The sequence below is a fragment of the Pleurodeles waltl genome, chromosome 2_2 (genome assembly GCF_031143425.1).
Source record: "Pleurodeles waltl isolate 20211129_DDA chromosome 2_2, aPleWal1.hap1.20221129, whole genome shotgun sequence".
Classification (NCBI taxonomy): Eukaryota; Metazoa; Chordata; class Amphibia; order Caudata; family Salamandridae; genus Pleurodeles; species Pleurodeles waltl.
The window spans coordinates 322,564,354-322,636,442 of record NC_090439.1 but is presented as its reverse complement, the minus strand read 5'-3'; positions in this window follow the sequence as shown (position 1 = coordinate 322,636,442).

The following is a 72,089-nucleotide window of genomic DNA, read 5'->3' as shown; positions in this document are numbered from 1 at the left end:
GAAGTCACAAGTAACCACAGGCAAACAGGGACAGAACTCACTCAGACGAAGGATTTTTCTTGAACACTGGAGCATCAGTTTACCACAGACTCTTTGTGGAAAAGGCTAAGGTGCTTCGACTACATGAAATACATTACACAAGTGCACACAAAATTAGAAAGCACGGCGTTATGAACTTGGCTGACTACCCATGATTCTTATCAGCCTCCAATAACCAAACATTTGTTTCCAGCCAGTACAACAGTACACTAGTTCACTCCCAAGAAGTGATCATGTAAGGATTCAGAGACTTCTATGCCAACCTTTATGCAGAGGAGACTGCAGACTCCACCCTGCATGTGAATGCCTTTCTTTACGGAGCATCGCTTCCTCAAACCTCCCCCCATATTGCAAAGAATTTGATAAACCAATATCTTCTTAAGATGTCAAGGAAGTAGTCCGGGTTCTTTCCTTTGATAAGGCCCCAGAGACATGGCTTCCCCTATGACTTTTATAGAACCTAGCTGAGCCTCCTTGCATCCAAACTAGATTAACTATACGCAGCATTCTTAGCTGAAGGCATTCTCTCACAACCACAAAAGGAAGTCATATTGGTCCCTATGTTAAAGCCTGGACAACCCCCAGATGACCCATCCTCCTACAGGTCTTTAGCACACTTAATACAGACTAATAGGTCCTTGGTAAACTTCTAGCATTATGCATTCTCCTATTCTTCCCAGGATCAAAATGGATTTATACCTTGTAGAAACACCTCCTTTATGCTCAGGTCTATCGCATCATGGAGGCCCCTCTCCCCCGAATAGGCCAAGAGCCACAGTTCTGAGTCTAGATCTGGAAAAAGCTTTCAATGTTGTCCGTATGAATTTTGCTTGGAGATTCTGCAGCAGTTTGGTTATGACCCTCATTTTATTTCATTGACTAAAATGCTATATACTAAACATGCGGCAAAAATAATAATCATTCTCTTTTGCTTTAAAAAAAATTACAGAACTTGGCAGGGCTGCCCCCTAACCCTTTTATTCTTTACAGTTACCATGAAGCCACATGCACACTGACTCTAAACAGGTGGGAAGGAATGGCTAATCCCTCTACCAGATGGGATCCAAATAGTCTCCCTCTATGCTGACGAACTTGTTCTCTGTGTAAAAGATTTCCACGTACCTCTGGAAAGTTCAACACAGATCCTGGAAGAATTTGCCACTGAGTCAGGCCTCCTTTTTCCCTTAACCCCAGGAATCCCTGAGGTTGGACCTAGTAAGAGTAAGGGATCCCTAAAGTGGGAGGGAACCATGTTTAGATGTATAGGCATAAGGATCTACCATGAGGATTCGGCCCTCATAGAGGGCAATCTCAATAGGACAATCATGTTCATTTCATCACAGGTGTTGTTTCAGAAATCTCTTCCCCTAGTCCTAATCAGTTGTATCACCTTTTCTAAAATGATACTCCTTCCATGCCTGCATTACTATTGTTGAAACTTGCCCTTAGCCCTACCTCCAGCTTATTACTGGCATGCGGGTGGGAGGAGAGTGGCCCTAGCCAAGCTCTGACTCACAACTATGGTAGGCAGGTTGGGTGTTCCATATTTTGAGTTGTATTACCTGGAAACATAGCTTTGGTGACTGAGACATTGGCTTTTGGGCCTATCTCCAGAAGAAACTGCTTCCACAATTCCTCTGTTGTGTCCACACCCTGTAGGAAAAAAGATGGTAGTTGCTGTCTCACCTTAAACTTCTTAGTTGACCTCTGATTTTAGGCCATGCCCTCATACTTACAAATAGAGAATCCCATATGTCCTGGCTATTTCCCTTTTAGGTATTCTAACCCCTGCAGGTCCTTTTAGCACTAGAGCTTTGTGTGATTTGAATATAGCACACATTGTGAAAATTGGTAAATTATATGAAGCAATGGCTCCTTTTTGGAAAATCCTGGATAAATTTGCAATCCACAGGAGCCAATTTCTTTTGTACAATACCATTCACTTGCAATACATTGGCTAGGGCCTGCCCTGACTCCACCCTTATGGATGCATCTAAATCAGGAGGCATGGGTGTCATCGTATATCCTGGTTTTACAAGGGCCTTCTTCCTCTTGCTTCCCCATTGTTAACCCATTTATTTAAGAGATAAGTAGGAGATGGATGCAGGCAGGGCCTTCAATGACAGAGTGGGCATGCGCATGTGCTCCCTCACACAATCAGGCATAATGAAAGGTTTAAATTAATATAATATTGCATACTGCACAGAACCTACCTTCCACTTGCTACGATAACAATGTTTTCCCCCCAAACATCTCCCAGATCCCCCACTGCCTTGTGAGCTCTGCTAATTTCATGCACATGCTCTGCTCTCCCATGATGCTTTTTTGGACCTACAAAATAAATGTTATATTCTTTTTCACAGCCAAACTGATAACACACAACTGACCTTGGTAGTTTTGGGAATCTATAAAAGGTCTAAAAGAGATACAGCAACCATGCAGTTTGCCAACCTGGCCCGCATCTTAGCCAACAGAACTGTCAGTGTCCAATAGAAATCCAGAAGCCCCATCACTACTCATGTGGTCCACTACGCTCCTCAAATGGGGTCAGGCTGAAAATACTGCCCTGCAAAGAGAAGAAGCCAATGGATTTCAGAAATGTCCTCTTCCTGTAAATTGGGACTTAATATTAGAACACTTGACAAAGTCATAAACTGATAAGCTCCCTGGTTGAATACTGCATGTGTCGGGTGTGCTGCATACGCAACATCCCGAGTGTGCAGTCCCTTTAAGGAGGTGGAGCACATAGCCTTCAATGCTGCACGCTGCACAGTAAATGACTGCTCAACATTCTGGGAAAGTCTACCTGCGTACTAATCTGCTCTGGAGTCCTGCTCACCTGTTCACTTTTGCCATCTGCTTCTTCTTCCCTGCTCCTATTGGCATACTGCACCGATAGAGAGAGCTGGGGCCATCATGGCCCCAGCACTCGGGATTCTCTGCGTTTCTAGGATATGCAGCAGGTTCATCCTAAGGCATCGGGTTAGTCAGGCTTCATTATCTATCACAAGGTGACAGTGGAGTCCACAGAGATCTGCTAAATACATAGGGACAACACTTAAGCGGCAATCTCTTCACCCTGGGAAACTCACTTAAGGCGCTTGGACTAAAAATAATTAAGGCCCTCATTACAACCCTGGCGGTCGGTGGTAAAGCGTGGTAACACCGCCAACAGGCTGGCAGTAAAAAAAATTGAATCATGATCATGGCGGAAACCGCCAACACAGACAGCCACTTTAACACTCCGACCGCCACGGTGGTAGCAACAAACACCGCAGCAGTAACCGCCAACAGTAAGGTGGAAGACAAGGTTCCGCCCACTGTATTACAAGAGGCTATCCGCCACCTTTTCCGGGGCGGTACCAACGCCATCAAAAGCACGGCAGAAACAGTGTTCTGAAGGAAAACAACTCACCTCTCGACACTCAAGGTACAACCAGGACGCCATGGAGCCTGAGCTGCACGTCTTTCCCATGCTGGTGTATCTGCTCATATACCAGGAGTACAAACGCCACCAACGACAACCACAGTGAGTACTGTACCTAGCACACAAGGGAGGGGGGGAGGAAAAAGAGAGTGACACACACCCGCATCACAACCCCATCCCCACCCCCAACACCATACACACAAACACATGCAACAACATTACATATACAACCCGTAACCCTCAGAAATTACACAAGGACAAAAGGAATTGAGTCAAATAAGTGTTATATTAGAAATAGTTATAAATACGTTTAGAACTCAAAAACAGTATTTAAAAAATATACAATAGTTACAAAAGGCAGGACAATGTCCACTCAAAATGTCAGTGGACCACTGGGCCAAAACACATAGGCCAAGCCCACACTTGACTCCTGCCTCAATACAGAGAGAACACTGCAGGGGCACCAGGCCGAAAACACACAGGCACTTCAGGGGGACGGGGAAGGGGAGGCACCTCAGCCGGAAGATGGGACAACACCACTGCTCCTGGAGGGGGCTCCATGCCCACTGCTTGGTCCTGGGGAGTGCAAAGCCACAGTCTCTCAAGTGGGTGGTATGCCCACTCCTTGGTCCAGGGGAGTGCAAAGCCACAGTTTCTCAAGTGGGTGGTTTACCCACTGCTTGGCCCTGGGGAGTGCAAAGCCACAGTCTCTCACGTGGGTGGTTTGCCCACTGCTGGGTCCTGGGAGTGCAAAGCCACAGTCTCTCAAGTGGGTGGCTCCTACACTGGTTCTGGAGGGGGTTTTGTGCGAAGTGTGCTTCATCCTGCCAAGGATGGGGTGAGTGGATGCCTTCTTCCATTGGTTCTGGAGGGGGCCTTGTGTCCAGTGATGCAGCACTTGGGTGGTGCCAGGTCACAGTCCCTCACCTGGGTGTCAGAGCCACAAGATTTGCAGGGGCCAGGATGCATGATACTCCATGGAGGCAGGACTACAATCTATCTGCCGGCAGCTACGGCTGCACAGGGGCTGCTGCTGCTGGCAGTGGTGCTACTTTCAGCAGTGCAGGTGGCGGTGCTTGGGGCGGTGCTTGCAGTGGTGCTGGGCGCGGTGCAGGTGCTGCCAGGGGCGAGGGGAGGCTCCAGCCCTTCCCCTGCAGCCTCGGACCGCTGCCCACTGGGGCTGCTGCTGCTGACAGTAGTAGTGCTTGCGGCGGTGCAGGTGGCAGTGCAGGTGGCAGTGCTGGTAGCACCCAGGCCTTCACCTGCAGGCTCGGACGGCTGAAGTGCCCTGGCTGTTGTTCTGTGCCCCTTCCTGCCCTTGGCAGATGGTGGTGTCACCTTGAGTCTGCCAGCTGGAGTCTTTGATGTGGCCTTGCTGGGTGGTTGTATCTCTTTCTCCTTGTTGGATGCTGTCCCCTTCTTGACCTTGCCAGGTGACAGAATCTTTTTGGCCTTGGCAGGGGTTAGTGGCACACCTGCTGGCATGACGGGTGCTCCCTTAGAGCCTCTGACAGCTGCAGAAACCACAGCGGACATGGACTTGGTGGGTGAGATGCTGGGCTGGGTTCTTGCCATCCGGCCTGAGGTGAAGGACGGTGGGAGGGGTAGGGAACAGGTCAATGTTGGCTAGGAAAAGCTTCTTAGGGCCATTGGGGTGGGAAGAGAATTAGGGTTTGGGAGTGGAGAAAGAGGGAGTGGTTGTAGGAGGTGTCAGTCTGCTGTGTTTGGGTGCAGGTGCATGAGCTGGATGCTGTTGTGAGGTGGATGGATGTTGGGTGGGTGTGTGCTTGCGTTTGTGTACTTTGGTTGGAGTGGTCACAGACACAGTGGGAGAGGACACAGGGGACATGTGCATGGATGTGGGGGTGGTGACTGCCAGTGAGGGGTGTGTAGTGATAGGGATGCTGGTGATGGAGGTAGTGGATGAGGATGTAGTGCATGCAGGTGTGAGTGGAGACGCTACTGGAAGGGAGGTGGACGACGAGGTGGAGGGGGACACAGTGGAGGCAGTGGAAGTTGGTGTGTCTCCATGGGGATGGTGCTTGTGTGAGTGCCTGTGAGATGAAGTGTGGTGCTTGTGTTTGTCTGAGCCACTTCTGTGTGTTGATTTGGGTGATTGCTGATCTGAAGGTGTGCTTGGGAAGGCTGGGGTTGAGGGGATTGGGACTGGGTAGAGGAAGTTTGGAGGATGGAGGCTGGAGACAGGGACAATGGCTGCCACCAGCGCGGAGGCCAGAGCCTGAAATGCTCTCTGTTGGGCCGCTACGCCACAGTGAATGCCCTCCTGGTATGCATTTGTTTGATACAAATGCCTCTCGACACCCAGGATGGCATTCAGAATGGTTGACTGCCCAACAGTGAGGGATCTCAGGAGGTCAATAGCTTCCTCACTGAGGGCAGCAGGGCTGACTGGGGCAGGGCCTGAGGTGCCTTGGGCGAAGGAGATGCCCACCCTCCTGGGTAAGCGGGCACTTGTGGCTGATGTGATGCCTTCAAGCGCTCATCCAACTCCGGATAGGCCACTGCCAGGATGTGGAACATCAGGGGGGTCAGGGCACGACGGGCACCCCTTCCTCGTTGGGAGGCCAGCCCCATCTGGGCCTCCGCCGTCTTCCTTGCCCAGCGGTGCAGGTACTCCCACCGTTTGCGGCAGTGGGTGCTCTGCCTGTTAAAGACCCCCAGGGTCCGCACCTCCTTGGTGATGGCCCACCAAATACCCTTTTTCTGATGGGTGCTGACGTGAAAGGAAAAGACAACAGAAAAGGATTAGTCATACCGTCTGGACTGTCATACTCATGGCCCGACATATCCCTCCCATCCCCTTATGCACATACATTGTATGTATGTATCTATAGTGCATTTCTAAAGCACGTTCCGGCCCGAAGGCATCAAAGTGCTGACTAAGGTGAGAGTGTGCAAGCTCTGAAGGAAAGAAGAATCAGGGTCAAGACTTATCGTGGAAAAAGCCACGTCTTGACCGTTTTCTGAAAGTGAGATAGTTGTGCTCTCTCCTAAGTTCCATTGGAAGTAAATTCCAATTCTTTGCAGCCGCGATGGTGAAGGCTTTATCACCCCACTTCACCTTCTTGGTGCGGGGACTTGAATTTGATGGGTTCTGGTGGAACGCAGCAGTCTTTCGGGTCTGTACCACTGTAATTTGGACATCAAATACTTAGATCCGATCCCATGGGTAGCTTTATGGGTGATACAGAGAGTTTTAAAAATTATCCGTTGGGCTACCGGGAGCCAGTGTAAACGTTTAAGGCTATCCTTAGCAGAAGCCGATCGTGGAAGGTTCAATAGCATTCTGGCAGCTGTGTTCTGCATCAGCTGCAATTTATTAAGGGATCCTTTGTCCAGATTGAACAAAAGAGCGTTACCGTAATCCAATGTGGACAGGACAAGGGCCAGGGAAGCTGTGATTCTCCATTGTTTTTGAATATTGGGAAAAACTTTCTTCAGTTTCTTCAAGATCCTCATACAGGTTTTGACGGTCTGGTTGACCTGGGGTTTGAAAGATAAACAGTCATCAAGGAGTAATCCTAAATTCCTTGAGGTGGAACCCGGGATGGGAGGAGTGCCACACTCTTTAGGCCACCAGCTCGTAGACCACTGTTCCCTGCTAATACCAAAGCAGAGAATCTTGTTTTTTTCGCAGTTCAGTTTTAGCCAGTTGGCCTTCATCCAGCTATTTACAGCTGACATACAGGCGTTAAAACGAGCCGCAACTTCCTCCACATTTTTATTGATAGGGATGATAAATTGTGTGTCATCTGTGTAGAAGGTAGGGATGAAGCCAAAAGAGCGTATTAATTCAGCCAAAGGGGAAACATAAAGATTGAATAGAGTAGGGCTGAGAGACGAGCCCTGCGGGACCCCACATGGCAAGAGATAAGCAGAGGATTTGAAATCTCCAATGCTTACCGTAGACCACCTATTGGTTAGGAAAGATTCAAGAAGCTTAAGGGCTTGATCCCTGACACCTGTATGATATAATCGTTCTAACAGAATATAGGGTGCAATGGTATCAAATGCTGCCGATAAATCCAGCAATACCAGAATAACACCCTGGCCCTCATCTACCATTCTATGAATGGTATCTGATGAAGAGATGAGAGCGGATTCGGTGCTGTGGGATTTACGAAATCCTTATTGAGAGACATCTAAGCCCCCCGATTCTAGCAAGAAATTTACCAGTTCTTTGTTAATATATTTTTCAAAAATTTTGGCCAGAAAAGGAAGCAAAGCTATAGGGCGTAAATTGGCTAAGTCATCACTCTTTCTGGTTTCCTTTTTTTTAGGGGGATAATGATGGTTTCTTTCTATGCATTCGGGTATATGCTGGTTGTAAGAACCTCCTGACAAATAGGAACTAATGCGGATGCCACCAGATCAGGGACCAGTTGGAGAATGGCAGGGGGGCAGGGATCTAGCGGGGAGCCTGATTTACATTAATGGATCAGCTTATGGATTACATCATAAGATAGAATTTTGAACCTTGAAAGTAATTGAGGGTTGTCGAGGGTGGCAGTGAGTGAAGCAAAGGGGAGCATCATTGTAGCGTCCGTAAGTAGAGAATTCCCCTGAGCCTTGCAAGAAGTGAAGCTCGAATGAATATTTATGATTTCCACCATACATGCAGCACTCTGCCCAGGACCCCTCAGACCCCCCCTACATGAGGATGACACACACAGCACTCCATACATTCATGGCCTACGCATCATCCTCACAGTACACTCACCTGTTTGTCTGGAGAACCATAAAGTGTACTGGGGTAGGACCCCATCCACCAGTCTCTCCAACTCCTCTGAAGTGAAGGCAGTGGCCCTTTCCCCAGACACTTGAGCCATTGTCGCTTCCAGACACAGGTCACAGCAGCACTTGCTGTGTAGGTCCTCTCCTGTTGAAGGTCAGGTAGCAAGTGAGTGAACATATAGAAAATGGCTGTCACGTCCGCGGCGGTGCGTAACATGACCGCCGGTGTATATTGCCATTGGCTCCTGGAACCCATAGGGCCCAATGTTAACCAATGCGAAGTTGCGCGGTGCTCCTCGACCGCCGACCGCTACAGCAAACAATGCCAGCGGAATTAATTCAATTCCACTTGTCTCTCCACAGAGGTCAGGCAGCCACCATTTTAGGGGGGGCACAGGGCATGGCATCTAACTGCATCACAGCAGACATTGGCACATCAACTGACTCAAATTCACAAACTGTTTCTGTAAAGAAAGAGATGCATCATTATTTCAATAGATGTGTGAATATGTTCTTCTGCTCACCGTTTTTCTCCCTAGACTTCAACTGCTGAGGATGAATATGAGATGGAGACATCCTCCCGTGTACAGACCCCTGGTGGACCTGGTGACAATAGAGGACAGACACATTATCCTAACTTACAGGCTTGATCTGGCCCCAATCCAAGAACTGGGTGCCCAATTGGAGCCAGACCTGATTTCAGCAATCCGCCAACCCACAGGTATCCCCCCTCTAGTGCAGGTCCTGTCAGTGCTACATTTCCTGGCAATTGGTTCCTTCCAAGCGACCGTGGCCATGGCATCAGGGATGTCACAGCCTATGTTCTTAAACGTGTTGACCAGAGTGTTGTCTGCCCTACTGAAACACATGCGCAGCTACATCGTATTCCTCCAGGTGGAGGATTTGGCCACAGTGAAAGCTGACTTCCATGCCCTGGGACATATCCCCAACATCATTGGTGCCATTGATGGTACACATGTAGCATTTGTCGTCGTCGTCCCCCGGAGGAATGAACAAGTGTTCAGGAATAGAAAAAGATATCACTCTCTGAATGTGCAGATGGTGTGTTTGGCGGACCAGTACATCTCCCATGTGAATGCCAAGTATCCTCGCTCTGTGCCTGATGCCTTTATCTTGAGGAATAGCAGCATTCCATATGTGATGTCTCAACTCCAGAGGCACCGGGTGTGGCTAATAGGTGACCCCATGGTCCCCATCCAGTTGATGTAGGTATATGGGTGTGAGGTTGTCCCTAAGGGTGACTGTATATCTAACAGGTATCCCTCGAATATTTGCAGGTGACTCTGGTTACCCCAACCTCTCATGGCTACTGACCCCAGTGAGGAATGCCAGGACAAGGGCAGAGGAACGTTACAATGAGGCACATGGGCGAACAAGGAGGATCATTGAAAGTACCTTTGGCCTCCTGAAGTCCAAGTAGCAGTGCCTGCATCTGACAATAGGATCCTTGTACTACTCACCCAAGAAGGTGTGCCAGATCACTGTTGCATGTTGCATGTTGCACAACCTGGCCTTGAGACGCCAGGTGCCTTTTCTGCAGGAAGATGAGCCTGGAGATGGTCTTGTGGCAGCGGTGGAGCCTGTGGACAGTGAGGAAGAGGAGGCAGAACAAGAAGATGTGGACAACAGTGCTTCCAGTGACACACAGGTAAGACACTGGAACTTCACTTTCCACTGTAGTTTTGTGTTAGACATTGGACATGGCAGCCTGATTTCCCTATGTCTATGGCCACTTACAGTACCCTTTGGTATCTCTATTTTCAGATCTCTGTGGCCCACTCTCGCTCCTGGTGTGTTTAGTGCTGCCCACTACAGGTCATACCAATGTATACATAACTGTACTTATGATTTCAAATTTTTATAGCTTATTGAACTAATACATATTTCAATCAATTGACAGACTCCATAGTTGTATTTGTTCCAAGGGTGTTAATTTAAGTGCTAAGAGGTGGAGGGGGATGTGCAGTGGGCTGGGGTGATGGTGAAGGAATGTCTAGATAGAGTCCAGTCTCTTTATATCACAGGTGCATTGTACAAGGGGGCATAGGAAGTGGAGCAATGGCAGTTCAAGGTGGACAGGGTGACAGAGTGGGTCAGAAGGGTGACAATCAGGAGAGTCTTGTTTCCTGGTGGGGATCGAGGGAATTTTCTCTGGCTTCTGCCTGAATTGCAGGGACCATTTGCAGGGTGGTTCTCCTTCTGCAGGGGGTGGGGTGGTGGTGGCCTGTTTGTCCTGTGGCAGGGCCTCCTGTCCACTAGCACCGGTGGAGGTGAATGGCTGTTCTTCAGCGTGGTTAGTGTCAGGGGCCCGTTGGTGTGTCACTGCCTCCCTCATGGTGTTGCCCATGTCAGCCAGCACCCCTGCAATGGTGACCAGGATGGTGTGGATGTGTTTGAGGTCCTCCCTGATCCCCAGGTACTATCCCCCCTTCAGCCACTGGGTCTCCTGCAACTTGGCCAGTATCTGGCCCAAGGTCTCCTGGGAATGGTGGTATGCTCCCAGGATCCCTGCAAGTGCCTCATGGAGAGTGGGTTCCCTGGGCCTGTCCTCCCCCTGTCACACAGCAGTCCTCCCAGCTTCCCTGTTGTCCTGTACATCTGTCCCTGAACCGTGTGCCCACTGCCACTGACCCCAAGTCCGTAATTGTCTTGGATTTGTGGGGTTGCCTGGTGTCCCTGTAGCGGTGGACACACTGCTGATTGACGTGTCCTGAGGACAGAGAGATGGGCCCGCTGGGTGGGTGCTGTGGTGGTGTTTCCTAGGGGGGAGGCTCTGTGGTGGTTTGGGACTGTGGCAGGGTAACCTACTGTCCAGAGGTCCCTGATAGGCCAGGTTAGTCTTCGTGATCCAGGCATGCAGAGCTGCTGTCATCACTGTGGGCCTCTTCTTGGGGGGGGGACTGGATGTTGGTGGCACCTCCTCCCTGGTGACGATGAGTGGGGGTCCTGTGGGGATGTAAATGGAGTGTTATTGTATCTGCAAGAGCCATATTGTGCATGGGTGTGTTTCCCTCTATGGTTGTGATTTCCCTGTCAGCTTTGCCTTGTGTGAGTGGTAATTTTGTGGGCTAGGTGATTCTCTCTAATGTGCAGGCTTTAGTGATGGGTGTCCATGCAGGTCTGTGATGGGTGTCCATGCATTGGTGTGGCATGCAGCGCTTGGTTTTGTGATGGGTGTGTTGTGATAGTGGGGTATGTGTGAGGTAGTGGAGTGATGGGGGTGAGGGTAGGGGTTGGAGTTTGTGATGGCATGCAGGGAGGGTGGAGGATATAATATTAAAGATTTGACTTACCAGAGTCCAGTCCTCCTGCTACTCCTGCCAGGCCCTCAGGATGCATGATTGCCAAGACTTGATCCTCCCATTTTGTTAGTTGTGGGGGAGGAGGTGGTGGTCCACCGCCAGTCCTCTTTACAGCTACCTGTTGTCTTGCTACCACGGAACGCACCTTCCCCTGTAGGTCATTCCACCTCTTCCTGATATCATCCCTCGTTCTGGGGTGCTGTCCCACGGCATTGACCCTGTCCACGACTCTCCACCATAGCTCCACCTTTCTTGCAATGGATGTCTGCTTCACCTGTGATCCGTATAGCTGTGGCTCTACCCGGATGATTTCTTCCACCATGACCCTTAGCTCCTCCTCTGAAAACCTGGGGTGTCTTTGCGGTGCCATGGATGTGGTGTGAGTGGTATGTGTGAGGGTGTGTGGGGTGCTGAGTTGGGGTGTGTGCTGTGAGGTGGGTGGATGGTGTAGGGGTGTTGGTGTCCTGTGGCTCAGATTGAGTGGGTGCTCCTGGCTTGTCTCTCTCTCAGCTGGTAATCTTTTGTTCATTTGGAAGGGTTGTGGGTAATGTGGGTGTGTGTTTTATAGTGCTGTGGGTGTGTGTATGTGTGTCAGGTGTGTGTAGTCTGAAATGTCCAATGTGGTATAGTTTTGTTAGTGTGTGTATTTTGAGCACGGCGGTGTGTACCGCCAATGGTTTACCGCAGTTGAAAGACCACTGCAGTGATTCGTGGGTCCTGATACTCTGGGAGTATTTATGTTGGTGTAACGGTGTGGGTTTTGGTATCGCCAATTTATCACTGACCTTTAGGCTGGCGGACTTGTGTGTGTGTCTGTATAGTGGCGGATTTCTATGTGTGGGTCATAATACCCAAAGCGGTATACTGTCACTGTATGTTGGCGCCCATCAGCATGGCGGTAGGTGGCATTTACCACCAATGTTGTAATGAGGGCCTAAATCACTTATCTGATGGATTACTGGATGAAAATAAAGGAACTGTTGCAATAAATGTTTTGAACCTTGAGGAACTGGTTGGTACAACCGATTAAGGTTAATCTGAAAGAGAAAAAATCACAGAATTATTAATACAAGGCAGAAAACATTTGACTACTATGTGGAACTGAACAATGAACAATACTGTTCATCCTCATGTATTCCAGCAGGAATAGAATCCGTAGAACTTTCAGATCCTTAGACAATATAGGTCGGTGCTAGAAAGATTAGGACCACAAAGTAATTTATATTAAAATGCATTTGTATTCAGTCAGATAGCATTGGAAAGCAGATGCATTATCATGTCTTAGTCATGAGGTGAAAGAGCAGGAGACCGAGTGTCCTCCAGTCGTACCCCTTGACGGTATCCTAGGGGCTATGATTTCTGAGAATTATTTCTTGACAGAGATAGCTGCAGCACAGTAAACCAGAGAAGCAGAAGAGATCATACATGAACATGATAATCTTTTATACAATGAGTACTATGTACAGAATAGTTGATTTGTGCCCACTACTGACTTACAGCAACACCCATTTACTAGCAGGGCATCCAGGTGAAAAGAAGACAATCAAATTGTTTAAGCGTCATTTTTAGTTGCCTACACTTGTGGCTGACACAAAACAGTTCATACAAAGATGTACTTGTGTGCTCAAAACAGCAACCTACATCAAGCAACTCTGGCTTATTGCACCCCTACCCACTCCTCCACATCCATGGCATACTATCTCCATAGATTTCATATCAGAATTACCTAAAACAGACCATGGTTTTACTGCAATCATGGTTACAGTAGATATGTTTTCCAAAATGGCCCATTTTACACCATTGCCAGGCTTACCTCCTTCCAGGGCATTTGCGGACACCTTTTTACAATCTACAGTACGTTTGCATGGTCTACCATTAGTTAACATGTCCGATTGGGGTCCTCAGTTTATCTCAAAGTTTTGGAAAGCCATGTGTGGGGTTTCATCTGTCCACTGGTTTTCACCCACAAACTGATGGTCAGACAGAGAGGGTAAATTAGTGTTTAGAGCAATACATCATGAGTCAGGTGTTGAGTGATACTGCAGGTTGAGATAATTTCCCTTGGGCTGCAGAGTTTGCCTACCATAATGCAAAACATAGCACTACGAAGGTCATTATAATGTAATTATGGTCTGCATCCCCATTTTCTGTTGCATTTGTCTACCCCTACTACAGAGGTCCCAGCAGTTCAGAACTATGTAGAACAGGTAAAGGTCTTTCAGAAAACAGCAGAAACCAATTTGGATCAAGCAAAACTGAGGCATAAACGAAATGCAAATGAACATTGAAAAGTGAGACCTGAATATCAAGTTGGAGACCAAGTATGGCTATCCACACGACACCTCAATCTGAAGGGCGTGCAACAATATGAACCAAGATACATAGGGGGTCATTCTGACCTCGGCGGTAAAATGCGCTTACCGCCGGTCAGAAGACCGCCATAACACCGCCGCGGGCGTGGGAACCTGCCACGGTCATTCTGACCCGCAACAGGCAAACCGCCAAAAACCCGACATCCACAAAAGTCCGCCACACCAATGGCCAGCGAAAAACTGGCGATGACCAAACCTCCACCGTCACGCCAACAGAAATACGCCCATTCCATTCCGACCCACGAATCCACGCGGCGGTCTTTCAACCGCGGTATTCCATTGGCGGTACACAACGCCGCGGTCAAAATACACACACAGCTCCAAAACACTGCCACATTGGACATTTTGAAATACACACACCTGATACACATAGAAACACCACTCCCACACACCCAACACAATATAAAACACACACCCACATCACCCACAAACCCCTACAACCACCATTTATTGACTAAGGCCAGAGAGAGACACCACCAGCTAGTACAGAGCATTCACAGGCACATAACACCATCACTCACACAACATCCACACACAAAACACCACACACCACCACACTCACCACACTCATCACCACAAACGCCACCCCACACCTCATCCACACCACCCCATGGCACCCCAAAGACACCCCAGGTTTACAGACGCTGAACTCAGGGTCATGGTGGAGGAAATAGTTCGGGTAGAGCCCCAGCTCTTCGGGGCACAGGTGCAGCACACCACCATTGCCAGGAAGATGGAGCTATAGCAAAGAATAGTGGACAGGGTCAACGCTGTGGGTCAGCATCCACGAAATCGGGACGACATCAGGAAGCGGTGGAATGACCTACGGGGGAAGGTGCGTTCCATGGTATCCAGACACAACATCGCTGTGCAGAAGATTGGCGGCGGACCCCCACCTCAACCCCCAGAATTTACAACATGGGAGGAACAGGTCTTGGTGATCCTGCATCCTGAGGGCCTTGCAGGAGTAGGCGGAGGAATGGACTCTGGTAAGTCGAATCTCAACTACTTCATCCCCCCCCACCCACCGGCATGCCAAATCATACCCCCGCCCTCTCCCCCCACCCCCATCACACATCCTCCTTGCTAATGTCTCACCATCACAACCCACCCATCCCAACACCAAGCCCTGCATGCGACCACAAACCATGGACACCCATCACCTAAGCATGCCCACTGCACATACCCATCCCCCCAAAACCACCGTCACAACAGCCCTCACAAGGGAATGCCAGCACTGGGGTACACGGGCACCCACCCATTGCACGCTATGGCACACACAGAAGCAATAACCATACTCTTATACCCCTGCAGGACCCGAACGCCACGACACCGCCCAGGAGGGTCCAGAAATGTCCATTCCACCCCCAGAAGAGGCCCACAGTGATGACAGCAGCTCTGTCTCCCTGGACCCAGATGACCAGCCCGGCCCATCGGGGACCTCGGGACAGTCGGTTCCCCTCAGACAGCCACAGGCCACAGCAGACCTACCCCCCTCTGGGAACACCAGCACAGCACCCACCCAGCGGGCCCATGCCTCTGTCTCCAGGACACGTCAATCAGCGGTGTGTCCACCACTACAGGGCACCCAGGTTAACCCACCACCCCAACAACAACAGGGACCTGAGGGCAGTGGTAGTGGGCACACGGTCCAGGGGACAGAGGTCCAGGAAAACAGGGAAACTGGGAGGGCTGCTGTGCGACAGGGGGGGGACAGGCCCGGGGAACCCACTCTCCACGAGGCCCTCTCCTCCATCATGGGAGCATACCACCGCTCCCAGGAGACGATGGCGACGGTCCTGGCCAGGTTCCAGGAGATCCAGGTACTGCAGGAGGAACAGTTTATGGGGTTCAGGGAAGAACTCAGAATCATCAGTTCCGCAATGGGCACCATCGTTGTGGCTCTCAATCAGATTGTCAGCACATTGCGGGACCATGTGGCACCACATAGGGCCCCTGTCACTAGCATGGACCAGGAACAGGCTACCACCTCCGCCGGCGCTAGTGGACAGGAGGCCCGACACAAGAACAACAGGCCACCAGAACCCCACCCCCTGCAGAAGGAGAACCACCCCGTAAGCGGTGCCTGAGATCTAGGAAGAAGACAGAGTAGGATGCCAAGACCCCCGCCAGGAAAGGATACCCCCTGATTGTCATCCCACTGTCCCACATTGTCACCCTGTCCAACCTTAAACTGCCCCTGCTCCACCTTCCACAGGCATATGGACGATGCACCTGTGAGACTGAAAATCTGGACTCTGCCATGGACATTCCTCCACCATCACCCATCACCTAATTGCAACCATTTCCCAAAATTTTACACTTTAATAAACACACTTATTGCACAAAAATAATCTGGAGTCTGCCTGTATTTTTGAACAAATGTATTACACAGCACCGTGCCAAAATGTCCAGTTACATTGTGATGACAACATACCACTGTCACACAGCTGTAGTCCATGGGGAAACAAAGCAGAGGTCACGGAGTGGGGCCCACATCTCTGAAATTGGAAAGGAAAGTCACAACTCAGTCAACATACACTGGGGGGAAACTCAGACAGTAGAGAGGCAGGAGACTTTAATTAAATGTAAAATGCCGGTGTTGATTCTTACCTGTATGTCATTGAAAATACTGCAGTATTACTGTTCCCTGTTGTCTGTGTCGTCCTCTTCGTCTTCCTCCTCTTCACTCTCCGCAGGCTCCACAGCTGCCACAACACCACCATCTGGACCATCCTCCTGCAGGAAAGGCACCTGGCGTCGCAAAGCCAGGTTGTGAAGCATACAGCAGGCCACGATGATATGGCACACCTTCTTTGGTGAGTACATTAGGGATCCACCTGTCATATGGAGGCACCTAAACCTGGCCTTCAGGAGGCCGAACGTCCGCTCGATCACCCTCCTAGTCCGCCCACGGGCCTCATTGTACCGTTCCTCTGCCCTTGTCCTGGGATTCCTCACTGGGGTCAGTAGCCAGGACAGGTTGGGGTAACCAGAGTCACCAATTAGCCACACACGGTGTCTCTGATGTAGTTCCATCACGTAAGGGATGCTGCTATTTCGCATGATGTACGCGTCATGCACTGACCCAGGGAACTTGGCATTTACATGGGAGATGTACTGGTCAGCCAAACAGACCACCTGGACATTCATGGAATGATAACTTTTTCTGTTCCTGTACACCTGTTCACTCCTGCTGGGGGGGACCAAAGCAACATGTGTCCCATCAATTGCACCAATGATGTTGGGAATATGTCCAAGCGCATAGAAATCACCCTTCACTGTAGCCAAATCGCCCACCTCAGGGAAAACAATGTCGCTCCGCATGTATTTCAGCAGGGCAGACAACACTCTGGACAACACCTTGGAAAACATGGGCTGAGACATCCCTGATGAAATGGCCACTGTTGTTTGAAATGACCCACTTGCCAAAAAATGGAGTACTGACAGCACCTGCACTAGAGGGGGATCCCTGTGGGTTGGCGGATGGGTGACATCAGGTCTGGCTCCAGCTGGGCACACAGTTCCTGTATAGTGGCTCTGTCAAGCCTGTATGTCAGTATGACATGTCTTTCTTCCATTGTCGACAGGTCCACCAGCGGTCTGTACAAGGGAAGATTCCTCCATCTCCTCGCAAGTCCCAGCGGACGGTGCCTAGGAAGGACAACATGGAGCACAGAGTCAATCAACCCACAGGTACGTTCCCACAGCTTGCACAGTACACGATTCTCAATGCATTGAATGGCTTGTATGAGTGTTGATGCAAGGCCTAGGTATGTGTGACGCAGTAGATATTAAGATATGGGGGCCCTTGAAATGGCGGCTGCCTGACCTGTGAAGTGCGACAGTGGGATGTGAGGTCAATGCGCTGGCGTGGCACACCGTGGCGGTAGGCGGTCGAAGACCGCGGCGCAAAGCCGCATTGGTTAACATTGAAGCCTATGGGTTTCAGGAGCCAATGAGGATGTGCGCCGGCGGTCTCGGTAAGCACCGCCGCGGTACGCACCGCGGCAGGCGTGACCGCCATTTTCCATCTGCTTAATCACTCGATACCTGATCATCCACAGGAGAGGACCTATACTGCAAGTGCTGCTGTGACCTCGGTCTGGAAGAGACAATGGCTGCCTTCACTTCTGAAGAATTGGAGAAACTTGTGGATGGGGTCCTCCCCCAATATGCGCTACTCTACGGTCCTCCAGACCAACAGGTAAGTACACTGGGACCATGCTTTGTGGCCAATGCCTGGGTTGAGTGGGGTGAATGAAAGATGGTGGGGAGGGGAGCGAATGAGGCATGCATCAAACGAAAGATGAGAGCATGTGCCACATGGCAAGGGTGGGGATGGGGGGCCACTCACATCGAGCATGCAGAAGGTGATGTTTGTTTTTCTTTCTCCCCCTGCACATGTCACATAGGTCAGCGCCCATCAGAAAATCGACATTTGGCGTGCCATCGCCAAGGACGTCCGGACCCTGGGGGTCCACAACAGACGGGGCACCCATTGCCGGAAGAGGTTGGAGGACATCCGCCGCGGGAGCAGGAAGACTGCGGAGGCTCTGCTGGGGATGGCCTCCCAACGTAGGAGGGGTGCCAGTCGTACTTTGACCCCCCTGATGTCCCGGATCCTGGCGGTGGCCTACCCCGATTTGGATGGGTACGTGAGGACATCACAGCAGACACAAGGGGGTGAGTACAAGCACATTCTGCTGATTTTGCGCACATTAGAGGTGTCTGGGTGGGGGAGGAGGGCTGTGGGTATCCCTAGGCCAGGGCGTTTTCTGTAGGCTAGGCCCCTCCGTTAGGCATGGCCCTGTACCCCCGCCCCCCACCTCTGTAGGTTGTCTAGTACAGCTAATCATGGCCCTGTGTCACCTATGTGTGGAGTTGTCGTCCATAGGCTTGTAGGCCATGTCCCACGGATTGAGTAGTGTACCCCAAGTGCGCGGCGTAGTGCAGGGGGCTTCTATGTCTGTCCTCTCCGCCAACGGTGTCGCCAATGCATGCACTCAACATGTCTTTGTTTCTCCACCCCCCCCCCTTTTTTTGTGGTCTTCCTGTTCATGTGTGCATTAGCATCATCAGGCGGAGGAGAAGTGGCATCGGAGCACGAGGGAGCTGCATCTCACATGGCCATGGAGGGCCATGCAACTGACTCTGATTTCACCAGTGAGACGGAGGGCGAGGGGAGCTCCACAGCTGGGACACGTGGTGACACCAGCGACACAGACACGTCCTCGGAAGGGAGCTCCCTTGTGGTGGCGGCTACATCCGTGCCCACCGCAACAACAGGTACAGCCGCCACCCAGCGCGCCAGCTCCGCCCTCCCAGCAGCCCCTCAGCCTTCGCCCCGTGCCCGCTCACCCAGGAAGGTGTGCATCTCCTTCGCCCCCGGCACCTCAGGCCCTTCCCTAGTTACCCCTGCTGCCCTCAGTGAGGAGGTCATTGACCTCCTGAGGACGCTCATTGTTGGGCAGTCTACCCTTTTGAATGCCATCCAGGGTGTAGAAAGGGAGGTGCACCGGAGTAATGCATACCTGGAGGGCATTCATTCGGGTCAGGCTGCCCATCAGCGATCGTTCAACGCTCTGGCCTCAGCACTGACGGCAGCCATTGTCCCTGTCTCCTGCCTCCCTCCTCCAACTTCCTCAACCCAGTCCCACTCCCCTGTACCTCTGCCTATCCCAGACACACCATCAGACCAGCCTGCACACACCTCAACACCCAAGAGAAGCTCATCCAGACATAAGCACCACACATCACACAAGCATTCACACAAGCAACATCCACATGCAGACATGCCAACAGCCACTGCCTCCTCTGTGTCCCCCTCCTCCTCGTCTCCCTCCTCACTCCCTGTGACGTCTCCACTCACACTTGCATGCACAACATCTTCAGCCACTACGTCCATCACCAGCACACCCACCAGAACACTCCGCACACATGCAGTCACCACCCCCACTACCATTTACACGTCCCCTGTGTCCTCTCCCAGTGTGTCTGTCACCCCCTCTTCCAAACCACACAAACGCAGGCAGTCACCCACCCAACAGCCATCCACCTCACAACAGCCTCCAGCACAAGCACCTGCACCCAAAGACACCAGACTTCACTCTCCTACAACCACATCCTCTTCCTCCACTCCCATACCCACTACAACTACCCGTCCCTGTCTTACTAAATTGATTTTCCTTTCCAACCTTGACCTCTTTCCAGCAACTGACCCCCCCCCTCCATCTCATAAGGCTCCAATCAGCACCTCAGCCACCACAAAACCTGGACCTACTAAGAAAATAGTCCAAGGATTTTGGAGTCCACCACCTTCAAGCCCAGCTACTTCGGCTGGGAGTAAAGAGACGGCCAGCCCACCCCCTGCAAAAAAAGCAAAGAAAGCCAGTGCCCGGCGTGAGAGGCCAAAGACAGCAGGCTCCACAAGCACTACCCTGGCACCGTCAGGGAGTGGGGTGCCACCTGGCACACCGGCAAAGGGAGGAAAGGGCCACAGACGAGCAGGGAAGGGTGGCAAGGGCAGCACGCCCGACAAGTCCGGCAGCAGGCGAGCTGCCCAGGAGGGCCCCGCCAGCCCCAGCCCAGCTGACCAGGAGGGCCCCACCAACCCCAGCCCAGCTGCCCAGGAGGGCCCCGCCAGCCCCAGCCAAGCTGCCCAGGAGGGCCCCGCCAGCCCCAGCCAAGCTGCCCAGGAGGGCCCCGGCAGCCCCAGCCAAGCTGCCCAGGAGGGCCCGCCAGACCCAGCCAAGCTGCCCAGGAGGGCCCCGCCAGCCCCAGCCAAGCTGCCCAGGAGGGCCCCACCAGCCCCAGCCAAGCTGCCCAGGAGGGCCCCGCCAGCCCCAGCCCAGCTGCCCAGGAGGGCCCCGCCAGCCACAGCCCAGCTGTGCAATGAAGGAGCGCCAGCCACAGCCCAGCTGGGCAATGAAGGAGCGCCAACTCAAGCAACGCTGAACATGGCAAGGACTGCCAAGGCAAGCACCGCTGAACAGGGCACCGCCATCTCAAGCACCGCTGAACAGGGCACGCCATCTCAAGAACCGCTGAACAGGGCCCTTCAAGTCAAGAACCGCTGAACAGGGCCCTTCAAGTCAAGAACCGCTGAACAGGGCCCTTCAAGTCAAGAACCGCTGAACAGGGCCCTTCAAGTCAAGAACCGCTGAACAGGGCCCTTCAACTCAAGCACTGCTGAACAGGGCCCTTCAAGTCAAGAATCGCTGAACAGGGCCCTTCAAGTCAAGAACCGCTGAACAGGGCCCTTCAAGTCAAGAACCGCTGAACAGGGCCCTTCAAGTCAAGAACCACTGAACAGGGCCCTTCAAGTCAAGAACCGCTGAACAGGGCCCTTCAACTCAAGCACCGCTGAACAGGGCCATTCAAGTCAAGAACCGCTGAACAGGCCCCTTCAAGTCAAGAACCGCTGAACAGGGCCCTTCAAGTCAAGAACCGCTGAACAGGGCCCTTCAAGTCAAGAACCGCTGAACAGGGCCCTTCAACTCAAGCACCGCTCCGCTGGGCCCTTCAACTCAAGCACCGCTCCGCTGGGCCCTTCATCTCAAGCACCGCTGAACTGGGCCCTTCATCTCAAGCACCGCTCCGCTGAGCCCTTCTACTCAAGCACCGCTCCGCTGGGCACCGCCGTCTCAAGCACCGCCCCGCTGGGCACCGCCGTCTCAAGCACCGCTCCGCTGGGCCCTTCAACTCAAGCACCGCTCCGCTGGGCACCGCCGTCTCAAGCACCGCCCCGCTGGGCCCTTCTACTCAAGCACCGCTCCGCTGGGCACCGCCGTCTCAAGCACCGCTGGCCCCTTGGCAGAAGGGGCAGGACCGCAACTGTGTCGGGCAGGGCTGCACGAAACACTCTGGGCACCATGCCTCCTCCAGAACCAGTGGAGTCTGTAATCCACTTGTGAGACTGTGGCTTTGCACTCCCCAGGATGGCACAGTGGGCAACCCACCCACTGTAGAGACTTGTGAGACTGTGGCTTTGCACTCCCCAGGATGGCACAGTGGGCAATCCATCCACTATAGAGACTTGTGAGACTGTGGCTTTGCACTCCCCAGGATTGAACAGTGGCCAGGGAGGCCCCTCGTGGATCTGGCGTCGTGGACTCATCTGGCTGAGGTGCCCCCCGTTCCCTTCCCCCTGAGGTGCCTGTAGTTTTGCTATCTGATGCCCCTGCAGTGTTCTCTCCATTGGAGCCGGGTATCGTGTGTGGGCTTTGCCCATGTGTTGAGGCCCATTGGCCCACGAACAATGGCTGATACCCAATTTGGACTGGACAATTTACATATGTATATATAGTTGGAGATGTTTGATATATTTTTTTACTTAGCCGTACAATATACTTCAAATTTCAGGATCATTTATTTTTGCCTTTGCATTCTTCCGGGGGGTGTCACTCTGAGTTGTTGCTCTGCATTGATGTGTATGTAGTTGTGGGTGAGGGTGAGGGTGGGTGTGTCGCGTATGTGTGTCCCCGTAATTCTTTGCCTCCCCCTCCCCTGTGTCGTAGGTGCAGTACTCACTGTTGTCTTCTGCGGCGGCGTTCGTGCTCCTGGTAGAGGAGCAGGAAGACAATAGCTGGTAGGATGTGTAGTTCGGGTTCCATGCTGTCCAGATTCCTCGTGGAGTGTGTAGAGGTGAGCGTTTTCCGTTCGTAATGTCTGTTTCCGACGTGTTTTTATCGGCGGGGCTACCGCCCCGGAAAAGGTGGCGGATTGGTGGGTTGTGATAGGGTGGGCGGTACATTGTCTCCCGCCTGTCTGTTGGCGGTCACCGCCGCGCTGTTTGTTTGTCCCGCCGTGGCGGTCGGAGTGTTAAAGTGGCAGTCTCTGTTGGCGGTTCCCGCCAGGGTCAGAATTCCATTTTTTTTACCGCCTGCCTGTTGGCGGGTTGGCCGCCGCTTTAACACCGACCGCCAGGGTTGGAATGACCCCCATAGACCCTTACCCGATGGTAAGGAAGATCAATGATGTCACCATAAAACTGGAATTGCGGTCACAAATACGAGTACACAGAGTATTCCATATGTCTTTGTTAAAACCAGTTGCCCCTGGAACTATACTCCCTAAACCACTCCCCAACTATTGTTGTGGATAACCTGTATTGAAATGTGAGGTAATATTTTACTCTAAACGAATACGTCAAAGACTGTATTATCTGATTAATTGGAAAGGGTATGGACCTGAAGACTGCACTTGGGTACCTGCGTATCACATACACATCACCTTATATGCCTCTTTCACTGTTGGTACGCTGACAAGCCCAAGCCTGTGGGGAGACCCTTAGGGGGGGTTCTGCCAGGTGCCCTGCATGCATAGCGTCCTGACTGTGCAGTTCCTTTAAGGAGGTGGAGTTTGTAGCCTTTAAGGTTGCACATTGCACCGTGAATGACTGCTCGTCATTCTGGGAAAGTCTACCCCCATACTCACCTGCTCTGGAACCCTGCTCACCTGTTGGCATCTGTGTCTTCTTCCCTGTTCCTATCGGTGACCTGCTCTAATGCCCTTCTTCAGCTCAGCCCTCCGCAGCCCCCACCACTTGGTGTTCTCCACTCTTCTGGGATTTGAGGCAGGTTTCTCCTTAGGCCTCTGATTCATCAGGCTTCATTTTCCTTCATGGTGTGCATGGTGGAGCCCACGGCAATCTTCAAAATACATATGGACAACACATAAGGGGCAATCTCTTCACTCTGGGTAGTACACTTAAGGCACCTGTGCTAAAAATAATTGAAATTACTTATCTGATGGATTACTGGAAAAGAATAAATGAACTGTTGCATGAAGTGTTTTGAAACTTGAAAGAACTTGTTGGTACAACCGATTAAGGTTAATATGAAAGAGAAAGAAACACAGAATTATCATTACAGGGTCGTGGTTGAACTTATGAAAGCTGATAACACAAGGAATCTAAAAATTACATAAAACCTCTGACTATTATGCGGAACTGAACAATGAACAATATTTTTAATCCTTATGTATTCCAGCAGGAATTGTTTTGTTTGAATTAGGATATAGAATTCAATGAACTTTCAGACCCTTAGACAATATAGGTAGGTGCTAGAAAGATTAAGAGTACAAAGCAATATATATTGCAATGTACATGCATTCATCATTGATGGGTTCTGTCTTATAGATAGGGTGAATACAAGCCGGAAAAAAACAGCTCACTCAACTAAGGAGAAGGGAACGTTAGGTAATTTGGAAATTGGTTCACATTATATTAGTTACTCACATTTGAAGATGTTTTGAGCACTAAGGCCCTCATTATAACCTTGGCGGTCGGTGTTAAAGCAGCGGTAAGACCGCCAACAGGCCGGCGGTAAAAAAAATTGAATCACGACCATGGCGGAATCCACCAACATAGACTGCCACTTTAACACTCCAATCACAATGGCGGTACAAACAAACAGCATGGCGGTCACCGCCAACAGACAGACGGAAGACAATGTACCGCCCACACCATTATGAGAGGCCAATCCGCCACCTTTTCCTGGGTGGATTCAACGCGAACAAAAACACTGCGGAAACAGGACTTGGAAGAGAAAACTCTCACCTCTACACACCCCACTAGGTACCAGGACGCCATGGAGCCGGAACTCCAAATTCTCTCTGCAATAGTCTTCCTGCTCCTCTACCAGGACCACGACCGACGGCGACAATGACCACGGTGAGTACTGCACCTACGACACAGGGGAGGGGGTATGGAAAAGAGAGTGACACACACATGCAACACCCCCCACCACCACCCTCACCCAAAACAAAACACACCAATACATGCTGAAACATTACATTCCCCCCCAACCCCACCTGGAAGAACGCAAGGACAAAAGGAAATGAGTTGAACGACTGTAATCAGGAAAAATTTATTACTCAAAAATATATATACTCTATTAACAAATATGTATACCAAGAATTCAAGTCCATGTACTACACCTACATAGTCCGTGGACCATGCATGGGCGAGGTTCACACTCAATACCCAATCCAAACAGAGAGAACACTGCAGGGGCATCAGATCGAAGTAAAACAGGCACCTCAGGAGGAAGGGAAGGGGGGGGGCACCTCAGCCGGATGAGTGCACGATGCCAGCTCCACGAGGGGGCTCCATGCCCATTGAGGTATCCTGGGGAGTGCAAAGCAACAGTCTCACAAGTCTCTCCAGTGGATGGATTGCCCACTGCTTAATCCTGGGGAGTGCAAAGCCACAGTCTCACAAGTCTCTCCAGTGGGTGGTTTGCTCACTGCTTTATCATTGGGAGTGCAAAGCCACGTCTAATAAGTCTCTCCAGTAGGTGGTTTGCCCACTGCTTTATCCTGGGGAGTGCAAAGCCACAGTCTCACAAATCTCTCCAGTGGGTGGTTTGCCCACTGCTTTATCCTGAGGAGTGCAAAGGTACAGTCTCACAAGTCTCTCCAGTGGGTGGTTTGCCCACTGCTTTATCCTGGGGAGTGCAAAGCCACAGTCTCACAAGTCTCTCCAGTGGGTGGTTTGCCCACTGCTGCATCCTGGGGAGTGCAAAGCCACAGTCTCACAAGTCTCTCCAGTGGGTGGTTTGCCTACTGCTTTATCCTGGGGAGTGCAAAGCCACAGTCTCACAAGTCTCTCCAGTGGGTGATCTGCCCACTGCTGCATCCTGGGGAGTGCAAAGCCACAGTCTCTCAAGTGGATAACAGTCCCCACTGGTTCTGGAAGGGGCCTGGTGCCCAGAGTGCTTCATCGTGCCAAGGAATGAGGTAGTGGATGTGATACTCTACTGGTTCTGGAGGGGGCTTGGTGCCCAGAGTGCTTCATCCTGCCATTGACTGAGGTAGTGGATGTGATACTCCACTGGTTCTGGAGGGGGCTTGGTGCCCAGAGTGCTTCATCCTGCCAAGGACTGAGGTAGTGGATGTGATACCCCACTGGTTCTGGAGGGGGCTTGGTGCTCCGAGTGCTTCATCCTGCCAAGGACTGAGGTAGTGGATGTGATACTCCACTGGTTCTGGAGGGGGCTTGGTGCCCAGAGTGCTTCATCCTGCCAAGGACTGAGGTAGTGGATCTGACACTCCACTGACAGAGGGGCAACATGGAAGCTGTCCAGGTCCCTGGAACTTACCACCAGCCTCGTACGAATGACCACTGGGGATGGCAGCCATGTCTGCAGTGGTGCCGCTGGCACAGGATGTGGTGTGGCCGCTGGCGGTGCTGGCGGCGGGCTCAGTAGCGGCAGTGCTTGCGGCGCTCATTGGGCAGTGGTGCTGGTGGGGGGCTCACTGAGCGTGCTGCTGACGGCGGTGAGCGCGCTGCTGGCGGCGGTGTCGTGAGCAGCGGTGCTAGTGGAGGGCTCACTGAGCCTGCTGCTGGCAGCGGTATCCTGAGCGGTGGTGCCCATGGCGGCGGTGCATGTGGTGGTGCCGGTGGTGGTCTTGTCCGCCATGCAGGTTGGCGGCGACTTCCCTTTCTTTCTCTGGCCCTTCCCCACCTTGGATGGTGGCGCAGCTGTCTTGCCACTCCCAACTGTTGTCCTGGCTGAGCCCTTGGTGGCAGGTGTTTTGGCCTTCTCCCTCCGGGCAACTTCTTTTGTTTTGGAGGTGGGGGAATGTGCTTGGCCTCGCTCCTTGGGACACTGTCTGCCATGCTGCTTGGCGCACTCCAGAAGCCGGTTACTGCTGGCACCACTGCTTCCGGTGAAATGTGGTGGCTGAGGTGCTGGGTTGGGACCTGGAAAGGTGAGCCCTAGGGGACGGAAGGGGTGGGGGAGGTGAAGGGAATAGATCAAGGTTTGACAGGAAAAGTTTTTTAAACACACTGGGACAGGTAGATGGAGGGGATTTGGGAGTGGAGAAAGGAGGTGTTTGTTTGCTGTCTTTGGGTGAAGGTGCATGGGCTGGAGGCTGTCGTGAGGTGGATGGCTGTTGGGTGGGTGTGTGACTGCGTTTGTGTTGTTTGGGAGGAGTGCTCACAGACACACTGGGAGAGGACACAGGGGATGTGTGAATGGTAGTGGGGTGGCGAGTGCACATGAGCGGTGTGTTGTGATGGGCGTGCTGGTGATGGAGGTAGTGGCAGAAGATGGAGTGCATGCAGGAGTGAGTGGAGACGTGACAGGGAGGGAGGTGGCGGACGTGGAGGAGGGAGACACAGTGGAGGCAGTGGATGTTGGCATGTGTGCATGGGTATGATGCTTGTGTGAGTGCCTGTGGGATGTGTGGTGCTTATGTTTGCCAGAGCTATCCTTGTGTTTTGAGGTGTGTGCATGCTGGTCTGATGGTGTGCTTGGGATAGGCTGAGGTATTGGGGATTGGGTCTGGGTGGAGGAAGTTGGAGGGGGGAGGTTGGACACAAGGACAATGGCTGCCATCAGTACTGAGGACAGAGTCTGAAATGCTCGCTGTTGGGCTTCCTGGCCAGAATGAATGCCCTCCAGGTATGCATTTGTCTATTGCAACTGCCTCTCTACACCCTGGATGGCATTCAGAATGGTAGACTGCCCAACAATGAGGTATCTGAGGAGGTCAATGGCCTCCTCACTGAGGGCATCAGGGCTGACTGGGGCAGGGGCTGAGGTGCTTGGGGCGAAGGAGATGCCCACCCTCCTGGGTGAGCGGCCACGGGGCACACGCTGAGGGGCTGCTGGGAGGGCGGCGCTGGTAGGGGGGTGGCGGTTGTACCTGTAGATGTGGTGGGCACAGAGGGGCCCGCCACCGCAAGGGAGCTCCCATCAGAGGAGGAGTCGGTGTCGCTGGTCTCAGCTCCTGTCCCCGCCGTGGAGCTCCCCTCGCCCTCCGTCCCACTGGTAAATTCTGAGTCCATAGTCTCGCCCTCCAGGGCCATGTGGGATGCAGCTCCCTCCTGCTCCGGTGGCACAGCTCCTCCGCCTTATGATGCTAATGCACACAAGAGCAGGGAGACCACAAAGAGGGGGGGAAGAAAGTAGAAAGACATGTTCAGTGCATGCAATACCTCTACCGTTGGCGGACATTACAGACACAGCAGCCCTCTGCACTACGCAGTTCATCATCCAGGCTAGTGTCAGGGGCCCCTTGTTGTGCCACAGTGTCCCTCCTGGTGTTCACGAGGTCCTTCAGCACCCCTACAATGGTGCCCAGAGTGGTATTGATGGATTTGAGTTCCTCCCTGAACCCCAAATACTGTTCCTCCTGCAGCCGCTTGGTTTCCTGAAACTTTGCCAGTACCGTTGCCATCGTCTCCTGGAAATGATGGTAGGCTCCCATGATGTTGGAGAGGGCCTCGTGGAGAGTGGGTTCCATGGGCCTGTCCTCCCCCTGTCGCACAGCAGCCCTCCCAGTTCCCTGGTTTTTCTGGGCCTCTGCCCCTGAACCGTGTGCCCACTACTACTGCCCCTAGTCCCTGCTGTTCTTGGGATGGTGGGTTAGCCTGGGTTCCCTGTAGTGGTGGACACACTGCTGCTTGACGTGTCCTGGGGACAGAGGTATGGACCTGCTGGGTGCATGCTGTGCTGGTGTTTCCAGAGGGGGAGGCTCTGTGGTGGCCTGTGACTGTGTCAGGGGAACTGACTGTCCCGAGGTCCCAGATGGGCCGGGCTGGTCATCTAGATCCAGTTGGACAGAGCTGCTGTCATCACTGTGGGCCTCTTCTGTGGGTGGAGTGGACATGTCTGGAACCTCCTGTCAGGGGTCCTGCAGGGGTGTAAAGGCATGATTATTGCATCTGTGTGTGCCATTGTGTGCAATGGGTGGGTGATCCTGTACCCCAGTGCTTCCATTCCTGTGTAGGACCTTGTGTGATAGTTGTTTAGGGGTCTGTGTGGGTATGTGTAGTGGACATGCATTGGTGATGGGTGTCCATGCTTTGTTGTTGCATGCAGGGCTTGGTGTTGGGATGTGTGGTTTGTGATAGTGGGACATATGTGAGGAGTTGGAGTGATGGGGTGAGGGCGAGGGTGGGGGTATGTGATAGCTTGCAGGTAGGGTGGGGGATGAAGTAGTGAAAGATTTAACTTACCAGAGTCCATTCCTCCAGCTACTCCTGCGAGGCCCTCAGGATGCAGTATAGCCAAGACCTGCTCCTCCCATGTTGTTAGTTATGGGGCAGGAGGTGGGGGTCCGCCGCCAGCCCTCTGAACCGCAATGTGGTGTCTTGAGACCACGGAACGCACCTTCCCCCGTAGGTCGTTCCACCTCTTCCTGAAGTCATCCTGTGTTCTTGGGTGCTGTCCCACTGCATTGACCCCGTCCAGGATTCTGCGCTATAGCTCCATCTTCCTAGCTATGGCTCTACCCGGATGATTTCCTCCACCATGACCCTGAGCTCCTCCTCAGAAAACCTGGGGTGTCTTTGTGGTGCCATGGGGTGGTGTCGGTGATGTGTGAGGTGGTGTGTGTTGTGGTGTGTGGGGTGATGTTTAGGGGTATGCAGTGTTTTGTGCGTGGATGTCTATGTGTGATGGTGTTGTGTGCCTCTGTATGCTGGTGTTGTCTTTGCTTTGCTGTCTCTCTGGCCTTCTTCAAACTTTTTGGTAGTAAGGGTTTGTGGGTAATGTGGGTGTGCATTATAATTGTATTGGGTGTGTGGGAGTGGTGTTTGTATGTGTATCAGGTGGGTGTATTTCGATTTGTCCAATGTGGCTGTGTTTTGTAAATGTGTTTGTATTTTGAGCGCGGCGGTGTGTACGCCAATGGAATACCGCGGTTGAAAGACCGCCACGTGGATTCGTGGGTCGTGATAGTGTGGGCGTATTCTTGTTGGCGTGACGGTGGAGGTTTTGTTATCGCCAGTTTATCACTGACCTTTGGTGAGGCAGACTTTTGTGGGTGTCTAGATTTTGGCGGTTTCTGAGCTGTGGGTCGTAATAGCTTTGGCGGAATTCCGCAGCCGCGGCGGTATGTTGGCGGTCTTCTGCATGGCGGTAAGTGCCATTTACCGCCAATGTTTTAATGAGGGCCTAAATCTTGTTATCTGTTTGTAGAAGATGTGAAGGCAAGCAACCCCGAAGTCGTCAGGTGGCGGTTTGGTTTTCGCATTGATCAGCTTTCTTCCCTTCGTCCTGGTGGGTTAGACCATTTTTTTTGTAATCTGTTTGACTTGCAGGGAAGTAGGGAACCATATTGTGCCCATTTCACTCCTGTAAAAAGGTAAGAGCCTGACAGTATTGGTGATATATCTGTTTGTGCAGATGTGTTAGTTTACTTTTGATGATCCAGGGTCTCACTAACACTATTCTCCTCACCCAGTTAGGCCCTTCCCCTTCTTACTCCCTGCTCTAGTATAGGACAGAAGGTTCACATTGCTTGCTTTCTTAACCTCTTAAGTGCGGGCGTCGGCCACTGGCCAACGCCCACACACCCTCCCTGGTGCGGGTCACGACCAGTGGCCGACACCAGGAAGGGCATTAATAAATCCTCGGGTGCATCGCACCCGAGGATTTATTTATTTATTTTTTTTCCCCCCCGGGAGACACGGAAGCTACCGTGTCTCCCCCCGCCTCCACCCGCCCCTTTGTGACGTCAGCGCGCCGCGAGGCGCGCTGACGTTGCAAAGGTGTTTTCCCCATGAAAGCAGGAAGCAGCCTTGCGGCCGCTTCCTGCTTTCATGGGGAAAACGGCCTATTACACGTTCGGGAAGGCCTCGTAAGAAAGGGGAGAGTCTCCCCTTTCTTACGAGGCCTTCCTGAAAGTGTTTCCTGGCCCCCGGTCGCAGCGGTGCTGCGATCGGGGGCCAGGAAACACTTTCAGGTTTCCTGGCTCCCCCGATCGCAGCACAGCTGCGATCGGGGGGGTCAGGAAACATTTTGAAAAGGCCTCGTAAGAAAGGGGAGACTCTCCCCTTTCTTACGAGGCCTTCTGAAACTGTTTCTGGCCCCCGATCGCAGCTGTGCAGAAACAGTTTCAGAAGGCCTCGTAAGAAAGGGGAGAGTCTCCCCTTTCTTATGAGGCCTTCTGAAACGGTTTCCTAGCCCCCGATCGCAGCACAGCTGCGATTGGGGGCCAGGAAACCCCACTAGACACCAGGGATTTCACTTTTGGGGGGCGGCCCCCCCCCCGGAAAACAGGCCGCCCCCCCCCCGGCATAATTTTCTTAAAAAAAAAAAAAGGTAGGTGCCCCCTGGGGGGGAGGGTGGGGGGCGCGATTGCGCCCCCCCCCCCCCCAAGGGGATTTTTTTTTTTTTCAGAAAAAATAAAAAATAAAAAAATTGAAATGACAGGGGGTCGCCCGTGGGCAGGGTGACCCCCTGTGGGGGCAATTTTGTTTTTAGATGTTGTAGGGTTTCCCTGGGGGCCATTTTGGCCCCCAAGGAAACCATACAACAACTAAAAAAAAATATATGTATATATCTATATATATATCTATGTAGATAGATATATCTAGGTACATGGATATATCTATGTAGATATATATTTATATATATATATATATATAGGTAGATCTGTATCAAAGAGATTTATAAAGCGCGCTACTCACCTGTGAGGGTCTCAAGGCGCTGGGGGGGGGATGGGGGGAGGGAAAGGGGCTAGGAGGTTCACTGTTCAAAAAGCCAGGTTTTGAGGCCCTTCCTGAAAAGAAGTAGGTTTTGGGTCTTGCGAATGTGGGTTGTGAGTGCATTCCATGTTTTGGGTGCAATGTAGGAGAAGGATCTGCCCCCGGTGGTGGTGTGTTTGATGCGGGGGTCAGAGGCGAGAGAGAGGTCAGCTGAACGGACGTTTCGTGTGGGGGTGTGGAAGGTGACTCTCGTTGAGGTAGGCAGGGCCTGTGTTGTGGAGTGATTTGTGTGTGAGGATGAGGATCTTGAAGGTGATCCTTTTGTCAATGGGGAGCCAGTGGAGGGATTTGAGGTGTGGAGAGATGTGTTCGTGTCGGTGGAGGTCGAGGATGAGTCGTGCTGCTGAGTTCTGGATGCGTGTAGTTTGCACTTGAGTTTTAGAGTGGTGCCGGCGTAGAGGGCGTTTCTGTAATCATGCCTGCTGCTGATGAGTGCGTGAGTGACAGTTTTTCTGGTCTCTGTGGGGATCCATTTGAATGTTTTTCAGTATACGGAGTTTGTTGAAGCATGAGGAGGTAAGAGCGTTGATTTGTTGGGTCATAGAGAGGGAGGAGTCTAGGATGATGCTGAGGTTGCGTGCGTAGTTGGCGGGGGTGGGTGCAGGGCCTAGCGTGGTGGGCCACCATGGGGGGTCCCAGGTTTTTTTGGTGAGGGCCAAAGAGGATTATTTCGGTTTTGCTTGAGTTGAGTTTCAGGTGGTTGGCTGTCATATATACATCACTTTTGTCAATATGTGTGTGGTTTCCCTGGGGGGAAAAGGGTCCGACTTGTCTAGTGGCAGTTTTAGTGCCATAAAGAAGCGCAGAAGGTTTATATGCCTACTGCAAAGAGCACATCTGTATTTTATGTAAATAGCTGAGTACATTAGTAAAGTCTATGGAGAGATGAAGGGCACTTTTGCTGGGTGGTAATGAGGGAATCCGAGGAGGAGGGAGTGGGAGCACCAATAATGATTGTTGGACTGGGTGCAGGAGGTGCTAAAGACTGTGACGAATGGTATGTGACAAGGTGTTTTTTGAGTGTCTTGAAAGTACGTGCTGATTGAGGGAAGAAGCGCAGGTAAGGTGGCCTCTACTGTTGCACGTATCTCACACACACCATCGATTTTGTGACTGTCTACGTAGGCTAGTGTTTTAGAGCAACAGTTTAGCCAATAGCAGAGATGGCATCTTGATGGATGACTGCTGCCTGCACTCGGGTTATAGAGGACCGCTCTGACATAGGATCAGAGACTGAGACATCAGATACTGAGACAGCATCTGAGGGATAGGACAATGGCGCAGACTCTGGGAGTGATTTTTCAGTCAGAGGAGTCCCATTCGAAAACTCCTCTTCCAGTACATTATGAGGGAGGTGATGAGGACAGTCCTGCTGTCCCTTCGCAAGCTGTTCGTGCAACTGGGTAATAGTGGGTTAGGCCAACCCAGAGAGCAGGTGAATGCGGCGGCAAGCAGAGAGAGAGTGCTCTCTTGGGAGCTCACCAATTTAGTTCAGCCCCAAATTCCACCACCCAAATCATATTGTGGAGACATCAAAATTGTCTATGGCAAAACAAACTAGTTTTGTAAGGCAGGCACCTGTGTTTTTGGTCCTGGATTCGGCGGCCATATAGAGAAACACACTAAACCCAAACATTTCTGGAAACTAGACATTCGGGAGAGTCCACAGAGGTGTGACTTTCTTTTGGATTCCCCAAAGTTTTCTTACCCAGAATACCCTGCAAAGCTGAAATGTTGAAAAAAAACTCTATTTTTCTCGCATTTCTGTCACACAAACTACAGGAATATGCTGGGATCCACAACATTCCTACCACCCAGTGACTCCTCACCTGTCCTGATAAAAACACTACCCCACTTGAGTGCCTACACCTAGTGCCTGTGTCAGGAATGGATCACCCCAGGGTCAACAGCTGCCTCACGTAAGGACCAACATTGACCGTTGTGTGATCTATTCCTGTCGCAGGCACCAGGCCTAACCACACAAGTGAGGTATCATATTTATCGGGAGACTTGGGGGAACGCTGGGTGGAAGGAAATTTGTGGCTCCCCTCAGATTCCAGAACTTTCTGTCACCGAAATGTGTGGAAAATGTGGTATTTTAGCCACATTTTGAGGTTTGCAAAGGATTCTGGGTAACAGAACCTGGTCCGAGCCCCACAAGTCACCTCATCTTGGATTCCCCTGGGTTTCTAGTTTTCAAAAATGTGCTGGTTTGCTAGGTTTCCCCAGGTGCCGGCTGAGCTAGAGGCCAAAATCCACAGGTAGGCACTGTTTTCTATGAAAAAATGTGATGTGTCCACGTTCTGTTTTGGGGCACTTCCTGTCGCGGGCGCTAGGCCTACCCACACAAGTGAGGTATCATTTTTATCGGGAGACTTAGGGGAACGCCGGGTGGAAGGGAATTTGTGGCTCCTCTCAGATTCCAGAACTTTCTGTCACCGAAATGTGAGGAAAACTTGTTTTTTTGGCCACTTTTTGAGGTTTGCAAAGGATTCTGGGTAACAGAACCTGGTCCGAGCCCCGCAAGTCACCCCTCCTTGGATTCCCCTAGGTCTCTAGTTTTCAGAAATGCACAGGTTTGGTAGGTTTCCCTATGTGCCGGCTGAGCTAGAGGCCAAAATCTACAGGTAGGCACTTCTCAAAAAACACCTCTGTTTTCTTCCAAAAATTTGGATGTGTCCACGTTGCGCTTTGGGGCGTTTCCTGTCGCGGGCGCTAGGCCTACCCACACAAGTGAGGTATCATTTTTATCGGGAGACTTGGGGGAACGCCGGGTGGAAGAAAATTTGTGGCTCCTCTCAGATTCCAGAACTTTCTGTCACCGAAATGTGAGGAAAACTTGTTTTTTTAGCCACTTTTTGAGGTTTGCAAAGGATTCTGGGTAACAGAACCTGGTCCGAGCCCCGCGAGTCAACCCTCCTTGGATTGCCCTAGGTCTCTAGTTTTCAGAAATGCACAGGTTTGGTAGGTTTCCCTAGGTGCCGGCTGAGCTAGAGGCCAAAATCTACAGGTAGGCACTTCTCAAAAAACACCTCTGTTTTCTTCCAAAAATGTTGATGTGTCCACGTTGCGCTTTGGGGCGTTTCCTGTCGCGGGCGCTAGGCCTACCCACACAAGTGAGGTATAATTTTTATCGGGAGACTTGGGGGAACGCCGGGTGGAAGGAAATTTGTGGCTCCTCTCAGATTCCAGAACTTTCTGTCACCGAAATGTGAGGAAAACTAGTTTTTTTTAGCCACTTTTTGAGGTTTGCAAAGGATTCTGGGTAACAGAACCTGGTCCGAGCCCCACGAGTCACCCCTCCTTGGATTGCCCTAGGTCTCTAGTTTTCAGAAATGCACAGGTTTGGTAGGTTTCCCTAGGTGCCGGCTGAGCTAGAGGCCAAAATCTACAGGTAGGCACTTCTCAAAAAACACCTCTGTTTTCTTCCAAAAATTTGGATGTGTCCACGTTGCGCTTTGGGGCGTTTCCTGTCGCGGGCGCTAGGCCTACCCACACAAGTGAGGTATCATTTTTATCGGGAGACTTGGGGGAACGCCAGGTGGAAGGAAATTTGTGGCTCCTCTCAGATTCCAGAACTTTCTGTCACCGAAATGTGAGGAAAACTTGTTTTTTTAGCCACTTTTTGAGGTTTGCAAAGGATTCTGGGTAACAGAACCTGGTCCGAGCCCCGCAAGTCACCCCTCCTTGGATTCCCCTAGGTCTCTAGTTTTCAGAAATGCACAGGTTTGGTAGGTTTCCCTAGGTGCCGGCTGAGCTAGAGGCCAAAATCTACAGGTAGGCACTTCTCAAAAAACACCTCTGTTTTCTTCAAAAAATGTTGATGTGTCCACGTTGCGCTTTGGGGCGTTTCCTGTCGCGGGCGCTAGGCCTACCCACACAAGTGAGGTATCATTTTTATCGGGAGACTTGGGGGAACGCCGGGTGGAAGGAAATTTGTGGCTCCTCTCAGATTCCAGAACTTTCTGTCACCGAAATGTGAGGAAAACTTGTGTTTTTAGCCACTTTTTGAGGTTTGCAAAGGATTCTGGGTAACATAACCTGGTCCGAGCCCCGCGAGTCACCCCTCCTTGGATTGCCCTAGGTCTCTAGTTTTCAGAAATGCACAGGTTTGGTAGGTTTCCCTAGGTGCCGGCTGAGCTAGAGGCCAAAATCTACAGGTAGGCACTTCTCAAAAAACACCTCTGTTTTCTTCCAAAAATTTGGATGTGTCCACGTTGCGCTTTGGGGCATTTCCTGTCGCGGGCGCTAGGCCTACCCACACAAGTGAGGTATCATTTTTATCGGGAGACTTGGGGGAACGCCAGGTGGAAGGAAATTTGTGGCTCCTCTCAGATTCCAGAACTTTCTGTCACCGAAATGTGAGGAAAACTTGTTTTTTTAGCCACTTTTTGAGGTTTGCAAAGGATTCTGGGTAACAGAACCTGGTCCGAGCCCCGCAAGTCACCCCTCCTTGGATTCCCCTAGGTCTCTAGTTTTCAGAAATGCACAGGTTTGGTAGGTTTCCCTATGTGCCGGCTGAGCTAGAGGCCAAAATCTACAGGTAGGCACTTTGGAAAAAACAGCTGTGTTTTCTATAAAAAAAATAGGATGTGTCCATGTTGTGTTTTGGGGCATTTCCTGTCGCGGGCACTAGGCCGACCCACACAAGAGAGGTATCATTTTTATCGGGAGACTTGGGGGAACACAGAATAGCAAAACAAGTGTTATTGCCCCTTATCTTTCTCTACATTTTTTCCTTCCAAATATAAGAGAGTGTGTAAAAAAGACGTCTATTTGAGAAATGCCCTGCAATTCACATGCTAGTATGGGCACCTCGGAATTCAGTGATGTGCAAATAACCACTGCTCCTCAAAACCTTATCTTGATCCCATTTTGGAAATGCAAAGGTTTTCTTGATACCTCTTTTTCACTCTTCATATTTCAGCAAATGAATTGCTGTATACCCAGTATAGAATGAAAACCAACTGCAGGGTGCAGCTCATTTATTGGCTCTGGGTACCTAGGGTTCTTGATGAACCTACAAGCCCTTTATATCCCCGCAACCAGAAGAGTCCAGCAGACAAAACAGTATATTGCTTTCAGAAATCTGACATCGCAGGAAAAAGTTACAGAGTAAAACATAAAGCAAAATGGCTGTTGTTTTCAGCTCAATTTCAATATTTTTTTATTTCAGCTGTTATTTTCTGTAGGAAAATCTTGTAGGATCTACACAAATGACCCCTTGCTGAATTCAGAATTTTGTCTAGTTTTCAGAAATGTTTAGCATTCCGGGATCCAGCATTGGTTTCACACCCATTCCTGTCACTAACTGGAAGGAGGCTGAAAGCACCAAATATAGTAGAAATGGGGTATGTCCCAGTAAAATGCCAAATTTGTGTTGAAAAATTTGGTTTTCTGATTCAAGTCTGCCCGTTCCTGAAAGGTGGGAAGATAGTGATTTCAGCACCAGAAACCCTTTGTTGATGGCATTTTCAGGGAAAAAACCACAAGCCTTCTTCGGCAGCCCTTTTTTCCAATTTATTTGGAAAAAACTAAATTTTCACTGTATTTTGGCTATTTTCTTGGTCTCCTCCAGGGGAAACCACCAAATCTGGGTACCATTAGAATCCCTAGGATGTTGGAAAAAAAGGACGCAAATTTGGCGTGGTTAGCTTATGTGGACAAAAAGTTATGAAGCCCTAAGCGCGAACTACCCCAAATAGCCAAAAAAGGGCTCAGCACTGGGGGGGGGGGGGAAAGGCCCAGCAGCTAAGGGGTTAAGCAGGTCAGGTCCTACTGCTAGAACCTGCTATTTTCCAGGAATCCTCCTTTCCCCCTCCCCAGATTTATGTTTATTTCCCAATGTTTGCCATGCCAGCTTACTGTATATTTACTCATCCACCCTGATAAACATAAAAAATAACTTCCCTTTACTCACCTGGCAACGCCTACTTGCGAGAATGAAAACGGAGTGGTCATCTCTTGCCTGCAGCCTGAATGTTTCTCAATCTGCTTTCGCTTCCTCTTTCTCTTTCTGGAGGAGCTGATTGATTCCATAGTACCTAGAAGCCTGTCTGTCTGCCTTTTCAGATACAGAAGGAGCATGCTTAGCCCTTCTCTAGGAGAAACTGTCCAGGAGGGGAAGCCCAGCATGTTCAATGCACGAGAAACACCAGAAGGTATGATACCAGGAGACAACCCGTGCTGTGAAATGTCTCTCATTTTTCCTGAGTAGCTTCCATAATGAATTGAAACACACATTTGAATAAAGAGCAATATTACTTCATTGAAATCCATGCCATCTGCTAAGAGACTGATGCACCACTGCCTGACTCTGGGGCTGCCAGAGCAGAGGGGTTGTTGTTACTATTGATGTAAATGCTCTGATCTGTCATGGGAGGCCACAACTGTTGAAAATGAACACCCATTGGAGATCTGACCTGGGAGCTGCAACTGCCTAAACGAAGCACAGGTTTGCTTCTTCTCTGGAAGGCTGAACCTGCTGAGGACTAGCCCCTTCTATATAGGCCTGCTGCTCTAATCCTTGCCCAATAACCCTTGCGCCATATAAAACTATCTTTGTGGTCCTGCATCCTCAAAATAATTGCTTGAGTAGCACGGTTGCAGAAGCATCCACCAATGCCACAAAAGCCATATCTCCCTCATTCCGGTAAAAGAGGTCCATTAAGAAGACTGAGAGACTGAACACACAGAGGCAGAACTGCTTCTAAGATATATAGACTTTGCCTATGTGAACTCATAGCAGCACTAACTGTTGATGTGATTTATGTATTAGCCAGTTAATCAATGACTATGGGCCTGCTTTAGATATCAACGGATGGACTACTCCGTCACAAACACAACAGATAACCTGTCTGCCGTATTACGATCCCCATAGGATATCATGGGATCGTAATACGGCGGACTGGACAACCATCATGTTTGTGATGGAGTATTCCCCACGCCGACATGTAAATCAGGTCGTGTATCTGAACTTCATTGATGGACAGTAGACATTAGGAAAACATGGACCTGGAAAAAGGTGCCATGGGGGTGTAGCGCTTCACTGAGATTTGTAAATGATATTCCAACCCGCTAACTCTATTCCTAGATGAACAAGGTAATGTTTCATTTTCCTCTAGTACCCTCTACTTGCTTTTCCCAAATTCTAACTGCTCCTTCCTTGCTTCTTCCACCATTTTCTGTGTGCCTTCTCCTTGCTTTTCCAGGGTTTTTATTGCCCTCTGCTTATTTTTGCCCCAATTTTTGTGTGCTTTTTCCTAGCTTTTCCCTCATTCTCACTGCTTTCTCCTTGCTTTTACCTCATTCTTTATGTGTTTCTCCTTGCCTTGTCCTAGTTGTAACTGCTTTCTCCTTGCTTTTTCCAGTTTTTTGTGTGCCTTCTCCTTGCTTTCCCTAATTTTTCCTGCTTCTCCTTGCTTTTTTCAACCATTGTTTGTGTGCCCTCTGCTTGCTTTTCCCTCTTTCTCAGTGTCTCTGGAGTGCTGGGTGACCATGCTGGCACCATTGTCCCAATTCAACTCAGGCTAAGTGACACAGGTGCAGTGGTGATTTCAGGTGTTGGGTTTTCAGTGGTTTGGAGTCCTCATAGTTCTCTTGGGGTGCCTGCAAGATGCAGGTAAGCAGCTCAGCTGCTCCACATGAGTTCCTGGGTCTTTGTTGAAGGCAGTCAATCATCCCAGGTTTTTGGAGGCTTGACAGCTTGCAGGAAGCTACAACTTTGGTGCAATTCAACAGGAGCAGCAGACAGGCCGGCTGGGCTGGGTCCAAATCAGGTGCTTCTTCCTCAGTCTTTGCTTTTGTGGCTCTAGGTGTCCTTCTTCTTTGTAGGTCAGCAGGAATCTGATTTCCTGGTGCCAGGGGTGCCCCTAAATACTCAATGTAGGGGTGTTTAGGGGAGTGTAGAGTACTAGCAAATGGGCTACTTACCCCTGGGGTCACAGTACCCCCATATGACCACTTCCTGTGGAAAGTGGGCATAACCCTGTTCAATGTGTTCTAGTTCTGCCATCACCAAGATGACAGACTTTCAACAGTTGTGTCTACGTCGAGCTGTTCACCTTAAGGGTGGCACTGGCCTGAGAGGTGGGCATGCCTCTCTGACTACTAATTTTCCTGCTTTCCCAGGTGCCAAGTGGGCCCAGGGGAAGGGGATTTGGCATCTCTCCTTTGAGAGGAGCCAGATCGGCATACTGAGAGTCGTGGGCTACTTTGAAGCCCCCTGCCTTGGAAAGGAGATTTACAGGTCATCCTGTTGGGTGGGGTGGGGTGTGTAAACACCTCTCTCAGAGAAGGTTTTGTCCCTGACCACCCAAGAGCAAAGACTATCATCCTTGGGATTCAGAAACATGTCTGGTGGTGGCAGGCTGTCTAAAACTAGTCAGTCAACACACCAGTAGTTGGTAAGTTTTCAAGGGGCACCTCTAGGGTGCCCTCTAGGTGCATATATTAATAAATCCATCACTGGAATCAGTGGGGGTTTATTAATATGAGATGTTTGATATCAAACAATCCTATTTTTCAGTGATGTCATCATGTAGCTGGGGAACTTGTATTTACCAGTCTCCAGCATGTGTACTTAAAATGGCTTCCCTTTTCAATCACTATGCCTAAGAATCAACCAAGACATAGCAGGGGCATATCTGCTTTTGCAGGCCTGTTACTCTTACAGCTTCAAATACATGACACCTGCCAACTACCCCAGTGAGGATACAACATATGAACTTTGAGATTCTGTTGTCTTCTGGGAAGGAGACAGTTTTCTCGTGTTTGTAGTGACAGTTGATGTGCCTCCTGGCCTTAGCAGTCCTATCAGTGTTGTACTACCCGCACACTATACAGATATCAACCTCTCAGTTGAGAACCCTTTAATGGTGAGTTCAGGGACAAGGGACACTGTGTTGACTGATTGGAGTGACTGTAGCAGTGTCTCCTGTCATTAGTAGTCCTGTGAGTACCTGTACTACCCGCACAAATGTCATATGAGTACACTTCATGAGGGATTTACCAAACAAGGAAAATTTGACTATGATACACTGGTTTTTGTATTTGTAAAACTGTTCCTGCTGGGAATTAGAGTGCTGTCAATCCCTGTACTACACCCAATGTACGTAGCCATTGTTTCCCCAGGTGAGTGAAGTTCACATGTTAGATGCCAGACAGTGGTCTACGGACAGGTGGGCACTGGGCTGGTGAGTTGAGTGCAATGAAGGTGGCCAAAGGTGAGCAGAGAGCATGCATGACAGTCCATATTTTAGTGTTGTGTTTTACCTGACTCCACTCCCCCAGGTATTCCTGTCAGGCCCTCAGGATGCAGGATGGCCAAGATCTTCTCCTCCCAGGATCTGGGTTGTAAGGGAGATGGTGAGTGACCACCGCCAGTCTCCTGGACCTACAGTTGGTGCCTGGATGCCATGGAATAGACAATCCCCCTGCGGCCGTTTCACCTCTTCCTGATGTTGTCCCTTGTGAGTGGGGTGGTGCCCACAAAATTCACTCTGTCGACTATCCTTTGCCACATTTCCATTTTCCTGGCAGTAGTGGTGTGCTGGACTTGTGCTCCAAATGTATGTGGCTCTACTCATGATTTCATCTCCCATGACTCTTAACTCAATTTAGTGAAACAGGGATTTGGCCTGTGTGACATGGTGGTGCTAAGGGAAAGGTTTGCAATTAACAGGTAACGTGAGTTTGTGAAGTTGGGAAGTGCAAATGGATGTTCCTATAAAACAAAAGTGTGAAGGGTGTGGTAAGCGATGTGAGAAAAATTGCAGGGATTCCTATTTTAATTCTATATTTGTTTCTATTGTTCGCTCTGGCTACAGTGATAGGAATTGGAGATGCAAAGGATTGTGGTGTGTGATGGGGTTTGTTTTATAGTGTGATTTGCAGTTGTTTTTGGTGTGGCAATGTGTGTCAGCTGTGTTGCTTTCGAACCCTTCCAATGTGGTGTTCATTATTAGTGTGGTGACCGCGAGCCAACTTAGTTCGGACCGACATTGGTTGACCGCCGTGGCTGAACCGCCCCTGACACTTTTGACTTGTAATACGGTTAGTGGTGGGTCAACTTGATATTGGTGCTGGTGGTCGGACTGCCTATTTCATGTCTTCCACAGGACTGGCGATCTTGCGTTTTTGGCTGACTTTTGGCAGCCCTGCCTATGTAACTCATAATTTGGCAGTCTGTATGACTGCCAACATGGAGGTCTTTTGGCAACCGCCACTATGGCGGTCTGGCAGTTCGACCTCCAAACAGATAATGAGGCCCTAAGTCATAATTCGGAAAATAATATTGAAATCTTCCCTCATTGTAAATTATACTTAATAGCAAACTACAAGAAATACCATAGGTTAGCTGGATGAGATGATATGTTTGACACCCTCTGACACAGAAGCAGGTAACTACGTACAGACATTTTATTCATATATTCGTAATACAGCTACAAAATATACATTGGCTAAATCTCCTCTAGACTCATCTAAGTGTAATGCTTTCTCATCTAACATATAAACAGTATTGTCCTTAGAGCTAAGAGTTTGTGGGGAAACACTAGGAGATAACTTATTTTATTATGAATGTGCACAAGAAAATGTTCCTAGTAATAACACTACTAAGATCATAAGGAAAATAAGCAATTACACTTTTACTATGTATTTACATCCATTTTTCTCATATGACTCCATAAAGTCTTTAGAATCAGATCTAATATCAAATAAGTACTGCAGCAGCAACATATTCCTTCATTTGTTTTACCAGTGCTAACAGCAATAGAGTTCAAAGTTCATTAAGTAACAATGTATAAATCTTTGTGAGACTTCCTTAGTCCTATTCCATGTTCTTCTAAATGACAACCCTCTTTCTTCTTCTAATGGGTCCTAGGAAATATTTCAAATTCTCTATTTCAGTCAATATAAATGTCTCTAGTATTTACACAAACCAAGTTCATTGATGGCAACAAAAAATTCAAAATATAACTCAACCACAATGTTCAGTTCATGGAGGTTCAGCCAAACCAGCAGGCTGATTCCAACATACCCAGAACTCTCTATCTGTGACTATGTCATTTGAGAAGTAAGTCCACTCTGGTGAAGAATACCTACAACTAGCACTCTTGTTCTTATTGTTCTTCTTAGTGCCGTACCTTCATCTTCACTTTAACTCAGATCAGAGCTTTCAGTTTCTTCGTCAATCATTGGTGGCATACGTTCTTTAGGCAGACTCATCTTTTCATCTTTCCTTCCTTCTGGGCCAACGGTCTCCAGCTTGCACTTGTTTTCTTCCAGCACTAATTCCTTTTTCAGGGTCTGATTCAGACTCTGACTCATTCACCACAGGGCAAGATTTGATTCTCTCTGTTTCAGTCTCAGCTGTGACTTGCCCAAGATCTCCTTCAGGATGATCAAGTGCTGTTTCAAGCTCACTTTGGTCCCCAATAGCCTGTCAGTACTGCTTTTTTTCCCTTGCTTGCACGACTGGTTCTTCTGGAACAGACACTGCCATGTCAAGAGGACACTCAACTCTGCGAGTGTGGGAAGCATGTATCCAGTGTGGGAGACCTCCACACTTTACGGCAGTCATTGTAACCAGGAACACATGGTAATGCCCATACCAATGAGGTTCTAAACATGTTTTTCTGACATGTTCTTCACCAAGACCCAATCGCTGGGATTAAGGTCATGGCATTGTTCTTGATGCAGAGGGGTTCTGGCTTCTCCAACCTGATGAGACGTTGAATGCACCACAAGCTAGCCCTTTGCAACAGTCTAGGACCATATCATCAACAATATTCACAAGTGCGTTCACAGGAATTGCTGGCAGTCTCATCGCCCTCCCCATTATGATCTCATGGGGGAACAGTCCAGTCTTTTGATCAGGTACACTCCACTGACTCATTAACACAAGAGGCAGAGTATCAGGCCATTTCAATGATGTTGAAGCAAACACTTTTGCAAGTCTGGATTTCAGCATGCCATTCACCTGCTCCACAAGACCCGAAGCTTCAGGTCTGTAGTTCCAATGCAATCTTTGTTTCATTTGCAATGCTGCGTGCAACAATTTCAGGACCTCACTGTTGAAATGAGTTTCTTGATCTGATTTCAAAGAGGTAGGGATACCAAACCTGGGAATCAGTTCCCTCAATAACAGTTTAACTACAGCATATCATTTTGCCTAGTTGGGTAAGCTCCAACTCAACAGGAAAAGACACACACTACAACCAAAACATATCTTAATCTATTGCACACAGGCATCTCAATTAAATCCATTTGTATTGTCCTAAAAGGTCTTTCTGACCTTCCTATGTGACTCAGTATAACTGTAGTTATTTTCCCAACATTGTTCTGTTAACACACAAAACACCTGAAACACAACGCTTGGACTATCAACCTGAATTTAGGGTTGAACCAAGTCTGTCTAAACAACAATACCATAACATCCCTACCAATATGACCTGGACCATGGAAATGTCTAGCCATGGGGGATAACAGACTATTTGGCAACACGGGTCGTCCATCCATTGAAACACAAATCTCTTGACACAGCCTGCTCTGACCCAACTTTGTTGTTCCTTCTCAGACACCCAGAAGCCACTTGACTATATCCCAGGTATGAACTGTTGTTAACAAGAGGTTAAAGTTAGTCTTATTCATTCCTTCATTTGTGAATTTACCATTGAATATACAAACATTATGTGCACAAACGTTTACAACCTCATCAGCGTATCTATTGCCCAAAGTCACATCATCATCTCCAGAACGATGTACAGGGCACTTAACCACTGCAATCTGCTCAGGCAATTCTAGTGCATCAAGGAGGTTTCGCACCTGTTTGATGTTCTGGATTAGAGATCCAGAAGACCTCATAAAACCTCACTGGGACCACATTTATCCAAAGTCACAAATGACACCAAAGCCATATTGACTATTTGTAAGCATTCACACTTTAAATTGATCAAAAACACAACATGCCCTAGTAAGAGCAATCAATTCAGCCACTTCGGCAGAGACCATTCCTTAAAGCCCTGAAGCTTTGACAACTCTGTTAAGGGTACAAAAAGCATAAGCTGCTCTCTGACTTCCTCCTGTGTCTCCTAAGCATGAACCATCAACATAAAGAACAACATAAAATTTGGATAATGGTTCATCTTGTATGTCTGGTCTTGGCTTGGTACGCAGTTCAGTATCATCAAGCCAGTCATAGTCCCCTTCACAATCTTCTGCAATTTCCTGATTTGATATTGGTAACAGAGTGGCAGGATTCAAGATCCCACAGCCTTTAATAGTCACATTCTCTGCAGCCAACATCACCTGCTCATATTTAGTATGTAGACTGCTTGTGAGATGCTGTGTTCTGGTTCTAGTCAACAAAAGCTTAACAGAGTGGTGTACATACACAGTAAATGGGTGACCCGTAACAATATTTTCTTACCTCTCTATAGTAGTGCCGACCACTGCTTTCGATTTAAGGCAGCCAGGAAATGCAGAAGCAGCAGGATCTAACGTGGCATAAAAATAAGCCACAGGTATCTTAGCATTTCCATGTCTTTGATTTAGCACTGAGAGAGCACAGGCCTCCCTCTTACTGTAGAAAAGTGCAAAATATTTGTTATAATTGGGCATTCCTAGAGCCGGAGCATGACAGAGACAGTCTCTTAGCTCTAGAAACGTGACAAGTCATTTGTTATCCCATTGTACCGTATCAGACACATCCTTGTGTGTCACCATCTGTAAAGGCTGGGCCATTAGGCATCAAAAGTTGGGTATCCATTGTCTACAGTAGCCCACCATTTACAGAAAGATCCTGACTTCCCTCAGTGTAGTTGGCAGACTCATTTTCAGTATGGCTGAAATTCTTTCTTCTGACACTTTTTTCACTCCCTTTTCAATATGGTGTCCAAAATATTGGACTTCTTTTTGACAATATTGTAACTTTCCTTGTGATACCTACTGTCCATTCTCAGCCAGGTGGTTCACAAATGCAAAAGTGTCTTATCTACAAGCTTCTTGGGTATTCAACACCACCATTAGGTCATTGATGTATTAAATGGCATAACTAAAGATTCAATTTATTTTTTTAATCTTATTAAAAGTAGATGGAGATTCAGTATCCCTTTGTGACACCACGTTAAAACCCTGTCTCTGAGCCAGAATGCAGGGAGGAACTGATTGTCCTCATGCAACATTATTGAAGAATGCCTGACACAAATCAATGACAATAAACCATTCAGCCTCATATTGGAATCTGGAGCAGTATTACACCTAGATTCAGTACAATGAAGCAACAAGGAACAACACTGTTATTTATTTTTCTAAGGTCCTGTTCTGGTTTCTGAAGATCCATAATGGGAGAGTTACAAGGACTTCCCATTATCTCCTTCAGAATTTCCTGCTGTATCATGGATTTGATCACAGGAGTTATCCCAGCATAATTTCTTGTGTCAAATCATATTGTGGGGTTCTCAGGAATTCAACATTAGGCTTAACAGAAACCGGACAGGTTCTACACCTTTAATTAGTCCAATATCCTTTCCTGAAAAATTCAACATATCATGTCTAACCGTCTTCCTCAAGTCTGGAGGGAAATCATCAAGTTTTAGCAATGTCAGCATCATGCAACATGGTTAATTTTATATTAGCTTAAAGACAGCATCCTCATCATGAGTTTGCACTTCTATTCCTGCTGGAGTGCAAAAGATAACGCAATTCAATTTTGAAAGTAATAATCATTACAGGAGATTCACTGGACAGCGGTCACCTATGATAAGCTTGTTTTTCCTCATAAGTTCCTATTTTCACTTTAAGTGGGGGAGTTTCTTGAGCAGTCATTTGTTTATTCTCAACACCAACAACCTGGATTGTTTTTCCCCGAGAGGGGTAGGTTTGGGAATTCTACTTTTCTCAAAGGAGAACGGACAGCATCATTATCGACCAGGAATGACACAGGACAGCCATCCACTTCACTATATATAAATGGTCCTTTCTGGTCCACCTTTCAGACTCCCCCAAGTATGCAGTCTCCCTCTCCCTCATGCACTGTCTGGCTGATTGATCGGAGCCATTTCCCTCATTCAAATTGAACAGGGGAAATTGTTGAAATGGCATATTATACTGCATCAGATTCTTATTCATTCTGAAACCCTGATTCACATTCTGAAGCGACTCAATAGCATTTTGCTGTGGCATCGGAGGTTGAGGGGCTTGCATCATTGGAGCTTGGGGCACATTAAAATGTTTACTTCTGGTATTTGCACACCCTGCTCTTGATTGGAATTATTATTCTGAGAAGATACAAATCCGGCACTTTGGACCTGATTAGCTGGATTTAAGTGACATTCCTGCTTCCAATGCCTCAGTCTATTGCAGATTTGGCACAGAGTTGATCTTTTCAGACTTTTTACATCCATCCCTCTATCTGGCTCTATAGGAACTCTACCTTGCATGGGATTTTGTGGTTGCTGGTATACACCTTGAATTGTGCCCACATTATTTACAGCTAAGGGCCTCTGGCTAGTTCTTTCAGCTGCTTTCATTTGAGTGACAATTTACTTTTCCTTAAGCTTTTTCTGCTTCATCTCTGTCTCATCATGGCAATATTTTGCATAGTGCAAAGTTTCATCAACAGGCTTATTCAGCCAACAGATCAAATGTTGCTGAATCATCATACTTGTTTCTGGCCTCAGCCCTATTACAAACCTCAACACAAAATGTCCCATATCCTTTGCTTCTAGCATCTCCATACAACTGTATTGTTTGAATGCCTGTAACAACCTCTCATAATAAGCATACCTCGACTCCTTCAACTCTTGAGTCTTTCAGTCAATTTTGACCCAATCAGCATCCTGAGAAGGCACTTTCCCTTTCAGGAATGTCATAACCTCCTGATATTTCTTCATTACCAATGGTGAAGGACCCTTTGTTAATGCATTTCTAGTCGGTTCCACCTCAGGCAATCGAACAGCTTTGTTACATTCTGTCCACAGGACACTAAGAAAAACAATGTTAAATAGTGTATTCAGATTGATCCACAACACCATTGTAATTTGGGAAATCATTGGTAAATGATGAAATATATAACCTCCACCAGGCATTTCTTCACCTGAAGGATTTTTTAACCATCTTTTTCATCCATTTAGTCTCCCACTTACCTAATTAATTCCATTTCCTAATATTCTGAATTAATTCTTTAATCTGAATTTTCATCCCTGGAGTTCTCATATCAGCTATATATATTTCACTGGAGCATGCTTTGCAGAACCTTAGTTTTATTTAGATCTACTTCATATTTCTGAGCCAGTTCTGCCAATTTATCATGAACTTGAACAGCTCGCTTAGCGATGTCCCTACACGTCAGTGCGAGCTCATCTTCTTTATAAGTCTCTAGTTGTTCCAGCCCAAGATTGCCAATAATCCTTCCATACAGCTCTACTGTCAACTTTGCTACATCCAAAGTTCTCTCTTTCAGGGTTGATGGGATTGTTTTCTGACTCGCTTCTGTACTCGTACTCTCTCTATATGGAATATTTTCATTAAAGAATTGCACCCATTTATCTATTTCCTTCCACTAAGGGAGCAAGTCACCACAGAAATATTAGGTATGGAATGAATTCCCTGAGTTCCTTTCCCCAAATTCAAAGTTGGTTCGCATACAGGGGTAGTATGGGTGGGCATCTTCTGATATGTGCTTATTGAAGTACATCCTGGCATATTAGTATCTGCACTTGCACCACATGGAGTGCTTGTGTGTGTTGCATTTAAAAGAACAAATTCCCTAGTATCTGAATTATTTGGAGTATTAGTTGGTCCCTCAACACTATTGGATACCACCAAATTGTATGTACTTCTCCCAGAGCCTTCTGATTTATCCATAGAAACTACTGGGCCAATAGTAACTGGAACTGTGAGAGCATCAACAGTATTCATGATGGGGTCAGCTGTGATACACCCTCTCAAACCCTCACTTCTCAGTTCACAACACATGGGGTGGATGTAATAACACATCCAACAGACTATCTCCAGAATCATCATCACTGCCTATGCTCATGTCATTGTGCTCTTTTTGATTCTTCTCCCTTTGTCTTCTGATCGTCTTCCTTTCCCCTTCTCACTCAGTCACATCTATGGTCAAAGCTGGATACAGCTTAACCCCTTCTATCATATCAGTTCTCCACCTTTTCTGCCCAGCATCCTATCTAGCATCTGCATAAGAATGCATTGCTTTCTTTACTATACCTTGGTATCTCTCCCTTTCCCTCTCCGGGCAGCGCATTCCTTAGCATTAAATGCTTCATGTTGGTCTAGGAGGTGGCTTAATTTCATATAGCACGAGCCTCAAATTTCAATACATTTTCTAATTAAATGTGCTACATTGTGGGAATCTCAATGGGCCATTCTTTTCTGTGATCTTTCACTATTGACCAATCCAAACAGATGTGTGAAGCCCTACATTAACCACCATATAATTTCCAGGAGTACCTTCGGGAGGGGATTCTTCACCCGTTCCACTAGGAATATGAACATCACCTCTGAACAGGTCTCACAAAACTTTAAATTTTCTTTATTTTTCAACAATTTTCATGAGGCTTTAATTCAATAAAACAATGATGTATCCACAATTCCTTGCTCCAAAGCAACCACCAATCACAGTGTGGCACGGTATGATGTTGTCCACCAATAGCAGCACAACACTACACCAACCGACCTACACCAGTGTGGTACACTATAACGTAGCCCTCACTCCACACAGCAGTCTCCCTCCTTTACAATCTGCAAATACTCTTGCGCCGCAATTTCACATGCACACACAAAATACAAAACCTTTGTCTGCTCTGCTAAAAATTAATAGTTTCAAGCTCACAAGAAAGTTTCCAATATCTTTGGGAGAAACCTCAACCTGCGGGCGTCATCAACACCAGTATAGATTCACTCTGCTAATCAAGATCCACATACCAATCGCCTCACTTTCACACAAAGCAAGTCCCTATTTTCCCTATGCCATTGACAAAGTCTTACAATGACACAACCTTTGAGTAGACAATACAATATGGTGTATTCTACACCCTTAAAACTATCCCTGGATCTTAGGCCACATCAGACCCGATAACCTCTGGAACGTCTTTATAAATCGCTGCACTCACACAACATACAAAAACATCTCTGCAGGACACTATTTAAATTCACACAATCGCCGCAAACTAGACGCAAACTGCTGTGTGGCCAGTACAACTCTCTTTCGAATGATTCTGCCAATCTTCCAAGACTGCATATGAGAATCTAAATTGGGCACTGGGGACTGACTGTTATAGAGCCTAACTCCAGTTCTCTTTACCTCGGATGAAAACTGTACTCTGCTACCAGCATTGGACCCTATCTCTAAATCTGGGGTTTTATTAATCTTTCTTTCTTTGTACCGAAGGATGAGGCGACAATATATCAATTTATTCAAATTAAATACAGTGTAGCTCAATGGTCACACATTCAATTCCAGATATTAACATAAAGTTCAAAGGGCTTTATTTCAGACTCAAAGTCAAATGAGTCTCAAAATCATAGCATAAATGTACAGAATAACCAAAGGAGAATCAAAACATCTCATAATATGAAATTTAATTAGCATATAAAACACCACCAATTCAATAGTGATAAAAATCCTAACTGTGTTAATATCTATGGGATTCAGAAAGAAAACTAGTCAGCACAACAGATCATCTGTAGAAGTTTCCATCAAGAGAGATATGGCAGCATGAAGCCACATAAAAATTAAAGTTCAAGGGATCTATCTCCATGAGGTCCACTGTCAGATAAATACACAGGGAGTCTGAATCTTACCACTAACTAAACCACACTTAAATCTTGATTCGTCCAAGGGTGATCTCATAGGCAAATACCTTTCCCAGTTCAAAAACATAATCTTCAATCACAAGTTGCTAGTTGACACTTTAGCCTTCTGAAGTCTTCAGTGTTGACCTTGGTACACCCTTGCTCTTTGGAATATCAGAAAATGTACAGATGCCAACCCAGGATACTCCTCCCATCCTTGATAAGTGTTCCTCCAGGCTTTTTGTATCTTCTGGCACAATTAGCTCTCTAATAACTTGGTCTCAAATCCTGACACTTGTAGCTTTTGAAAAGACATGCAAAAAGCAAACTACACAATGAAGATTAGAACGCAGGAAAATTATGCAGGCCTTCACTCTGGCCAAATTAATTAAACACAAGTACACTTTTCATGTTAAATAAATTCTATACATCTCTTATGTCGAAATATATAATGATTATAAAGAATAACATCTCTAAAATACTTTAACATAAACTTTCTTTCAGAACAATGACAAAATATGACAACCATGAAACATTGCATTCATCTGTTCACTTTGACCGTATGTCTTACAGTGCAAACATTTCTTACATTATGCAGATAACAATCACCCCTTCGTTTAATGTTTTAAGAGTGGTAATGGCACAGCACTCTCAATTCCGACTTGTGCATATGTTGTGGCGCGCAGTATATTACGTCCACTGTGTAGGCCCAGTAACATTAAGCGTATAATGGTGCAAGCACAAAATCAAATGGACACTCTCTGCGTGTTAATGGCCACGAGAAAAAACCTCCACGGGCCTTTTATTAATACTGGTAACATCACCGGTTCTACCCACTTTCATGAACCCTGTAGAGGAGGCTTTCCCAACCTCCCTCCACAAGTGGGCGTCATGGGCGAACCCATGACAAACACAACATTCCTTCTTTACCCAAAATAAACATGAAACATATAAAAAGAAATAACAACACTAAATACTAATTTCCACCAAATAGTACGTAAAAGAAAAATAAACACACATGTGATCAGTTAACTACAAATCCTTTCAAACGAGTTGATCTTGTTGGATGAGGATGTAAATGGTAGTGCTTCAACCCCTGCCTAGGATGTAGCGAGCTAACCGCTAGAGACTCAGCAAGATCCTGATCAAAACTTTGGATAACTTCTGATCCCTGTCCATCAACACACTCTCGACCAGCCAGCAGGGATTCACCAACTACCATTCCAGAGCTCTGGGGTGGGAAACAACGGTCCCAAGAGTCCATACTTCAGTCATCATCATCAACTTAATTCAAACTGTCATGTGGGACTAACTGATCCATGTCCATTTCACCACTAGCCATGCGGAATGTCTTGTAAAATTAAATGTTCCTTGTGATGGTTTCCTGATTTCTCTTTGCAGTTACCATGGTACCCTTTATAGCACTCACCACCCATGGGTCCTTTTCAAACGGCAGCAAAAACTTGCTTCCACTTAGTCTGTTATGTACAAGGACATAGTCCCCAACAAGAAAGTTCTGTTCCTTTGTTCTCCCCTTTCTCGACATTCTGTCATTCTTTTCTACTCTCTTGGATAGTGCCTTTCTTACTCGGTCATGAAGTTCAGAGGATTCTGACACATGAGGAATAGTGTCCCGAACTGTCTGATTGATGCACAGTGAGCTAGGGGTTTCTCCAGTGGTGGCATGAGAAGTAAGACGGTAGTCACTGAAAAATGCATACACTGCTTACACTGCTCAGTCAACATTATGACCATAGCGACTGCAATCCGCAACACTTTGTTGAGAGTTCTCATAAAACGCTCCACTTCCCCATTAGCCTGAGACCACCTAGGAGTGATTTTTCATGGAGAATTCCTCTGGACAATAGGTATTCAGCAAACTCTTGGCTGGAAAAAGGAGGTCCATTATCTGTACGTAGCTCACTTATTAAGCCATGGATGGCCATGATTTTTTCCAGATGAGGAATGATCTGGGAGGCAGTCATAGATTCTACAATTTCAACATCTGGATATTTAGAGAAATCATCTATCACAACTAGCATGTGACGACCATCAGGTAAGCTTCCGAAATCGGCACTAGCCCGAAACCAAGGGATAGGGTTGATGACCTCAGTTATGACTGGTGAGGGACTTTCGGCTGGACCAACTGCTTGACACATCGCACAGTGTTGCACTGTTCTTAAAATTTGATTGTCAAGCCCAGGGAACCATACCTTGCTTCTCAAACTTGACTTGGTCTTCACCATCCCTTGATGCGAGGAGTGTGTTCAAGTTCCACTACAGTGTTCTGTAGAGAGACTTGAATCACTAACATGGGACCTCTCAGTAGGCATCCTTTAGGAGACTTAACCAACTCATTCCTGACTATGCAAAGAGGACAGCATCACTCTGGCATCTTCCGTTCTAAGAGTCATATTTTGGAGAACACTGTGCCACTTCCCAGACTCCACCGCAGATAGTACAAGCTGGAGACATTAATCATTTTCTGTGGCTGCTTTAATTTCTTCCATATAGATTGGTAACAGGCGAGATCTTTCCACTACCAACCTCACATACTCGTCTACTTCCTTTGCATCAGCAATCTCTTGAGAGGTAGCTGGCTGTGCATGTCTTGAAAGATAATCAGCTGGGTTAAGAGATCCAGGTCTGTAAGCCCCTTGAAAACGATAATCCTGTAACTGCAGGATCCACTTTTCTACTCAGGGTGGCGGCTTGGATGAAGATCCGTTAAACAATGGAATTAAAGGCTTGCTTATGATCTGTATGTACTATGAACGGCTGTCCATATAGATAGAGGTGGAAATGTCTACAGCCCCAATGTACTGCAGTGGCCTCCTTCTCAATTTGGGAATAACGTTGTTCAGTCTCAGTAAAAGCACGGCTAGCATACGCCACCGGGGCCCACTCACCATCCACTTGCTTTTGTGCCAACACCGCTCCCAATCCAGTGGACCTGGCATCAACAGACAACTCTGAATCTTTCTGGGGATCAAAGTACACCAATGTCGTGTGCTCTGACAACACCAATTTCGTGGCTTGGAATGAAGCCTCTTGTTCAGGACCCCACTCCCACACCACTTTGGCCTTTATGAGGTCTCTGAGAGGGGCAGTAACAGCTGTCAAATTCTTGATAAAACGCACCCAGTAGTTTATCATGCCCAGATACATTAGTAGGGGCAGCAGCTGATTGAATGTCTTTTACCTTGGTTGGGTCAGGCATCACCCCTTCTCCAGAAAAACAGTACTCAAAGAAGGCCACTTCACTCTGCAGAAACGCACACTTGTCTCTATGAAGAGTGAGACCATTCTACTGAAGCCTGTGCAATGTTGCTCGCAGACATCGTTGATGTAACTCGATGGTGGGAGCATACACAAGGATGTCATCACTGACATTATAAACTCCTGTCAGACCAGCCAACACCCCACGAATGGTGTCTCAGCCACACTGGAGATCCCAAAACTCAGCCGCTTATACCTTCTAAGACCCACATGAGTGGAGAAAGTGGTGATACCCCTCGAGTCCGGCTCCAGCATGAGCTGATGATATTCAGCTCATAGATCCATTTTTGAGAACCATTGTGATCTGGCCACCTCCACAACGATGTCATCTACGGTAGGTGTCAAATGACGTTCTCGCTTAATGGCGACATTTGGCAGGCGCATGTCGACACAGATCCTCACCTCTCTTGGCTGTTCAGGCTTCCTTGCAATGACTATGGGGGACACCCAAGACGTGGGACCATCTACTTTCTCAATTTTATCAGCCTGTTCAAGCTTCCGGAGCTCTTCCTCCACTTATGGCTGCAGATGAAACTCCACCTGTTGGTGTTTTAATGCCACCGGCTGTATGGATTTAGCGATATGCAACCGTAGCAAATGGTCTTTCAGGCACCCAATACCTTCAAAGAGCTGACTAAACTCCACTAGGAGGATCTCCACTGCTCTAAGGTGCACACTAAAAGCAAACGAGACAAGGTTCAATTGCTCCACCGTTCTGCAGCTTAGTAACATATCGGACCCAGTCTTAGTCACAAATACTTTGGTACGCACTGAAGCCTCTTCATGAAATAATGTGGTTGTAAAAACCCCTGCCAGCAGCAGCGGTTGCGACCACCCAAAAGCATACAAGTGAGTCGTTGTTGGTCGTAGCTGAGGTTGGATGGGGAGAGTTTTCAAAACTGACTGCGCCAATACGTTTATAGATGCCCCAGAGTCTGAATTTGGTGACCTGCCAGAGAAACAGAACATTGTGGTATTCGCTTTCGAGGATGCCCTCCCAGTTGCAGAGCATCTATCACATGGACAGTCCCTTCACCCTCCTCATCATCATCCAGATCATCATCTTCACCCGTAGCAACAGCTGGCTGTACTACGTTGACAGTCTTAGATTTCTGCAGTTTTACGTTCGCCGATGATCAACATATCTTGGCGAAATGATTCATCTTGTTGCAGCTGGAGCATTTCTTGCCATGTGCCGGGCATGCCCATAGATGAGGAAATGAACCACCACACGAGAAACACATTCGTGAACTCGGGGTACCCTTTGGCTGACTTTTCTTCTTCTCCATTACAGCTGTGGTGATGGCATTCACCGGTTCAGTCTTAACGTGCATCTGCAATGCTGCTCCCATATGGGCCGCCCTTACTTTTGACAGCTACTTGGATCAGCCCATCATAAGAATATTTGCCATTGACATACCAGGTACCTGTAGTATGTTTTCTTGCAACTTCACAGACGCACAGCCCTGTATGAACTGCACAAGAACTTCATCTGCAACATCCACCAGTGTACATGTGTGTGCTAACTCTCTCAACTGGGCAAAGAATGTGTCAACCGACTCATTTGGGAGTTGTCTGGCTTGCCTTAACAAGTACTGCTCATAGTCTGGATTGGCTAGTGGTTCAAAATGTGCAGTCAAAGCTTGTTTCAACAACTGGTAAGTGAAAGGGGGCCCCTCTTCCACCACAGACCTTCCCAGTTTATGAATAGCTGCACCACCCAAATGCAAAAACATGGGACGTTGTCTCTCATCATCCAGTGCCGTGGCTGGTAAGTATGTCTCTAGCCTATCCACCCATTCCTTCCACCTAGCAGATTCGTCAGACAGAGGACCCTCCACAAGGAAAGGTTCTAGGGCTGGAACTGACGACATGGCCATCCGATAATGAGTTCAAACAACTGTTAAACGTCACTTACTCCTGTGACAGTCTGTATAACACACGTGCCCACAAAAACCTTCAAACTGCCCTTTTGTATGACAAGACTAATGTCGATAGGAAATCCCTTCAACCTTTAATGTCTTATGTGTTTTTTTTTTTTTTTAGGAAAAAAATAAACTATGGGCAAATGGATCTCTGCATGCCCAAAACACTGGCAGTTAGGGAATCCCTGTCACTATTAATGTCAAGACTTCATTCGCTTTTGTTGTTTTTATTTTTTCACTCGAAATACTTCAGGGAAGAAAAAAAAGATATGGGCAAATGGGCCTCTGCACGCCAACAACGTAGTGGCTCACCGCACTGGAGCCCTCAGAGGGAACCGGCGTCTCCTCACATTGCCCCGGAGACAGTCCGACACATGGAGACTGTTCGAGGGTGAACCACCAATCAGGGGGAGTCCCCACCTCCCGCAGCACACCACGATCGGCTGCCTCAGCAAATGGGGTGCGAACCTGCACCAAACGGCCAAGGCACCACAAAGCAGCCGTCACTGGGTGCTCTGCCGCCTATACCAGGAACTGGCAGGCTGTGGACAAAGACAATGCCCACGTGGAATCACGGCGCCGGCCTGATCACCGGATACGCTCCACTACCGTCAACGACATAGCCAGCAGGTAGGAACGCAAGGGAAACAGACACACCCTTGTCACCAATTTGTTGTGGCGCACGCTATATTACGCCACTGTGTAGGCCCAGTAACATTAAGCCTATAATGGTGCAAGCACTAAATCAAATGGACACTCTCTGTGTGTTAATGGCCACAAGGAAAAATCTCCCCGGGCCTTTTAATAATGCCGGTTACGTCATCGGTTCTACCCACTTTCATGAACACTGTGCGGGAGGCTTTCTCAACCTCCCTCCACAAGTGGGCGTCATGGGTGACCCCATGACAAACACAACATGCATAAACCCCTGTTTATGCACCGCTAGGAAATTATGAGTTTGGGGGTGTTAATTATCAAATGGATTAAATAACTTAATGGCCTGCGTTTTGGAAATGGCCGTTTTTTAAATGACAACTCTAGACCCACCTTCTACAGAGGCCACTACAGCAGCACTCTGGATTACGTTATTTTTGATCTACGAGTTTGGCACTTTATAATCAATGTTGAGGTTGGTTCTCGGTACACTAGCGACCATGCCCCCTTACAAATTGAATATAATGCAACCCTTTTTTCAGGGCTCATTCCACCTTATGTTCTGGATGCTCCCAATGATTGGCTGGAATTATCCAGCAATAGGCGTGTGGTGAGATGGTCTTCGTTTTTGAATTCTAACCTGCTTAATGACAAGCTTTATAACCTAGTCTCTTGCCACCAGCTTTTTGATGACTCTATTGTTTTATCTCTCTCAGAAGTTATGTCCTCTCATGCGACTCTTTTTTTGGATCTCAAGGAGCTTTTTACTAAACCCACCTCAACCCAAAACAACTCCTCCTTGCCCATTTGTAAGTGGTTTGATAAGGAGTGTCGGGAGGCTAAGAGCCTTTTGTCCAAAGCTCTAAAGCTAAAGAGCTGGGATGCTATCATACACGCAAGAAGGAACTATGCTTCTATTTGTAAGTCATCTAAACTTAAATACGAAGATAAATTGTGGGAGCGTCTGCTGGAGGCAGCTAGTGCCTGTGACCTTAAACTTTTTTGGACCCTGGCCTCATGTAGAGACCCCGCCCTTCCATCTACCCCTGAATGTCATATTGATGCAGAATCTTGGCTCTCCCATTTTCGGGAACTTTATGGGTCTTGCCCCAATCCGAACAACTCTCCTATGGATTCTTCACTGCGCTTTTCCCCTATGCCACCCTTTACCCTAAAAGAAACTGAGTTGGCAATCCGTGCTCAACGAACAGGGAAGGCTCCTGGCTTAGACAGTGTCCCTTCGGACCTGTATAAATCAGATTTATCTATTTGGACCCAGTACATTAATAGGCTATTGAATACTGTTTTGATAACTCGTTCGTACCCAGATACGTGGAAGGTGGCTATTATCATCCCTATACATAAAAAAAGGAGATAAGAGCTCCCCTGGGAACTACAGACCGATTAGTCTATTAGATAACCTGCAAAAAATATTCTCTTTACAGTTGTTGTCCAGATTAAAACAATGGATAACAAAAAATCAGGTTTTAAGCCATCTCCAGGCTGGTTTCTGGGACAAGGTCAGTACCATCGATCAGGTCTTCTGATTCACTACCATCAAGTGGAAGACCGTAGACGCCGACAAAGGCCATTTATTTGTGGCCTTTGTCGATTTGAAATCTGCGTTTGACCTTGTCCCGCGTGCCAAGCTCTGGGAGGTCTTGAGCAACATTGGAGTTCCGGGTTCTTTGATTAATGTTATCCAAGATCTTTACTCTGACAATTATGCCAGAGTGCGCTTGGGTTTGGCTGGTGAGTTGACCCCAGCTTTTCTACAATGCGAGGTGTGAGGCAGGGGTGCGTTCTCGCGCCCACCCTATTCCTATTGTTTATTAACGCTTGCATCCCATACCTCTTAGATTGCTATGGTGATGCCCCGAATTTGGGTGGCCAGAAGTTCCCCTGTCTACTGTTCGCAGACGACACCCTGTTACTCTCGCGCACTGCCATGGGCCTTTCCAGATTGCTATCACGATTTTTTGAGTTTTGCAAAGACCATGGGTTGGAAATCAACTCAGCAAAAACAAAGTATATGGTCTTTGGGGACAGTAGGTGCAAAATGAAGAGACCAGTATACCTAGATGGTGCTCCCTTGGAAAGAGTGGGCACCTTTGACTATTTAGGTATCAAACTGGAAGACTCACATCTTTGGCATGCACACCGCCAGAAATCTCTATTGTGCTTGAAGCAAAGGGCGGGTGGCATTGTAAGATTAGCTTCTAGATCTCCCAAGTTTGCAATGTCTCCCGCCCTTGAAATATATAAATCCCAAGCCCGCGGGGGCCCTATATTGTGCTGAACTTTGGGGCCATTGTAACCTGGTGGATTTGGAAAGGGCGGAAAATCAATTTCTGAAATCATTGTTAAAAGTTCCTTCTAGCACTCCATCTCTGCCCATCCGTATGGATCTAAAGCTTTTTTCTATTTCACAGATTGCTGCTTTAAGGCCCTTGCTGTATTGGATCCGGCTCTGGATAACAGATGCCCTGTCTCCATTTCGTTGTGGGCTTCTCAAACTGGTGGGCAGTAACACTATCAGTAAAACGAAATGGTGTACTTATGTCAAAGATTCCTTATTCCATCTAGGTTTTGGGTCCTATTGGTCAGACCCTTCTTCTATTCCTAAAAATGCTGTGCAGCTATTGAAGGATGCTTTTTGGCACAACGCTCAGATTGTGCAATTTACTGAGATTGTTCCGTTGTCAATGTGTGATAATTATTTATCATTCAAATGCCACTATGAATTTGAGCCTTATATGGATATAGCATTATCTCCATTTGCGCAAGCTCTTTTTGTTAGACTCAGAATAGGGTCCCTCCCCTTGTGTTCCCTAACGTACAATTGGCATTGTTCTACTAATAGTTCCAAGCTCTGCCCGATGGGCTGCCAACGTGAAGAGTCTATTTCACATGTTCTCTTTTATTGTCATGCATATCGCAAACAAAGATCTTGCTGGATTATCCTGCTCTGCAAATCTATAGGCGCCAGGTCTCATTTGTATGCTGAGAGAATTTTTAAATCTGATCCATCTCCCGAGGTAGTTTTACAAGTGGCAAAATTCCTCGAATCAATCTGGCGCCTTAGACTAGCAACTTTAAAGAAGAAGATTGGATAGCTAATTTTAAGATCTATGTATGCACTTTAATTGACCTTTTGATGTCTGATTTTAGTATTTAATTTTTAATATTAAGATACTGTTTTATTGCATTATTGAATTCCCATGGGCATAGGGAATAGGGTCCTTGTTGTGTGGTACACTCTAAATTTAGGAGATATATATTGTGATCATTCTGTTCGAATTTTAATTTTCTACTATCTCTTTTACATTTTTACTGTGTTTATATTTTTAAGTGTTTTACCAATTTCCAAAATTAACAATTTATGATGCTTGTATTGTACTTTTATGGTATGTTTTTACGTACCGAAATAAAGTTAAATGAATGAAAAAAAAGATTAAATAACTTAACCTTCCTTAAATTTCCATCGATCAGCCTGCTGAAATTTAACAGGGGAAAACCATATGGTATTTACAGTCTAATGACGATTTTTTTGCATTAAACACCAAAATTCACCTTTTTCCACACAAACAGGTCCTATTTATCACAGTGATAAATAATGTACCCTGTTGTAAGTTATTTTCAGGTGTGATAAATAGCAACTTTACTGGCAATCAAGACTTTGGTCCTGAAACCTCAGATGAGGAAAGTATGCTGGTTTAACCATTAGCAGTAATTTTAATTTAAGACAGGAGTTTGATACAACAGCTTATTCAAAAAACCCTATAAATCAGACAAAACTTCGACTAGCGTAAGTATTTAATGTCCTACCGAACTCAAAATGGGACCCAGTTAAGTACGTATTCTAAGACGTTTTACCAGGTACCTATAGAATAGTGCTGTATTAACAGGTGAACTATAAAGTACGGATCATCTAAATGAAGCATCTCTATCACTGATTTTTATGAACAAAAAAACCTGAGTTGTAGATATAACTTGATGAATCTACACTTAGGGCAGCTGATGTGATCGATGTCGTATGATCGGTCATCGGCCAATCAGGAAAGCTGTCTATTCTGAGTCCCAGATAACAACCAGAGCTACCGTTTTGAGAGCCAGCACATGTAACTGCTGTGCGAATATTAGCTTCTTTTTTTTAAAGATTTTCTTGAGCGAATCGTCTGCAATTAGCGTAAATGCTTGGCATCTCCGAAGTAGCCAAGGCAGCACAAAAGACTGGTTAAAGGTTCACTGAAATGATGTGTCCTGAGTTCATAATGTGCTTTTTCTGCGAGTAAAAGTGCCGTGTATTTTTCAGTCACAGAGCATAAAGCAGGTCGAAGTCAGCAAGTCGCTACCACAGTAGGATTAATGCACTGTGGTACGAGGGCGAAAGCACCGCATCAGCACACTAACAAATAAATATTTAAGTGTATTAGTGCGCCATTCTTCTAAACTCAAGGGGCTCTTCAGAAGCTCGCCTTTTGCCTGTGTCATGCTATTATGAGCTATCAGAGCTAAAGCTCCCGTGACAGCTTGCCACCTCTGCTGTTGATTCCAGTACTTCCATTTTAGAGGGCCTTGTGCGTGTTTTCCTCGAGCCAAAGCAAGGATTATTTTTCCAATTAAAATGAATTCAATTTTAAACTTCGGTTTTAATAAAGCCTCAAATGCTAAAGAGTAAATATTTGAGAACTCTAATAATAATTCATAAACAGCAGGTAGAAAAGTGCGTGCCTTTGTTGGCGGACTGGTTTGAGCCGGTACGATTTCATAGAATTTCATGCCAGTTGAAGTCCATAAATTGTTCACAATGATCGTAAAATAACCTGTTTTTTATGTTCAGTTTTTTGTTTTTTTCTGCTTATGTGTCTCACAGAGTTTGTTCAGTAGATGAAAGCCATATCTGCGCAGTGAAATCCGTTATTAATTACCTTGGGACCTGTCTTGCCACTGTAATTTAAATTGAATGTAACAATAATCCGGGCTGATTGCCCGGCTCACTTGTTAATGTGAGGATATTTGACGCTGTTAATCACCACAATGGCCAGGTCTTGTTTCCAGCGTTGCATAAGTAAACAGATTAAATAACGATCATGCAGTTCATCCTCAGCAGCAGGTCAGGCATTGGTGGCATGGTGGCATTTACAGCACAGCCTGCTAAGATCTAACTCAATCAAAGAGAGAGCCTCGTATAAATTGTAGACAATTTGGACTATTTCACTTGTAAAACCTGAACGGAAAATATGGGATCATAGATCAGATTTTGAGAGGATTCTCTGATCAATCTTTCTTGGCCTCCAACTAGTTGAGGAATAATTTTGGACCAGATGTATCAAAGGATTTTGCATTCACAAACGGTGCGAATTGGTAAATTCCACCGTTTGGAAATTCAAAATCGTCTTTCATGATTTATGAAAGGAATTTGCAGTGCAATTTTAAGGAATTGCAAAAATAGCAATTCCTTAAAATTGCGACTCCGATTAGGGCATCGCAATTCGCAATTTCCTAAATAGGTAATCACAAATAGGGAATACCTATTTGCGATTACCTATTCACGAGTATCAGGTTTTCCTAAATGCGTAATTTGGCAATTAGGAAATGCAATTACCACAAATTCAAGTTTGGTGGTAAGCATGTGCAATTTTTAAAAATGCATTGCAAATGCATTTTTAAAAATGACATGTAGCTCACATATGCCCTTTGGGAGTGTGTGCGCTTAACATGTCCACAAATATTTTTTGGGAGTGCACCCTGGGGTTTGCATTACCTAATTTGCAAATTCCTAACAGGAATTCGCAAATTCGGAAATGCAAAACCATTCGCACCTATGGGCCTACAGGCCCATGGGGATGAATGGAGTCCCATTCCCTAATTGCAATTCGGTAATAGCGATTGCGACTTTTAAGAAATCACTATTACTAAATCACAATTGTCATACATCCCATTTTGCATTTCTTAAATATCGATTTCTTAAAAATCGCTATTTAGGAAATGCAAACCGGGATGATGATACATCTGGCCCTTTGTTTGGAAACAGGCCTTATGGGCAAAATTTGCTCTCACGCCAGCAGAGCTGAATATATTAATAGAAAGTAGCAATTTGCTAATATAAAAGTGCCTAGAATACAGGGGCTCAAAGAAGGGAACAAACCTTCAGTCATCCATTCTTCTCACTTACAGCATTATGCTTACATTTTCTGAGGCTGGCCTTCTGGCAGCAAAGCATGAAACAGTTACAGACTGCTACAATTTGTGCCTTTACCTTAGCATCGACAATGCATCGTACAGTGCAACGTAGGGAAATGAAAAGGATTATTTGGGATTTGCCAAGCCACACAAGGCCTGCTTTGCGTGGCTTTGTAAAGAAATGAATGCAACGCATCAGCCTACACTGTGTTGCGCTAGATTTTGATATGGGTATGGGAGAAAAGTGTAGTGAGGAGAAATATGTTTATTTCTCCTTGTTACTTTCTCTTTTTATGGGTGATGCCAAGTGATATTACAACTAAAGTAATGGAACAGCATTAAAAAATAAAAGCGCTCACGAGAATATTAGTATTTTCCAAAATTTCTCTTCTGGATATAAAATCCTTCATTAGTGACACATTCTGGGTGGATTTGTATTGCTTACCTCCAACAGCATACATGAAAACAAGCATTTGCAATGCAATAGGTCTCACATTTGCTTGAGGTAGAGCTATTGGCATTCAAAATGCATAACTGGACTTTACTTGCCTCATAAATTGGCCAATCCTGCCGCATAATTTTGTCCTCTCTGCCACATAATTCCAGCGGCCCTGCATATAACTAAAGCACTTCCATTTACTGCGGAGAGTCTGGCCCTGAAGAGCTTGAACATTTCTTGGATTGTTTTTAGTACTGTTTTCTTGCAATTTATTTTCAATGTGGGAGATGTGTGAGGGACTGTTACTGACATTTTCAGAGAAACGTGTTTGTTTCATGCAGCTTCCATTAAAAAAAGGTTCTTTAAGATCAAAACAGGACCTCACATATGAGAAATGGGGGGTTGTCACAGAGGTTAGTTGCAGTAATGTTAGTGAGCTGCTGCTGTGTTACAAGTATTAAAAACACACATCAGTATCCCTGACTATTAAATGTAAACACATTAAGAATTTTGACGGGTGTGCCTGTGTGAATGTAAGTGACCTGGCCAAAGAGGGCGAGAAAGAGCTAGAACTAATTCATAAATTCAAATCTGTTACAAACTGGGGCTGCCAAAATACGTTTGGCCCAGGGCCCCCAAAATCCTTACAATGCCCCTGGGGAGAACTAAGGCAAAACTACGATAAATGTGGTTGCCCAAGTAGGTAAGTTGATTAGGCTGCAGTTGTCAGTAGCTGGGAGGGTATATCTTATGAAGATGGTTCTTCTTCGGAAACACGTTTGCTAAAGAGTTTACGACAAACGTGGAGCATTACATGGGGCAAAATTGAGTCATGATGGCCGTCATCTCCTGGCTGCTGTTACTAAGAAGAAGTTGGAACTGGAGGGGTGGCTTTTAATCAATGTGACAAGCACTAATCTGTATAAACACACTTTGTCATCCCAGCTTTCCGTGGCTGAAACATATATGGTAAGCAGGACACACAAAAGGGGCTATAGGGTCTGCAGAAATAGAGAGGAATGCAGATTTGTAGGTATAGTAAGTGGGATAAAGCACATTACTTTGTGAAATGACCAACATTTTTGAAGTGTTTCCAAACACAGAGAGGGAGAGAGTGTGTACACGTTTTTTGTGTGTAAACATTTCTGGTGAAATCCGACCATCACCGCACCATATCTGACTAACATCTCCTTTCCATGCCACAAAGGATGACATGGTATACATTTTAAAGTTACTTCAAGCTCGGCATCTATGTGAATTCTTGGTGCTGGATGACGAATTGCTTAAAATCTTCTCCAAAATCACAGTTATTTTGTAGTTTTATTTAGCACAAGCTCAATCAGCAGGCAGCAAAGCTCTTTACAGGAGCACCATTTATATTACACAAGTGCAGATTAATTTTTTGAGGGGCACAGGGACTTTATGTGAATTACCCAGAATCACAGGATGGTGAACCGATGCTGATGCTCTAAGCCCCAGTTACAAAGGGAGCAGCTTTGGCACTACTCCATATTTGAGACATCTGTTGATGGAGGGCGTTAATTACAGTTGGAACGCTTTGGATAGAATGGACCAAAAAAACCCAAGATTAAGTAAAGCATTTGGGGCAGTGAATGGAGTAAGGCGGAGGGCTCCGGAACTCCGGTGCGCTCGGCCCCATCTGCCCCCATCCTGAATATGATGCCATGTGGGGCTGCCTCCTAGACCCCTCTAGCTGCAGAGGATACCTCCCTGATGGTTCCAGATGATGGAGGTAACTGGGACCCGGGCAGCGGCCGCAAGAAAGCCTAAGATGGGGGCGATGTTGAAAATCAGAACTTCTTAGTCAGAAGTTACAAAATCGTAACTACCCACAACAGATTATTGGACAGGCCAGGAAAAGAGCTCGTTACATACCCAGAGATGTTCTTTTGAGTGAAAATAAACGCAAACCCCAAACCTGACTTGTGTCACTACCGTCACACCTTTAAGCGACTGAGTGAGGAAGATAATTAAAAAACACTGGTCCATCTTGAATAGCTCAGGGGAGACTTTGGCTTGCCCTCTATTTGCTTTCAAACGTACACAAAACATTAAAGATCTAGTGGTACACACCAGACCGTCACCTCAACGAAATAGTGACACCACCCCTCCAATATCTTGGTTAGGAGTTACAGGACATTATCCCTGCAGTGGTTACAATGTCTGTCCTCTCTCTATGCACACCCATGAATTGGACCTGGGCAAGACAACACATTGGCGGCTATTGGTACATACGAACTGTCGTACCAAGAACTGCATTTACATGATTACCTGTCCATGCGGTCTTCACTATATTGGGATGACCACCAGGATGGTTAAGACTTGGATCAATGAACATCGCAGCACTATAAGATGCCAGCGATCAGCTACTAAATTGATTAAACACCTCATCGAGTTCCACCACACACCTGACGATCTTAGATGGGTAGTACTGGAACGTGTAACAATTAACAAGGACTGCACCAGAAGACTTTTTAAAAAAGAACAGAGCTGGGTATTTAGACTAGGGACACATCGGACAGGATTGAATGATGATATTCCCTGGCTGGAATTTACCCACCGCTGAGTTCCCATTGTTTCATTACATATTTGGTTTCTACCATTTCTTATGCCCTTTATGCACATCATTCATATACCTTGATGACTTAATAATTTTTTTGTGGTATTTATTTCATTGTAATTTACATTTTTGTCTTTTGTATTTAATAAACACTGAGTTATTAGGGTGAATTTAGCTCAGACTGCCTTACTAGAATCACGTTTTTCCGAAAATATCCAAAACATTAGCTAGGGTAAGGAAAATCTCCCCAGTATGGCCGCCTGTGTGGTGGACCATTTAGTCCTTTTTCTGTGTGAGAATGTCTTCCCATGCTCATGTCACCTTCATCTTCCGATACTCTACTTTAAGATGGCCTCCATTTCAATTTTAAGTTATAGTCCTCTCTCTATGCCGCCGCTCTGTGCAATCACCGGCCCATTTACTTGACAACTCCGCGTTCCGGTATTATCTTTCCGGTAGCACGGAGCAGGGGTAGGGGTTCACCGCCGTGTGGACCAACAGAGCGGGGTAAGTTATTTTCACCATTTCCTCTGCCTCCATAAGCAAGTTACTGGAGTAATACACGCGCTCCCAACTAGCGAGACGGTTTGTGATCTTAATATCGCAACCTTTTTGCCGCTTGGCGGGAGCTGTCTTGACTATGCATTTCTATTTCAATATTGTTTTTTCCTATATCATACTATTGCTTGGTGGGAACTGTCACTTTATATGAGCAGCAATACACGCGCTCCCAACTAGCGAGATGGTTTGTGATCTTAACATCGCAACCTTTTTGGCACTTGGCGGGAGCTGTCCTGACTATGCATTATTATTTCAATATTGTTTTTTCCTATATCTTACTATCTCTTTATTGAACCACATGACTCATGGCCAGATGGACTGATTTTTTTTTTGGCATTAACAAGACTACCAACTCTTACACTAAATTGGTATGATAGCTCCTAAGTTGACTGTGGATAAAGCCATCAGGTAGACCCCACACTTTGATGGGATTTATTATTATTAACCACAGGACTGACATGAGGGGTTTCTTCTACTACATGTAATCATGTTATCTTGTGGTATTTGGAAGAAACTATTATGCTGACCTCTTCTCTGTTTGACCGGTTTGTGCCATTGTGTTTATAACAAACCGCTTTTTGCGGCGTTTCTTCAACTGTTTACGTTTACATATACACCCAGGTATTTAGACCAGGTTGGACCACTGAGCCTGTTGCTATCCAGATGGGGCCCATCCTTCAATATAAGGAGGGTAAGGATATCTCCTCTAAATTTACAGGACTATATGTATCGTTTGTGTCTGTCTCACCATGTTGTACACTTCACACAGGGGATGAGTCACTAGTGTGGTCCGAATTCCCCTACCCCTTCACAGTCCACACTACTTTATCTGTGATATGGGTTTATATGTTTTTCCCTTCCTTTTTCTAGGTTCCTGTGAGATGACTTAACAACAAGCTTAATGCAATATGAGGATAAGATAGCTTTGGTCCACACAAATCGTACTGTTTATTTCTGACTTTAGATGCGATAAACATATTGACCTTTATTTGAGGCAGTATAGGCATTACTGTACTGGCACTCTAAACACTCTCTGATTATAGGGACTGTAGATAAACTTTTTTCATCATTTTTCTGATTGAGGGTTGATTAGACATTATAACTAATCCTTTCCCCTACACCACTGTTTTTAACCATTACAGGGGTCTACTTCCTATTAAATATGAGTTCTCTAGACCTCTAGCCATTTTTAACCTCACATATATATATCTTGTACCAATCCCACATTCTAGCACTCACCAACAGGCATTTCTATACTCAAATTCAAATTCAAATCAATCTTTATTCGGATTTTACTCCTAAAAGATAAACAATCTCTTTAAAACGATAAAAATATACAGTAAAATACTTCAAGAAAACATTACTGATAAATAAATAAATAAATAAAAAACCCTTGCTACTACAAATTGAGGAATTATTCATTCTCATACCGAAGATTTTCTAAATACGACAGCTTTTTCCTTTGTTCTATGGCATTTTGGATACATTTTATCACTGCATCACATTTCTCATTAGTATCCAATTTACATAAGTAGTTAAAAGCTTCTCTACAATAAAATAATTTGTTATTAATAAATAAAGGTTTTAAAAATTGCTTCCAAATATCATGATAAAATTTACAAGATATAATAAAGTGCATTGTGGATTGTGCAAATTGTCCCACACAGGGGCACTTCGGTAGGCTTTTACTCCAAATCCTCACCTTTGTGAAAGCTACCAAAAAGTGCAACATTCTAAAGCGCATGCGAGTCAGATAAAATCTATCCTGGATGTTTACTACTTTCAGCAAATAATATGGCATTATCTCGTTATTTTCAGTCATATAAAGTGCTACTGTTGACTTCCTACATTCTCTATTTTCTCTATCACTAGCCCTCCATGCCATAAGTTGATTTTTCAATTCTTTCTTGCTAAATTGGTGGATAATACCTGGATTGTCCAAATTTGGAACTAGATTTATACCTTTCAACAAATTTTTTAAATGCACGAACCATGGAATTCTATCCCAATATTCTAGTGCAAGGCAATCTTTAATAATCTTTTGGGTAAAATGCGTCCCTTCTTTAGACCAGATACCATGCCAAGCCAACAACGCATTGTTGTATATTAAATCTTCCACATATGGGTAACCCAACTCCTTGTGTACCATAAATATGGAATGGAGGTAGTATTTGGCACTGCAAGTAGTCTGCAAAATAATTTATTCTCTAGCACTTTAATGAACGGATCTCGGGCATCGAACCCCAAAGGGCACAACCATACGTAATGCTGTTAACTGATTTAGTTTTGTAGATTTGCAGCATTTCCCTTAGGGGTTTATTGCCAATTTTTTTGAGAATCTAAAAACAGCCTCAGTTGTCCTAACATACTTCATCTTGATAATTTCTAGATGTTGTTTCCAATGACCCATATTAGAAAACTGTATACCCAGATATGTAAATCCATTCACCTCTTCACATTTAAAGCTTTCTTCCTGACCTTTCCCTGTCCACAAGTCATTACAACAGTTTTACTCATATTCAACAACATATCTCTTTTCTCCACAAATTCCACAAAGCCCTTGATTAACCGCTGCAACCCATTTGCAGTTCGTGACAGCAGTACAGCATCGTCTGCATATAAAAGGACTGGGATAGAGCATTCTCCTATTTTAGGGGTATCAGTTTCCACATTTTTTAAATGGGCATCTACTCCATTTATATAAAGGGAGAATAGAAGAGGTGCCAAAACACAGCCTTGACGTATTCCTCTCCCTATCCTAAAACCTGGGGTACACTCGCCATTTCTTCCATATCTCACCCGCGCTGTTAGATGATTATATAATTGCGCAAAGAAACTTATACCTTAGAGTGTGCCCATATCTATTAAAACTTTCCACAGCTTAGCATGGTTCACAAAATCAAAAGCACTGCTAATATCGGCAAAACAAGGGAACATATGACCCTTCCTTGCTATTTTATATTTGCTTATTATTAAATTAAGGTTTATACATTGTTCCAGAGTACCAACCCCAGGCCTGAATCCCAATTGAGCCTCTGTGAGTATATGGTTTTTGGCTGCCCATAATTCTAATCTTTCTAGGAGTACTCTTCCCAGCAATTTGACAGAGGTATCTAAAAGTGAGATTGTCCGATAACATTTGGGGTCACCTCTATCTCCCTTTTTGAAAATAGGAACAATTATGCTTTCAGTCCAAGATGGTAAAATATATCCCTTTGTCACACTCAGAAAGACTTGGGTCAAAATAGGGCACCATAGATCGATGTATGTCAAATAGGCATCTCCTGGCCCCCCGTCAGGGCCTGGCGCCATCCCTTTCAAGCTTCTTCCCATAGCAGATTTCACTTCTCCTATACTAACTGGTTTCAAAAAAGGTGACTTTATCTCAATTATCCCAATATTCGATGTGTGAGTAGTCAGATTATCTGGATTAAAAATTAAGCCAAAATGTGAAAGCCATTCTGATGATGGAACGTGTTCCTTTATTTGGGGTACATCATTATTTTTTAGGAATGGTTGATTAATTGTTTTCCAGAATAAAGTACTATCTTTTAATGTTGTTGCTTGCTCAAGATTAGCCCATGCCCTGGCTCTCAGTTGTGCCTTCCTCGTCATTAGTGCATGTTTGTAGTTAGAACGTTTAATAATTACCTCTTCCCTATTTCTTGGTTGAGCCTGCAGGGCTTGTTTTAATTCCTGGCTTGCTAGTGAACAATTATGATCAAACCACCCCACTTTTTCACTCTTTTTGTTCCCCAATGTTCTCACTAGACTTCCTGCAATGGCATTTCTAAGCTGGTTAAAAGATTCTAAGATCTCATATGGGCTTTGGTTATATTCTGTACATGTAAGAATTTCTTGACAGTGTCGTGTCACAACTTATTTCATCACAGCTATTTCATTTACCCCAGTCAATTTAATTACAATACCATTTTCCCTTCTTATGCCTAAATTCATTGCCAATCGTTCACCTATGTTAAAGGGTTTAGCCAATCTCATAGTTAATAACAAGGGGTGATGATCACTATAGATGGTTGGCTCAATCTTCAGGGATTCGACCATATCCATATTACTCTTAGACATTAATATATGGTCAATGATTGAGGAATGTCCTCTTCCTAAAAACGATGGGAGCTTCATTCCTTTAGGCCCGTCTTGTTCCATCAATTCTAAATCATAACTAAATAATATCTCATTCAGTGCCATACCGTAATTGTTATGCAAAAAGTGCGATTGTGCGTTCCCCCCATCGTCGACAAATCCACATGTCTTTCCTATAGTATTCTGGCATGTCCCAATATTGAAATCTCCGACCCATATTATTGTATAGCTTGAAGTTATATCCTTTACAAAAGTTTGTAAATCTTCCTGAAGAGTCGATGCCACTACTCTATTGGTGCCATCAAATTTATTATTGTAGTAGTTTATTAAAACAATCCCTAAAATTCCATCTATCCGAAAATATAAGAACTGATAGTAAGGAGAATCAAGGGAGGATTTCACCAATATATACGGTACCAATGTTGAGATCAGTATTGCTAATCCTCCCTTTGCCCTACCGCTAGGTGAGGCAAAAGCTGGGGTGGAGAATATGGTATATCCTTCAATAAAAAAGGAACCCGTGTGCCATGTCTCTTGTAGGCAGATTAGATGTGATGAGCTTATTATGGTCTGCCATTCCTTCTCAACCATTTTCGTTTTTACTCCAGCTATATTCCATGACATGAGTATAATTGAGTCTCCTGCTAAGGACCTCCCATCTGACTCAGAATCTCCATTACAGCTTGAAAGTTTTGGAATGGGGGCTACAGTAATGGGTTGTATTTTATCAGGTAGCAAGATCTCTTTTCTGCTCATGTCCTTGTGCTGTCAATCAAAATCCTCCATGTTACTCAGGGGAGCGAATCGATTGGAACACTCTGTTTTCTTATACCTCTCCAAATTACTGTGTGTTTTCCCTGTGGCCCCCGTGTCTCTTGTGCCTGAAGTATTCATCATTCTGTAAAAATATCCTAATGGAACAGCCATAATCTCTTTTCTCAGATTTTTAAAAGTTCGATGTTTTATATCCAAGTCCGCTAGTAGTTGACCCACAAAGCGGGGATTACGAAAATTAACCACAATGCAATCTCCCTCTTCTTCCTCCAAATATCCCACCCAATCAACTCTTCTTGCATATAAGATTTCACAAAATAGTATATCTGGTGTACATATATTCCCTGCCATCCAGTGTACTACTTTGTTCCGTAAATCTGCCCAGGTCTCAACGATGTTTGGTCCCAATTTAGGAAATTTTTTAAGAATGATTGTATAAGGTGTAGCATCTGCCGGTAATTGTAATACCTCTTTCACAGGTCTGTTTCTAGTCAGGGACTGGCATCGATGATTTCTATCCAATTGCTCCATATGATTGATCATGGGTTCCTTAGACAGGGGAATTTCTTTCTGTATGGGGTGCCGATATTCTCTACTTCTTTTGTTTGAATCTGCTTTCCCTGTCATTGCACTATTCCTTATATCTACAGCCGCTTGGCTCTCATTTGATATAGTGTCACAACCATGGGGCAAAATTTCAGCTTTAGTCATTGAATTAACCCTTACTTCTATGTTAGTTATACGTTCTTTTATCTCTTTGAATTCTAACAATACTTTTGACTCTATCTGGTCTAGCTTGCCTTGCAGTTTCTTGAAAAGGGTTTCCATACGTTTTTGTAAAGGACCATCGTTGTCTGGTGATAGTGCTACTGCGTGACCCCCATGCATTTCAGTTGTTATTTTGCTACCTTTAGAAAACTGTGAAGAAGGTGGCATAAACTTAGATTTAGTACTCTGGCTACTTCTTTTTTTCTTTGGTGGTGAAGAAATTTGGTCATCTGTACTGTTCAAGGAATCAATTTCTTCTATAATATCTGTAGGTAATAAAGGGCCTAAGGAAAGTCTAGGATCCACCCCAATAAATTTTTCCCTTGGGGATTTTAGTTCAGAGATTAAACCTACAGCCTCAGTGCTCACTTCAGAGATTGCCTCATGTAATAAATTTTTTGTTGCCACTAAACGTGCTTCAGCATTAATAATTTCTTCATTAATTTTCCCCATTGCAACTGTGAGATAATTAGTGATCGTATTAGCACTTCTCTCTTTTTTTTTATTGATACCGTTCCCTATTTGGTTTTGCTTTCTTTTCCCCATTATGTATATTATGTATATGGGGTTACTATATTAA